At 37.9% G+C, this 72,089-nt stretch overlaps 2 protein-coding genes across 2 annotated transcripts; both read left to right on the top strand.

Annotated features, from left to right (window-relative positions):
- The first annotated feature begins 37,979 nt into the window (after positions 1-37,979).
- Positions 37,980-41,398, top strand: LOC127085529 (30S ribosomal protein 2, chloroplastic). Its single transcript, XM_051026047.1, has 4 exons — positions 37,980-38,396; positions 40,007-40,108; positions 40,215-40,514; positions 41,042-41,398. Exons 1-4 carry the CDS (start codon positions 38,121-38,123, stop codon positions 41,078-41,080), a joined length of 717 nt encoding a protein of 238 aa, XP_050882004.1. The 5' UTR covers positions 37,980-38,120; the 3' UTR covers positions 41,081-41,398.
- Positions 41,399-46,624: 5,226 nt separating this feature from the next.
- Positions 46,625-60,820, top strand: LOC127081407 (uncharacterized). The gene is made up of 3 exons (XM_051021664.1): positions 46,625-46,770; positions 46,872-47,518; positions 60,262-60,820. Exons 1-3 carry the CDS (start codon positions 46,711-46,713, stop codon positions 60,818-60,820), a joined length of 1,266 nt encoding a protein of 421 aa, XP_050877621.1. The 5' UTR covers positions 46,625-46,710.
- Positions 60,821-72,089: the final 11,269 nt, after the last annotated feature.

The following is a 72,089-nucleotide window of genomic DNA, read 5'->3' as shown; positions in this document are numbered from 1 at the left end:
TGTATATCATCATCATTCCCTTTGGCAGCATCCATTAATTATGAACTTAATTTGAAAGTCATACTTCTGAACTTAATTTCAGGATGCCGCTAATAACCAACGAATGACAAGTGCTTTTTCTTGTGCTGATTTTATTTCAATGGGAACTTAATGAGTCGATCCGCTCATGCGTCTTACTTTTACTACTAGATGAGGAGTTACCTGACGTATTGCTTGACGTAAAACGGATAGTAGATTTGTTTTTGTCTTTTGCTTGATCATTTTCATAGCTCGATAGATAATTAGATAAGCCAATTATTTTTTTCTGTGTTTCATAATATGGTTAACCAACATGTTAACTACTCGATTACGATAAATTGGATAGGATTTTGCGATTTTTTTCTGCAGTACCTCGTCGTGACATGAGCGTGATAATCCATTTTTTATAACTTATAGGGGCTAAAATAATTTATTTTGGCTTTTTGGATCCATTTATTAACGCCCTTATTGACGATCCTTTACTCCGATAGCATTTATGGTTCCTTGAACAATGTGATATCTCACACCAGGTAAATCCTTAACCATTCCCCCCTTACTAAGACTACATAATATTCTTGTAAATTATGGTTAATACCAGGTATATAAGAAGTGATTTCAAATCCAAAGGTTAAGTGTACTCTAGCAACTTTACATAACACAAAGTTTGGTTTTTTAAGGTTAATTTTGAAAAAAATTGACAGATAAGTAATCCTTATTGTCACACCAGGTAAATAATTAACTCTTCCCCCTCTTACTAAGACTACATAATGTTCTTGTAAATTACCGCCTCTTAAGCCCTAGCTCACGTACCGTTTTAATGGGCGAACAACCCATCCCTTGGAACCCACTACAACTCTAGGTGGCGAAGAGCTGACGTCGAGGTGCCAAACCTTCCCGTCGATGTAAGCTCTTGGGGAAGATCAACTTGTCATCTGTCAAGTAACTTTTATCCATTGAGCGACGACCCTTCCACTCAACATCGTCAGATCACTAAGGTCGACTTTTTTCTCTGCTCGACGAGTGGGTCTTGCAGTCAAGCTCCCTTCTGCCTTGGCACTTTAGGTCCAATCACCGTCGGGCCTGAGGAAACCTTTTCATGCCTTCGTTACCTTTTGGGAGGCCTACGCCCTATATAAAATGTCTACCTAAGATTGTCCCTTGGTCGGTCTTGACACAAGGTTAGAATTCTCGCTCTTCTAGAATGGTAGCTCATTCATGGCTCCCCCCCGAGAAGGGGGCCTTCTTTGTCTTCCACCTAAGTTGCACGGGAAAAGCCCAAAGCCAATCCCAAGGAAAGGTGAAGCTTCATATGGTCTTTATGTCCAGGTGCAGGTAGTCTGTATCTTTATAGACATATTTATTTCACTGAGTCTCTCTCTGAGATAGTGCCTAGATTGTTACGCATTTCGTGTAGGCCGGAACTGAAGGAGAATAGCGATCCAAAACGCAGCGGAATTTAAAATTTTCTCCTTTAGTGATCCCTACGAATGGGCATGATCGGTGATAGAATCGTTACCTCTAATGATGATTGAAACCTTTGATACAGATCTACGGAGCGATCACGAACGTTGAACGATGACAACGCCTCTACTCAGTCCACACAAACGGATTCCTTCAATCTCAGTGCTAGCTGCTACGAATGAAGGCTTTGAGTGAGTGAGAGAGAGAGAGAGAGAGAGAGAGAGAGAGAGAGAAACGAAATTGCAACTACTCAAATGCTTCTGCACAAGGGTTCTATTTATAGAACCACTTGTGTGGGCTATAAGCTAAAAAGCCCACTTAAGTGTATGTGGCCCATATCTTATAATATGCCAAAATCACTTAAGCGCGTGGTACCTTACCATATTTCATATTCTACTTAAGTACACCGTACCTTACGATGTTCTACGATTCACTTAAGTGTATCGTACCTTACGGTGTTCCTTAGTTACTCTATCTCTCATCAATCCGTCCTTTTATGTGTGACCCTGTAGGTTTTCGCGGCATTGGCAATTATATTAAATCACGTATTTAACATAATAAACAATGAGCGGTATCTAGCAACACATCACTACTACCCAAGACACGAAAATGTCATGTGATCTGACAAATCCTTTTGTGATAATACTTATGTGTATAATTATCCTTTTACCCTTATGTCTATATTGAACACAAGGCATAGACCGTGTCATCCTTGTCCAGTTCAATATTGGGCCCATAGATATTTATCCTGTTACCCAGGATGGGAAAATTCTATCTAGGTCACTCATGTCCCTTAGCATGCTTCGTGGAGTACCCATCAACTGTCTTTATGGTCATCCAGTTACGGACAATGTTTGATCAGCAATAAGGCACTCGACTCTACATCTAAGATCCATAGTGGTTTCAGGTCGAAGGGTGGTATACACCATTATCACCATGAGAATAACTTATGACACTTTGCATAACATTCTATATAGTATTCTCATAGCGGGTCAATCCAGTATAAATAGTACTCTTAATATTATACCTATGTTTAAGACTTGATAACTCCTTATCCATGATCCATGAGATGTGATCATCAGTCTATATACATAATAGTCTTAATGCTTTAATGTTATCCCACTTCACAATAAAGCTCGACTACGGATACTTTAAGAATAGTGTCCTTATGTTTAATGTGATCTCATGATTAAGTCACACTTGATACATAAAACGGACTAGCTATTCTAGGGACTTTATTAAACAAACATAATAAAGAAAAAGTCTTTTATGATTAATAAATAATTCGATACAAGTACCAAAAGTATTGGCCTCTAGGGCTTACACCAACAATCTCCCACTAGAACTAGAGTCAATCAGGCATACCCCTAATGCCCATAGATCTAGTATGACCATCATGCTTCTGCTGCGCATGAGGCTTTATCAGTGGGTCAGCAATATTGTCAAGTGTAGGTACTCTGCATATTTTCACATCTCCTCTATCTATTATCTCTCGAATGAGGTGATAACGCCTAATTATGTGTTTGGATCGTTGGTGAGATCTAGGCTCCTTAGCTTGTGCAATAGCACCATTGTTATCACAATAGAGACCAATGAGATCCACAATGCTAGGAACTATGCCAAGTTCACTAATGAACTTTTTGATCCAAACAACTTCCTTTGCTGCACTTGAGGCAACAATATACTCGGCCTCGGTTGTAGAATCAGCAATTGTATCTTGCTTTGAACTTTTCCAGCTCACAGTGCCACCGTTTAAGCAAAACACATAACCAGATTGCGATCTAAAGTCATCCTTATCTGTTTGGAAGCTAGCATCGGTGTATCCAATTACATCCAGCTCTTCCTGACCTCCATATATCAAGAATGAGTCCTTAGTCCTTCTCAAATACTTAAGGATATTCTTGACAGCTACCCAATGAGCATCATTAGGATCAGATTGGTACCTACTCGTTGTACTTAAAGCATACGAGACATCTGGTCGAGTACATAACATGGCATACATGATAGATCCTATTGTAGATGCATATGGAATCTTATTCATGCGATCCCTTTCTTCCTTAGTTGAAGGGGATTGTGTTTTTGATAGACACAAACCGTGTTGCATAGGTATGAATCCTTTCTTGGAATTATGCATATTAAAGTGTCTCAGCACTTTGTCTATGTATGTACTCTGACTTAGGCCAAGCAGCTTTTGTGATCTATCTCTATAGATTCTGATTCCTAATATATAGGTTGCTTCACCTAGGTCCTTCATAGAAAAGCATTTCCCCAACCAAGACTTTACTTGTTGTAGGGTAGGGACATCGTTTCCAATGAGTAATATGTCATCTATATATAATACCAAGAAAACTATCATGCTCCCACTAACCTTCTTGTAGACACAAGGCTCATCTTCGTTCTTGATGAATCCATATTGTTTTACTGTTTCATCAAAATGAAGATTCCAGCTTCTGCAAGCTTGCTTCAATCCATAGATTGATCTTTGTAACTTACATATCTTTTGGGCTTCTTCTGGTATGTCAAATCCTTCAGGTTCTGTCATGTACACATCCTCAAGAAGATTCCCATTAAGGAAAGCAGTTTTGACATCCATCTGCCATATTTCATAATCATGATATGCATCGATAGCAAGTAAAATCCGAATAGATTTAAGCATTGCAACTGGTGAAAAGGTTTCATCATAGTCAACCCCGTGAATTTGTTTATATCCTTTTGCAACCAGTCTTGCCTTATAGGTATGTACCTTACCATCCACGTCAGTCTTCCTTTTGAAGACCCACTTGCATCCTATAGGGTTAACTCCTAAGGAGGCTCTACCAAGGTCCAAACTTGGTTTGTGTACATGGAATCCATTTCAGATTACATGGCTTCTAGCCACTTCTCAGACTCGGGACCAGTTATGGCCTCTTGGTAGGTCACAAGCTCATCTTAATCCATGAGTAATACATCACCTTGATCAGTTATGAGATATCCATATCTCTCAGGTAGGTGACGTATCCTGCTTGACCTACGCTGGTCTTGTTCTACTTGAGCAGGTTGCTCTTCCATAACTACTTGTGTTTCCTGCTCTAATTCCTCCATAGGTGTATCAATGCTTTGTGATTCTTGAACTTCTTCAAGCTCTACTTTCCTCCCACTGATTCCTTTAGAAATAAAATCCTTTTCTAGGAAAACTCCAGTTCGAGCGACAAACACTTTGCCCTCAGAAGGATTGTAGAAGTAATACCCTATTGTTTCTTTAGGATACCCCACAAATAAGCATTTGTCAGATTTGGGCTCAAGCTTAGTTGAAATTTGTCGTTTCACATAAACTTCGCAACCCCAAATCTTCATGTAAGACATATGTGGTTTCTTACCACTCCATATCTCATATGGTGTCTTCTCAACCTTTTTGGATGGAACACGGTTAAGTGTGTAAGTTGCTGTCAATAGTGCATGTCCCCAAAAGAAGTTTGGAAGATCGATGTGACTCATCATGGATTGGACCATGTCTAACAGGGTTCGATTTCTTCTCTCAGATACACCATTCCATTAGGGTGTTCCAGGAGGAGTAAGTTGGGATAGGATCCCACACTCTTTCAGATGGTCATCAAACTCTAGGCTTAAATACTCACCACCTCGATCTGATCGAAGAGTTTTAATATTCTTACCTAGTTGGTTTGTACTTCATTCTTGAATTCCTTGAACTTTTCAAAGGACTCTGATTTGTGTTTCATTAAATACACATAACCATATTTATTGAAATCATCAGTAAATGTGATGAAGTACTGAAAACCTCCTCTGGCTGGTATGTTCAGTGGTCCACATACATCAGTATGTATGAGGGCCAAAAGATCATTAGCTCTTTCACCTTTTCTTGTGAATGGAGACTTTGTCATCTTTCCAATTAAACAAGATTTACATGTCTCATATGATTCATAATCAAAAGAGTCTAAGAGTCCATCTTTATGGAGTTTGGAAATGCGTTTCTCATTTATGTGGCCTAATCGATAATGCCAAAGGTAAGTTGAATTTAACTCATTAGGTTTCATCCTTTTAGTATTAATGTTATTGTTACCACAAGAAATTAGTAAGGCAGGTAAAGGCATAATTAATGAAAGCGCCTTATGGATTTAAGGATTATACCTCACCAAAGGGATGTTTGAAAGAAAAGTTGAGTCCAAGATAAGCAAGAGCTGGGAAAACCACAAGTTACCAGAAGATGAAATTGACGGAAGAAGCAAGTTGGGTCGAAATTCGTTTTGTCGACTAAACCAGAGATTGGGACTTAAGAAGTTCTTGATTGTATCAGACACATATGGGATGGTGTCGACATAAGTACCTGAGCGGGATAAGTTTGAAATTCAAAATGACTAGCAGTTACAAGGAGAACGAGCGCCAAAGATATGGAGCAGTGTTTAGATCGTGTAGCACGACGTCTATCTACAAACAATTATTTTTGGAGTAGTTTTTCCTTGTAGACAGTCTCTTTAGTTCATTATAAATAGGGGATCCCACAAAGGACTCTGGGGTGTTCAGTTTGTACCAAAACCACTTGTAAAAAACTTCACATTCCCAGCGCGAGGAAGCAAGAGTTTTCAAAAGTGCTATGTATGTGAATCACCACATTTACTTCAATGCAATTTCCTTATTTTTCAATTGTTCCCGTTGAACACTTCGTTTTAATTTCGTTTACGTTTGAATTGTCCTTTTTTGTTGTCGTCTACGCCATCGGCACTAATTCTATTACGATAATATAATTCACCAAAAGCGTTTTCGTTGTGTATGTCTTTTGAATGTTATGGTGTTGTCAGTCACGAGTCACCCATAGTCTATAGCATCATCATTTCGTGTGGAAAAACCTTTGCTTGTTCAATATTTTGTCAGAAGCCGTTTCTCACAAAGTTAATAGTCCGTCGAATTGAACAAGTTACCCAGTTACATTAGCACATGTCTTAGGATCAACTGGTCGATCCTGCAAGTAACCCTTAGTTTTAGGCTTAGGGAGGACCAACGATTGTTTACTAATTTCCACAGTAAACAAAATGGCACGCCCAGTGGGACTAGTGCTAGTGTAGTTACGCAATTGCATGAAACTTAGAAGTGGCAAACTATATAGTAGACCCACTACGCCAAAAACTGGAATAGACAGCGCCCCTTAGAGGGCGCTTTATTACAAAAGCGCACTCTAAAGTAAAGAGAAAAAATAAGGAGCATACTATTGGAATAGACAGCGCACTTTAGAGGGCGCTTTTGTAACAAAGCGCACTCTAAAGTGAAGCGAAAAAATAATGAGGAAATGGAGGGACACCACGATTCTTTTGCATCACAAAAAGTAATGATTTATTTTATATGAATTTTTAGGTTCCCGGTCGAAAGTTGAAAAGCGATGGTAAGGATATTCCAACGAAGGATATTCCAACGAAGGATATTCCAACGACGGCCGGGACAAAATCTCAAATTATGATGCGTCTTGAGAAAATGGTGGAAGAGTCCGATATTATGGACGGGTCCATTCGTAGTATAGATTTTGATGAAGGTGTTTTCGGAAAAGCTCATTTCGAAATAATTGGAAAGGAGGACATGCAACAACTTTTTAAGCACGACGAATTGGGCATCACTATCATTCATACATACATATGGTACTCCGATCAATCTATAATTTACTTAGTTGAACAATTTATTTACACATTTCAATGAGTAGTCTAATATTTATTATGTTTCTATTTAAGGTATATGTATGACAAATTGATGCGGGGAACTGAATTGTGTAACCGTTTCAATTTTATTGCTGCTTCCCGTGTCAACGCAACGTTAATATCGAAAAATCCAACATCCGTAAAGAATGATCTAGTCGATAGATTCATGGCGGCCGGCGATACACGCAGTTTGTATTTTTTACCGTTTAATTCTGGAAACGGGTTAGATTTTCTTTCTAATAATTTCATTCTAATCTATGTATATCTTTTACGTAGAAAATTTTCATTCATCTAAATTTTTGTTTTATTTTACAGTGGCCACTGGGTGTTGGTTGCTATGGATCTTTCGAGACTAATAGTGTATTATCTCGATTCGTTATCGGGTGATTGGAGTAAATATCCGGGTTTGAAGAAGACGGTTGACACGTAAGTGAAATTCCCCTAAATATTCGTGTGTATTTCTATATTTAATTATGTCTGTCAGATTGATCTCAATATACGTTTTTATTTTGTTAGGGCAATACTAAAATTTAGATCGAAAAAGAATTACCGCATTAGGAAGGACATTACCTGGGTCAGAGTTCAGGTATATATTAAGTATCTTATTTTTGCTTATAATAGTGTTTGTTTTTTTGCTTATAATAGTGTTTGTAAGAAATTAACTATATATATATTGTTTGTTTTTCTGTGTAGTGTCCTCAGCAAAATAATTCGGTCGATTGCGGATTTTTTGTATTGAGATTTATGAGAGATATCATTGCATTGAATCGTATAGACATCCCAAAAATGGTATGGAATAATAACTTAGGGTTTATTTTAATATTATCGGATAACTAATCTAATTTGTTACTAAATCATGAATATGTTTTATTCTCTTAATTGTAGTACTTTGAGGAATACAAATCTTACTCAAGAGCTCATTTGGATGAAATGAAGGATGAATTGTGTCAATTCATTGTTGATCAAAGAATCATATAGCTAGGTTGTATATTGTTGTACATATATGTATGGAATGTTGTTGTTGTTGTATGCTGTTGTTGTATATATGTTGTATATTGTTGTTGTACTTTTACTAAATCAAGAATATGTTGTTGTATATTGTTGATCAAAGAATCATATATTAATGTTGTATATATGGAGGATTAATGTTGTATATAAATGGATTCATGTTGTATATATCAATGGATTAATGGTGTATAACATTGGATTAAAGGATGAAATCAATATGAATTTTACACTTTTGCAGCATGCGAACAGGTTACCAATTAAATATCCACTGTTTTTCAAACAATTTTTTTTAAAATAACTAACACTTTAGAGGGCGCTTTCTGTAGGAAGCGCCCTCTAAACACTTTACATTGAGAACTTTAGAGGGCGCTTTGTCCAGAAAGCGCCCTCTAAACACTTTACATTGACAACTTTAGAGGGCGCTTTCTGCAGAAAGCGCCCTCTAAAGTGTTAGTTATTTTAAAAAAATAAGCGCCCTCTAAACACTTTACATTGACAACTTTAGAGGGCGCTTTTTCCAGAAAGCGCCCTCTAAACACTTTACATTGACAACTTTAGAGGGCGCTTTTTCCAGAAAGCGCCCTCTAAGGTGTCCCTTTATGGACCACTCCAGAGGGCGCTTTTTTCATAAAGCGCACTATAATGTGGGCCTTTAGACAGCGCTTTCTCCAGGAAAACAAAGCGCTGTCTTTACCTATGCCAGCGCCAGATTAGAGGGCGCTTAAAAGCGCTGTTATAGGCCAAAATAAGCGCCCTCTTTTCCCTTATTTGGCGTAGTGACCACAAGAAACTGTGAAAATGTCAAACTCCAATACGGATGAAGTGCCACAAGGGACTTTATCCACTACAGAAACAGTAATTTCACAGGTTACAACTTTGCCTCCGTTGACAAGTGCAGCCTCAATGATGTCGACTACAGGTGCGGTTGGAGCATCAATTCCTTTACCTCCACTGGGAGGTTCAAGATCAATGATGACAACGTTCAGACCTTATGTGCCTCGCTTTGGCACCACAAATCCTCTTTATGGAATGTCGTATTCCTTAATGCCAGGATATCAGTCAACATCAAGTGCAGCATTGTTTTTAGACAACACTCAAAATACGAGTTCCTCCTTACAGGGATTAGCGCAAGGGGGAAATGCTCAGAATAGGAATAATACTCAGAATAGAACCATGCCGCTGTCAAATACTTCAATAGCGATGTTGAGGCAGCAAATGGATGATAGTAATCATGAGTTGGTTAATATGTTAACTAATCAAATGGGTACAGTTTTTAATTCTGTGATACAGGAATCTGCTTAAACAAATAGGCAGATGACTAATCAATTGACACGCTTATGTAACTTCCTAGGGGCACCGGCTCGACAGATGGCACAAGTGGTTAGGCAAACCACTTCTGTTCAAGTAAAGATAGGGGCAGCAGAAGATGAGACAGTCCATGAGGGACAAATCCTTAGACCCCAACAAAATCAAGGCGTTGAGTCAGGAGTAGCAAGACGTAACCAGATGGTGTTAGTTAACCGACATCAGAATGCTGATCAAATCGTTGATCAACATCGACAAGAAGACTTAGCAGTGAAAAATAATTTGACAACTATTGTCGAAATAATTATGGCTAGGAATGGTATGAGTGCCACATTGCAAAGGCCACTATATGCTTCCCCATTGGTCGAATTTATTCTCCAAACCAAGTCACCTAGAGGAACGAGGGTGCCTAAATACACTAAGTTTGGGGGAGAATCTGGTGAGTCGACAATAGAACATATTGCCAGATATTTAACAGAGTCAGGAGATTTGGCTCACAATGAGTGTTTGAGAGTAAAAAACTTTCCTTCCTCTTTGGCTAAGGCTGCCTTCACATGGTTCACTTCTTTGGCCCCAAATTCGATTGATTCGTGGGCCAAGTTAGAAAAGAAGTTCCATGAACAGTTTTACGAAGGGCACTCCAAAATCAGTTTGGCAAAATTGTCTAGCATTAAGAGAAGGTTTGCTGAGAGTATTGACGATTATCTGAATAGATTTAGATCATTAAAGGTCAGGTGCTTTACGCAAGTACTAGAACATGAACTTGTTCAAATGGCTGCCGGGGGGGTTAAATTATTCCATTAGGAAGAAAATAGACCCAACCTTTGTAAAGAGTATGTCACAATTGGCTGATAGAGTTCGACATCTCGAATGGCTGAGGTTAGAAAAGATTAGACACATTAAGGCTAAGAAGGAAAAAATAGCTTTCGTCGATTATGATGCGAAAGATCCAATCTATGAGGCTGATTATGCCTCATCGACCGAATTAGAAATTGACGTGGCTGAGTTAAAGCTAGGATCGGCTTATGAGTGTCGGTCATTACTTCCTGCACAAGGGAGAAATCCTGTCGAAAACAATCCAAAATTCCCTTCAAAAACTTATACATTTGATGTGACAAAGTGTGAGGAAATTTTTGATTTGTTGGTTAAAGATGGTCAAATGGTGGTGCCACCTGGTACTAAAATACCACCATTGGAACAAAGACGGAAAAGAGGATTTTCTAAGTATCATAATTATCTTGGCCATAATACCTCTAATTGTTCTCTTTTCAGGGATCTGGTTCAGAAAGCAATTCAAGAAGGCATACTGAAGTTTGTTGGCCGCAAAATGAAGATCGATGCTGACCCTCTCCACCAGGAGGAAACTCTGTTCGTTGAGCCAGTCGAGATCAACATGGTCGAGATCACTGAATATGATGAGGCTGACATGTTAGAGGAAACTAATGAAAGCCCAAATGTCGACATAGCCGAAGTCTATCCAAGGGCTGATGAAGATTTGGTAGATTTCATGTATCGCTGCAAGAATAAGGGTTCACAAGTCTGCTTATGCCCTAGATGTGGCGCTGTCACCGACAAAGTTGCTGCTGAAAATTTCCAAAAGCTACAATTGGGAAAAAGCAAAGGAAGTGGACTGAACAGAGCACACCAGGATGAAAGAATCCCAAGGAAAGCTGTGGAAAAGGCTCAAGCAAGGCCTAAGAGTTTTGTACCATCGACAAGTGCTCCTAGAGGCACCTGGATCAAGCCGTGGGGAAAACTAGAAACCCCACAAGGTGTTGCTGCTGCCAGAGGAGGTTTAGCAATCAACTACGGGCGTGAGTTCAAGCCTGAGAAAAGGACTCATGTTTCTGAAAATTATTTGGGGAAGAACCCCATGTCCAGAACTCAATGGAGACGTTTTCAATGTCGCAAGCAGGCTGAAAGAGAGGCTGCTAGGGAAATGGCGGAAAAAGGTATGGCTAATGGGGTTGATTCTGGAAAGAGAGTTGTTGTGAGGGTCGAGACTGCAGCTAAATAATGGATCATGGAGTATGTCCGTCGACCAAGTGAAAAATGTTCTGATGAGGTTACTGATGACTTCAATTCAGAATCAGAAGCAAGTTTGGATATCTTAGTCAACATGGTGTCAATTCTACCAGAAAAATACAATTGCGTTACTGAGGTGAAGGATTCGGTAGATGATGCCGACGCTGAAGAAATGGCGTTACATAAGCCAAGATGTTACTTTGTGTTGAATGATGGTTCTGTTGAGATCCAAGAAGCAATTTTTGAAAGGCCCACAATGGCTATGAAGAGTCATCTGAAACCTCTGTTGATTAGGGCTAAAGTGGAAGGTGTGACTATCAACAAAGTGTTGGTAGATTATGGCGTTACTGTTAACATCATGCCACACCATATTTTGAAGAAAATTGGCAAGTATGATACTGATGTTAGATCCAACAACATAGTCTTATCTGACTACGGGGGCAAAACAAAAAGCACCATGGGTGTGATCATGGTGAACATCACTGTCGGCTCAATCATTAGGCCGACATTGTTCATGGTAATAGATGCCAAGCCAAGTTACAATTTGCTAGTCGGCAGAGAATGGCTCCATGGTGTGGGAGTTGTACCATCTTCAGCACATCAGAGATTGGTAATTTGGAGAGAAGGTGGAGTGGTCGAAAACATTGAAGCTGATCAAGGTTATTTCATGGCTGACGTGAACAATGTCGGCAAGAAGGAATTCGAGAGAAAGTTGGCTAATATTTCTCCTTGTTTACCAGCTGAAGATGTATATTCTAATCTGAGTGAAGCTTTTGTTTCTCTAACTTTGCATGAAACTCATGGCTTTATTTGGGATGTGGAACGTTTAGAGGAACCACCTTATGCAGAAATTCGGTTGACAGGCTGGGGGGATGTCACTGATGATGTCTGAGCTAGAAGCTCTAAAGAGGATTTCGGTATACGTTGCCGAGAACAAAATAAAATCGGCCCTAGAGGCTGAAGAAAACATGGTTGTCGAAGCCTATGTTTCAAAGAAAGAAGATATTTTGGCTATTGAGCCAGAGCCTCTAGAGAAGTCAGCTGTGACTAAAGGAAATAACATGCAACGTTTAGATTGCATTTACGACGATGAACCTTTAGGGTTTGAAAAAGATCCAAGGGCGCCAGAAAAGATGTGACCACAAGACCCCTTAGAAGAAATCGACCTTGGCGAAAATGGCGACAAAAGGCCAACATACATCAGCGCCAACATCAACAAAGAGTTAAAATCTGAGGTAATATCTCTACTTAAAGAATTTAAGGATTGTTTTGCTTGGGATTATAATGAAATGCCTGGTTTAAGTAGGGATTTGGTAGAGCTAAAACTGCCAATAAAAGCTGGAAGAAAGCCAGTAAAGCAGACGCCTAGGCGTTTCGCACCAGATATCATGGCAAAAATAAAAGCACATATAGAAAGGCTCCTCAAAAGCAAGTTTATACAAACTGCAAGGTATGTTGAATGGTTGGCCAATATTGTGCCAGTAATTAAGAAAAATGGGTCTTTACGAGTATGCATTGTTTTTAGAGATCTAAATGTTGCTACCCCCAAAGACGAGTATGCCATGCCCGTAGCAGAAATGTTGGTCGACTCTGCCGCTGGTTTTGAATATTTAAGTATGTTAGATGGTTATTCTGGATATAACCAAGTTTTTATTGCAGATGAAGATGTGCCGAAGACGGTGTTTCGATGCCCAGGAGCCTTAGGTACATATGAGTGGGTTGTCATGCCATTCAGCCTGAAAAATGCTGGAGCGACATATCAGAGGGTAATGAACTCAGTGTTCCATGATTTTATTGAAGGTTTCATGCAAGTATACATTGATGATATCGTGATAAAATCAAATTGTCGACTTACTCATGTTGAACATCTCCGAAAGACCTTTGTAAGAATGAGGAAATATGGATTGAAAATGAATCCATTAAAGTGTGTTTTTTGTGTGCAGGCGGGTGATTTCCTTGGCTTTGTGGTGCATAAAAAAGGTATTGAAGTAAACCAAAGCAAAACAAAATCCATTATGGACGTCAAGCCTCCGTCGACCAAAAAGGAACTTCAATCTTTGTTGGGCAAGATAAATTTTCTTAGAAGATTTATATCCAATTTAAGTGGTAAAACTAAAGCTTTTTCACCACTCCTTCGACTGAAGAATGAGGATTTTAAGTGGCAAGAAGATCATCAAAAGGATTTCAACAAAATTAAAGAGTATTTGACTAAGCCTCCAGTATTGGTCCCTCCTGTTAGGAACATGCCAATGAGGTTGTATATTGCAGCTTCAGAATCGACTATAGGAAGTATGTTAGTCCAAGAGGATGAAAAAAGTGTCGAAAGACCTGCGTATTACCTTAGTTGAATGCTGAATGATCCTGAAACTAGGTATAGTGATATAGAGAAACTATGTCTATGCCTGTATTTTTCTTGTATGAAACTAAAACAATATATTAAGCCCGTTGATGTGTATGTATCTTCTCACTTTGATATTATTAAGCACATGTTGTCTAAACCAATTTTGCATAGTCGAATTGATAAATGGGCTTTGGCGTTAACTGAGTATTCTCTGACGTACGTGCCCTTAAAAGCAATGAAAGGGCAAGTGGTGACAGATTTCCTGGTCGACCATTCAATGGTCGAAATGGCTTAAAATTATGTAGACATGGTGCCATGGAGATTGTACTTCGACGGTTCAAGACATAAGAACGGATCTGGGATGGGGGGAGTCATAATTTCTCCAGATGGAATTCCAGCAGAGTTCAAATACAGAATTGAAGGAGTATGCACAAACAATGAAGCAGAATATGAATCTTTGATCACAGGACTTGAACTTCTTCTGGAATTGGGGGCAAGGAATGTCGAAATTATGGGAGACTCTGAGTTAGTAATTAAACCGGTATCAAAAGAATATAGGTGTGTCAAAGAAAATTTAATCATGTATTTTGTGATTACCATCAGACTACTCAAGAGATTTGAGCAAGTAAGCCTCCAACATATACCACGGAAAGAGAATCAGAGAGCAAACGATTTGGCGCAGGAAGCTTCAGGGTATAAAGCGTTGAAAGACCAGAATGAAGAAGAGGTTCAAGTAAGAGAGAAGGTATGAGCAACATTGTTATCACCATCAGATTTGTCGATTATAAAGTTAGGAGCTGTAGATAGATATCATTTTGAAATTCTGACCGTCGATGACGGGGGAGAAAATGATTGGCGCAAGCTGTTAGTCGATTATTTACGTAATCCTATAGGATCGACAGATCGAAAGGTTAAATATAGGGCCCTCAGCTATGTCCTGGTGAATGATGAATTGTTCAAAAAGACAGCTGAAGGAGTTTTGCTAAAGTGCCTTGGAGAAAGTAAGGCATATGTGGTTGTGTCGAGTGTACATAGTGGAGCGTGTGGGGCGCATCAAGCGGGACTGAAGATGAAATGGCTTTTGATGCACTCAGGAGTTTATTGGCCTTCAATGTTGAAAGATTGCATTGAATTTGCTAATAGTTGTCAGGAATGCCAATTGCATAGGGGCATACAGCATATGCCTGCAAGCGAGTTGCATACAATTATGAAGCCCTGGCCTTTTCGAGGGTGGGCATTGGATGTGATTGGAGAAATAAAACCAGCTTCGTCAAAACTGCAAAGGTATGTTTTGGTCGGTATCGACTATTTCATAAAATGGGTCGAAGTCGTAGCATTGATAAATGTGAATCAAGAGGTTATGATAGATTTTGTCCAAAGTCACATTATATGCAGATTTGGTATCCCAGAAACAATTACAACTGACCAAGGGTCAGTTTTTACTGGTCGAAAGATGCAAGATTTTACAAAAGAGATGGGAATCAAATTATTGACTTCTACCCCATATTACGCACAGGCAAATGGCCAAGTCGAAGCGGCCAATAAAGTGATCATTAGCCTAATAAAGAAACATGTAGGCAAGAAGCCAAGAAATTGGAATAAGACGTTAAATCAAGCTTTGTGGGCATGTCGAACGTCGCCAAAAGAAGCAACCAGAACAACTCCATTTCGACTAGTATATGGGCACGATGCAATGTTACCAGTAGAGATTCAGGTTCATGCAGTCAGAATCTAGAGGCAACATGAAATACCTTCTGAAGATTATTGGAGCATGATGGCAGACGAACTGGTCGAGTTAGATGAGGAAAGAATGTTAGCCTTGGATTCATTACAAAGGCAGAAAGAAAAAGTCGCTAGAGCCTACAATAAGAAGGTGAAGGGAAAAATGTTTGCCGTCAACGATTTAGTTTGGAGAGTGACCTTGCCTATGGATAAAAATGACAGAGTCTTGGGCAAATGGTCCCCAAATTGGGAAGGACCGTTTAAGGTTTTGCAGGTTTTTTCTAATAACGCCTACGAGGTCGAAGAGTTGGCACCAGATAGACGAATCTTGAGGGTAAATGGAAAATACTTAAAAAAGTATAGGCCTCTCCTTCAAGAGGTCAAGATTTCGACATGCTAAATGGTTGTCGAATAAATTAGGTTGGAGAAAACTATGTTTGAAACCAGCTACAAAAGCACAGAAAATTAAACATACACAGTGCTGGGAAATAAAGTAGTGGCATAAAAGTTGGCAAAAGCCATTGTTCAAATATTATATCAAAATAAAAATGGCTAAAATTTGCCGAATCTAGACTAAAATGATTGAAGCTCAAGATTGTAATGTAGAGACTGAGGTTCAAAGTTGTCGGCCTGGACCCTAAGTTGTTCAAGTTTCTTTTCAACTCTTGAGAGTTCTTCAACTACGACCAAGGCATCTGTGGTGGTTTGCTCGACAGTATCTTGGGCTGGCTTCACAACCTTATCGACAATGCAGGATTCTTCCTCAGTAATTGACCCCAATTCACTGTCAAGAGCAGCAATTTAACACCGAAGATCATCAATTTGGAGGCGTATCTCAGCAACTCTTGTTTGCTTAGGGGCCAATTCCTTCTACTTCTCCTCAATCATTCCCAACAATTTGGTGACTTCTTCATCAGCTTTCGTCACCAGTTCCCATTTCTCCTTCACAAAGGCCTCTGTAGTTTCAATATGGTGTTCATTTTCCCTAACATTGTCGATATGACGCAACATGGGAACCAAAAGTTTTTTAAATATGGCCATCACACACTTAGCATACTCAGAAAGGTGAAGCTCCTTGAGTTGGGCAAGCACATGCAAGAGTTCTGGGCCGACAGCAGGTTCACTCAGAAGCACATGGGATAGATCCGGATTCAAGGCGTAGAAACAAACCCTGTCCATCAGGGCTTTGACCTTTGTTGCTTCAGGACCTATCTTCTCAGAATGGAGTTGGTGAAATTTCTTAGAATCTGAAGAAGCATCACGTGATCTTACTAGGCTACGAAGCCTCGCAATTGCTTCTAGAGCAGAAGGCTTTATTGCCAATGCCTAGGAAGATGAAGGGGAAGTAGTTGGCAGAGGCGCAGTTTAAGGAGGTTGGATTTTTGTGATGCCAGCATTTCCTTGTCCCCTTGAATCCTGCAAAGTCAAGGAAGCTGAAGAAAGACTAGAGTCATAACTAGTTGAACTGGAATCCGTGTGCGTGGCAGGGCTAGTGACTGAACCAGAATCACTATCACTAGTCTGGATAGGGGAGTCAGTGAACTCACCAGCATTGTCGACAGAGGTTGCCTGGTGAGATGGAGAAGAAGTCATCGACAGGGGAGTATAGTCAACAACATGGTGAGGTTGCTCACGAGAAGCATCATCCTGTTTTAGAGCAAAAGGATGTTTGTAAGAAAAGTCCAGCAATTTAGGGAAAAGATAGTAAAACAAATGATTACTTGTGTTGGTGTAGGGAGAACAATGTCTGGATTCCCTTCCTCCAAGATAGCAGCAGCATGGATGTTGGTCGGCTTCGAAGTCCCCACAGCTGGATCAGAGACCATATTAAGGATAGACGTGTCGACCACAATGGTGTCAGCGTCTAGAGAAGAATGAGCCTCTGTAGTGAGCACTTTGTGTTGTTTTTTCTTTTTTTCTTCACCACCCTTAGAGGGAGAATCATGCTTCTTCCTTTTATAGGCCTAGTGGCCTTTGGATTTGTGGGATTGTTGAGAAGATGGCTGAGTCGGCTGTGGAGTCGGCTAAAGACAGGAAGAGAGGTTATAAGCAGATATTCTAGTCAGAAGATCGGACAAGCCGACAAGAAATAGGTAAAAGGTTAGAAGCCATGTATTGTTTTTCTTAGAGAAATCACAGGGTTGAATGAGATTGCTACATATAGTTGCATACCGAAGAACTGGATTTTTTTCAAAACTTGGGAAATGGGTTGCTCATCATCATCAGAAGACTTCTCTGGAGTAGCCTGCAAGAGTGGAAATGACAGTTAAGAATATATACCAAAGTAAAAGAAAACGGCAAATCAGCCAGATTTAAACCTGAGTCTTTTCTGTCAAAATGATAGGTTCATCGACAGAAGCGGGATCCACAGGGTCTATGGGGATGGCTGTAAAGAAAACATGGAAAATCAAGTAAGCGACAAAATCCAAATAAAAAGAGGTGCCATCTTTTTAGAAAAGGGTTACCAATTTGTGTGGTATCGCACACTCTAGTATATTGAGGATCAATATGAAGTGGCCCTGAGTAGTTGGGCAGATAATGCTTCGTCGGTACTACTCTGTCGGCCTTTTTCTTATAAGCATTTTGCACGTCTGAAAAGGGACAATAATACCAATCTGGAATTGAAGAGTCGAAGGCCAAAGCCAATGGGCTAGATGGCAAAGGAGGGAACCTGATGTTTCCGAAATGAAGGGCGTAAAGATACTTGTCTTTCGCGTAACCAGGGATTTTAAGCTTTGGGATCCTGTCGGTTACCTTCTCCTTTAATTCGGCAGCAGCCTCAAAAATGGTCCGACGAAGATTATCAGTTCGATACACAACTCGGAAATATTTCTGGAAAGCTTGAAGTTGTTTGATATGGAGAGCCTTACACTTGGTCGATTTCGCCTGCAAATGGACAAAAGCCTGAGTTAGTTCAGATAATTTGGCCTCAGGAGCACCAACGTAAGCAGCAAGATATGATTGCCACCAACCATCAAATTCTTTGGTACAGAGGAAGGCTGGTTGAAACGGGATGGAATGGAGTCTTGGTCGTTTTTCCCAAAGGGCCTTAACATCTTCTTTGACCACACTCCAGGGCCTATCACAAAGGATGTTTATGAGTATGTCGAGAGAAGGGAACAGGGACTTGGGAACAAACTGACAAAGTCCAAATTGTCTGGCTACCAAGTTGGGTTGGTAAGCAACTAGTCCAGGGTTGACGCCGGATAGTACAGCCGACAAAAACTAGGGGACCAGAAAGCGTCTCTAGATAACAAAAGTTTCATTCTTGTTCTACTTGAGCAGGTTGCTCTTCCACAACTACTTGTGTTTCCTGCTCTAATTCCTCCATAGGTGTATCAATGCTTTGTGATTCTTGAATTTCTTCAAGCTCTACTTTCCTCCCACTGATTCCTTTGGAAATAAAATCCTTTTCTAGGAAAACTCCAGTTCGAGCGACAAACACTTTGCCCTCAGAAGGATTGTAGAAGTAATACCCTCTTGTTTCTTTAGGATACCCCACAAATAAGCATTTGTCAGATTTGGGCTCAAGCTTAGTTGAAATTTGTCGTTTCACATAAACTTCGCAACCCCAAATATTCATGTAAGACATATGTGGTTTCTTACCACTCCATATCTCATATGGTGTCTTCTCAACCTTTTTGGATGGAACACGATTAAGTGTGTAAGTTGCTGTCAATAGTGCATGTCCCCAAAAGAAGTTTGGAAGATCGGCATGACTCATCATGGATCGGACCATGTCTAACAGGGTTCGATTTCTTCTCTCAGATACACCATTCCATTGGGGTGTTCCAGGAGGAGTAAGTTGGGATAGGATCCTACACTCTTTCAGATGGTCATCAAACTCTAGGCTTAAATACTCACCACCTCGATCTGATCGAAGAGTTTTAATATTCTTACATAGTTGGTTTTGTACTTCATTCTTGAATTCCTTGAACTTTTCAAAGGGCTCTGATTTGTGTTTCATTAAATACACATAACCATATCTAATGAAATCATCAGTAAATGTGATGAAGTACTGAAAACCTCATCTGGCTAGTATGTTCAGTGGTCCACATACATCAGTATGTATGAGGGCCAAAAGATCATTAGCTCTTTCACCTTTTCCTGTGAATGGTGACTTTGTCATCCTTCCAATTAAACATGATCTGCATGTCTCATATGATTCATAATCAAAAGAGTCAAAGAGTCCATCTTTATGGAGTTTGGAAATGCGTTTCTCATTTATGTGGCCTAATCGACAATGCCAAAGGTAAGTTGGATTTAACTCATTAGGTTTCATCCTTTTAGTATTAATGTTATTGTTACCACAAGAAATTAGTAAGGCATGTAGAAGGCGTAATTAATGAAATCGCCTTATGGATTTAAGGATTATACCTCACCAAGGGGATGTTTGAAAGAAAAGCTGAGTCCAAGATAAGTAAGAGCTGGGAAAACCACAAGTTACTAGATGATGAAATCGACGGAAGAAGCAAGTTGGGTCGAAATCCGTTCTGTCGACTAAACCAGAGATTGGGACTTAAGAGGTTCTTGATTGTATCGGACACATAGGGGATGGTGTCGACATAAGTATCTGAGCGGGATAAGTTTGAAATTCAAAATGAATAGCAGTTACAAGGAGAACGAGCGCCAAAGATATGAAGCAGTTTTTAGATCGTGTAGCACGACGTCTGTCTACAGACAATTATTTTTGGAGTAGTTTTTCCTGTAGACAATCTTTTTAGTTCATTATAAATAGGGGATCCCACAGAGGACTCCGGGTGTTCACTTTGTACCAAAATCACTTGTAAAAAACTTCACATTCCCAGCGCGAGGAAGCAAGAGTTTTCAAAAGTGCTATGTACGTGAATCACCACATTTACTTCAATGCAATTTCCTTATTTTTCAATTGTTCCCGTTGAACACTTCGTTTTAATTTCGTTTACGTTTGAAAAGTCCTTTTTTGTTGTCGTCTACATCGTTGACACTAATTCTATTACGATAATAGAATTCACCAAAAGTGTTTTTGTTGTGTATGTCTTTTGAATGTTATAGTGTTGTCGGTCACGAGTCACCCATAGTCTATAACGTCATCATTTCGTGTGGAAAAACCTTTGCTTGTTCAATATTTTGTCAGAAGTCGTTTCTCACAAAGTTAATAGTCCGTCGAATTAAACAAGTTACCCAGTTACATTAGCACATGTCTTAGGATCAACTGGTCGATCCTGCAAGTAACCCTTAGTTTTAGGCTTAGGGAGGACCAGCGATTGTTTACCAATTTCCACAGTAAACAGTTATAAATAGGCATTTCAAGATCAAGGACATATAGTCCATTGTTCATTTGTGCAGTAGCATAGAATATATCATTCAAATAAATTGAGCAACAATTATTCTTTATTATAAATGAAAAACCAAACTTGTCCAAACAAGAAACGGAAATAATATTCCTGCTAATTGCAGGTACATAATAACAGTTCTCTAACTGAATTATTAAACCACTAGATAAAGTCAATACATAAGTTCCTACGGCTAAAACAACAACCTTTGCTCCATTTCCAACTCGTAGGTCAACTTCACCTTTTGCCAAATCTCTACTCCTTTTTAGCCCCTGCACATTGGTACAAATGTGAGAACCGCATCCAATATCTAATACCCATGATGCAGAAGTAGATAAATTAATTTCAATAACAAAAATACCTGAAGTTGAAGTCTATACTCCATTCTTCTTATCTTTCAGGTACTTTGGGCAGTTTCTTTTCCAGTGTTCAGTCTTACCGCAATGGAAGCAGGTGCCTTCCTTTGCTATGCCTCCACTAGGCTTCAAAGCAGCAACAATGGGTTTGGGTTTGGCAACTTCCTTGCCTTTCCATTTATCACCCTGCTTGGTGGGTCTTTTGTTCTGTCTCTTTCCGTTTCTGATCATCAGAATGGACTTCCCTTTTGACTTCAGATTCTGCTCAGCAGTTCTTAACATGGCTAGCAGTTCAGGAAGAGATTTGTCCATATCATTCATATTGAAATTTAGGACAAATTGACTGAATCTATCTGGCAACGATTGCAAGATCAAATCAGTCGCAAGTTCCTTTCTGAGGGGAAAACCCAACCTCTCAAGGTTTTCCACATACCCGATCATCTTGAGCACATGGGGACCTACAGGGGCTCCCTCATCTAACTTGCCTTGAAAAAGGGCTTTTGAAACTTCAAACCTTTCATGCCTTGCTTGCTCTTGATAGAGCATCTTCAGGTGCTCGATCATATCGAACGCTGCCATGTTCTCATGTTGCTTTTGCAACTCTGAGTTCATGGTAGCTAACATGAGACAAGAAGTTTCATTGGCATCATCGACATGCTTCTTATAAGCATCTCTTTCTGCCTTAGGTGCAGAACTAAGAGGTTCCTCTTTAGGAACGGGTTTTTCCAAGACATACAGCTTTCTATCATGTTTGAGGATAATCCTCAGATTTCGGTGCCAATCCAAAAAAATTGTCCTAGACAATTTTTCCTTGTAAAGGATTGATCGCAAAATGTTGTTAGAGGTGTTTGTTGTCATGGTAATCTCTTTCTGAAAATAATGAAAATATAAGTATCAATAACATATTTAATTAGGCTTTCAATTAAATATGCTCCCACTATTTTACTCAAAACAAATGACCCTCACCATTTGATTAGTAAAATCCCGTTGGAAGATTTTCTAGTGGGTCGAGATCCACATTTCACTTTGTTTTAAGTCCACGTAGGCGGATTACACAAAACTAGGTTATTTAGGTAGGAACTCCTTCCAATTGTATTTAATACAACTCTCAAATATTTTAGTTGGGTGAATAACTCCTTATTCCAATCCATCACATGGTCATTTCCAACTCTTGCTTCTAAACATATATAATCTTATTATAATTTGTTTATTTAAGTTTGACCCATTGTTTTAACAATTGGATATTACAATTATCCCATCGCACCTTACTAATATAGAACATGCACCTCGCGTAGGTGAAACCTACATTATCCGATACTAGTCTTGATGAGTGCTAAAACTTGGAAAGCATAAACTTAATATTTAATTAGAGGGAATTTGCAATTATTCTGATCTCACCAGCTTATTTATCATATAAATCGTCTCTCACATGCATCAACATACATTCACATGCATCAACATGCATAATGAAACAGTTATGGCCCCTAGCGCAATTATTCTCCCAAGCCAATGAGAGAACCTAAGCTAACCTAATAACGATCTAAGCTTCTCCAAGCAAGATCTTCAAGGTTGTCCTCATTTGATATTGAATTCTTCTCTTTCTTCATAACATTACATTACATAAAAGAAACTCGTTTTACATACGAGGGAGTGAAATGAGAAAAGAAGTTACATTAAGAGATTAAAAGAGAGGCACGACACGCAGGTCGTATTTTAAAATCCCAAAACAAAATAAAGGAAAACTGAGGCCATAACCGATCACCACAAGACAATAATAATAAACACATTATTATTATTAATTTTAATTCTTTTAATTAATTAAAACCAAATTAAATTTCGGCGACCGATCACACTACGCAGGGTTAGCCGGGGATTTGCTGCCCGGTCACAAAACAGAAAAACAGAGAATATAGACTTTGTGAATGTGACGACTGACACAAAGCATGTCACGACCGTCACGTCCAGCCTGTCACGACCGTCACATGCCCGTCACGAGCGTCACGCAGCCAAAATCAGCGCTTTGAAACTGTCAACAGAAGCGATCCAATAAGCCCTTAATTCATTTAAAATCAACGTCATTTTCGCATCAACACTTGATACTTTAAATCACAACTATTGCGCCATCACAACCCTAACCGCATATCTCTTTGACAGCACAACTCTTGTGCCGTTATTAACCCTAATGCACCAATTTTAGACCGTCAAACACACCTCGATTGTTGATTCAGTATGATTGATCAATAGGTCATTACTTCACCATACTAATGTCGGATCAAGAAGCAAATGACCATTGATCGCTCAAACGAAAACAACCATTAAGCGTTTGAATGAACGAAACAGAAACAATATATCATATATACCGTATTTTGCATCAAGATTACTTATATCATATATATAACTTGATCGATCTCAATTGCGTAACCTATGGACGATCGATGTATTGTTGCTTCACCATACTAATGTCGGATTCCAAAGCATAGTGTCGTACCTCGAAAAATGGGGATACGACTTTAAAGCGAAGCGCGATCGCACGCTCGCAATGATGAACTAAACAAAGTCGCCACCGAACTTTATTTATTCCCAAAATGGGAAAGGGAAAATATCGATAAAACCCCTAAAATAAAGGATAAGATATGGTCGTCGCAACCAATATCGGGGTTCGGGAGTCGGTTACGCAAGGGGAAGGTATTAGCACCCCTCACGTCCGTTGTATTCAACAGGAACCGTTTAGTTAGTTTCGTTTTGAATGTTAGCTTATGTTAGTCTTCTTAAGTTATAATGAGGGAGAGAAAGAATAGAAGAGAGAAGAAATGTTTTCGGATTTTTTACGAAGGACTAAACCTAAGTTTTTTATTAGTGGGCCTGACAAGATTTACAAATCCTGCTCCTACGTATCTCAAAAGAGAAGTCAAGGCTTACGTAGTTCTGGGTAGAAAATGTTTGTTTGTTGGTCGATTTTAGCGAAAGCTATATTGTATTAATCGACGAAAACATTGTTTTACCCAAAACAGATGAGGAGTGGACGCATACCACCCATCGAACGGATTTATAAATCTACATTCGGAAAAGTGTCACTTATCTCGACTCAACAATCGTAGCCGAAACATTGTTTTGCATCACCTTAAGACAATATATCTTTCATTTATGAAAAAGGTTTTTGATTAATCACACGGCGGCGAGAAAGAGTTTTGATTGGTTGGATGTATTTTGAGTGATGGCGAGAACTTGGATGAGCGAGATATCCATCTCGAATCCTAGTCTCAGGAGTGCACGGTATACACCATGTTCCATTTCCATCTTTATTGGCAAAAGTGTTTAATAAAGATTAAGTATTTTTAGGTTTGATTGAGAAAGGGTTTGAAGAAACCGCATTGACAATTTTAGACGATGGCGAGAGCTAAGATGGGCAAGGCATCCACCTTGAATCTTAATCTCAGGAGTGCACGGTATACACCATGTTCCATTTCCATCTTTATTGAAAAAAGTGTTAAGGTAGGAATTAAGTATTTTTTGAGTTTGAAAGACGAATATTTGATGAGAACGAGATACGATCCCTAAGATCAAAAATTCAAGGTTCCACTGGAATGCTAGATTCCAATGGTCCTTTTTCATTCGAATTATTTAATGGACAACGAACACTTGATAAGAATCAAATGTACAAAGGGTTATGCCAGAATGCTTGATCCCAATGACCTTTATTTTGTCCACGTTAATTAAAGTGTTTTAAGAACGAAGGAAGAGAATGAACGGTTAATCCAAAACGCATGGTTCAGGACTGATTATTCGAGGGTTCCCACCGGAATGCAAGATTCGAATGGTCCTCTTCTTTCGCGTTTGTTTTTATATAAAAAAAAGATCTTAGCATTAGTTAAAAAGATGTGTGGAATGGTTGCCTAAGAAACGTATTTATTTTGAAATGGATTTGGAAATTGATTTTGCAAATATGGTAGAAAGAGTTTGAAATTGAGATTGTTAAGTGAAATCAAATATAACTATTTGCATGTAGAAAATGGACCTAGATAGATTTCTCAATTAAAATGATCAAATACAAGAGATCGGTTGATTAATTAATCAAATACTTCACCAAATAATTATGAAAAAGTAATTAATTAATTAAATCATAATCAACTGCTCAAATAATAAAACTTAATTACTCATTAATTAAATAATTGAAAATAAACAACAAGATAATAGAAACACTAGTTGCAATAGGTTGTACACTAAAATGGATTGTAAGCAATGGACATGTTAGTGTGAAACATCAAATGGGCTTTTAGACTCAAATCTACAAAAAACTTAAATTTAATTAAATTATAAAAATAAATAATTTGTATTATATAAAAAATCAGCATATTGCAAAGAATGAGACAACGCTCCACTTACTGATAATTTTAACTAACCCCTTTTTTATAATAATAATAATAATAATAATACTAATAATAATAAAAATAATAATAATAATAATAATAATAATAATAATAAAATGAGAGAGAGTTCTACGAAAGGTGAGGTTATTCCTTCTGTAATCCTGGTTTTAACATTTTTTAATTTTTAAAAGGAAAACTAACGGTCACATGAAGGCAGGTGTCCCAAGGTGGGACGGTCATCAATGCAGGAGAGAAAAAGTAAACGATTGGGAAGTGGAAAGAAACAATTTCAATGATAGTTATTAAGAACGCGTCTTTGGAAAAGCTTAAACAGTGAAAATGCAGACAAACAACATCCTTCCCCAAAACCCTCGCCCTATCTGCCTTACCGTTTCAATCTCTCAACCTCACTCGTCAACTCTCATCATCCCTCAATCTCGCTCCTCTCTCTCTCAAACTCTCATCATCTCTACATCGCTCACGTTAGCCTCACGATACTACTCTCACCCTAAAATGCACAAATCCATGATTTCAAAAGAGAATCAAGTAAGAAGCTCACCTTCGGCGGCGATGGTTTCCACGAACTCCTACAACAGCTTTTCGGTTGAGAATACTGGTTTTTTTTGCTACAACTCCCTTCTTCTCTTCTGGATTTCCGCCGTCTCCAAGGTTAAGGTTTCTTGTTTGGAATAATTTAGGGTTTTTCTTTCGCCTCCAAGATTTAGGGTTTTTGTCTCTCAGATTTCTCCTTCTCTCCTCGTTTCCTCTCTCACCTTTTATACTCAACAATTAGGGTTTCAGATTGGCCTCTGGAGATCAAAAAAGGGGTCTCTGCGAAATCCTTTCAGCACGCTCAGTTTGGATTGCCCTATTTGATGTTAAATCGGAAACGGTAATAGGAACTTAGCTTTCTTCCTCAAATTTTGTCTTAATTCTCTTTTGGGTATTTTTTGAATTTTAACGCCTTACCAATTACTTTGTTTACTGCAGTGAAAACTTAGTGAAAGCATGAGTAACTTCGGTTTGTATGGCCTTGTTGGTGCGACTTCATTATGAATTTGTTGCAGATGAATTCGTTATGTTGTTGTTATGGCAGTGCAGGTTGGGTTCTCTTTGTCCGCTATGGTGAAGCCAAGTCCGTAGCAGTGAGTGAAAAGAGAAAACTAGTTGTCTTGGTTCTGAAAAAGGTTAGAGGTTAGTTACTGTAAGTTAGAACTTGTTATCCTCTGTGGTGTAGTCGTATTGGTTGCTTTGAAGCTTGTTAATTCCCTGTGGTGTGCTGTTGCAGAGGTTAAGCCTTGGTGAAATTGGTGTTTCTAGCCTATTGGTTTTGCTGCAACATGTGATGGTGAGCCCTTGGTTATTGCTGTAAGTTTACATGGTTCTATAGGCAATGCTTCACACTGTGATTAATTGGCACAACCCTGATCATGATATGTGAATGTGCTTTGATTCTAACTGCTCAATTGGGCTTTGTATTACCACGTTGTTTGCTGTCTTGATTGGTTTGTGTGGCCTGAGTTAACTGCAGGCTTTTGCTCATTGCAGGTCTGGTTTGGGCATTGTGATGGACGTTGCAGAATGTGCAAGTAGATTCCTTCGTGGTTCATGTTCTTGTGAGGTGATCATGATTTGTAATTGCATAGCATTTTGGCATCTATTTTATTTCAGGTATATGAACTGTTAGATCTGAACTTGTGCACATTATTCCTGGTAGGCAAGGTATTTTGTAGTGTAAATTGTTTCACATTGTCTTGCTGCAAGTTGGATCAAAGTTCATGAATTGCCTCCATTCCAAAACTTAATTTGCTGTTGGATCTTATTTGGTGCATGCTTGTGTTCTGCTGCATTGGAATGTTGCTCATGGTGAACCTTTGGCCTTTTGTATTGCACCAGGTTTGAGTCATGATAGCATAGTCATGTTGTTGTGCAGGATGGTTGCTTGCTCGATATTTTTGCATTGCAGGTTTTGAAATATTGTTGTTGAACTATCGTGGCAGGTCTGATGTATGAACTGAAGTGAATCCGTGATATGGCTTTGTTATATGGTTTTTTCTACTGGTTCTGCTTCATTATAACAGGCGCATGACTTGGTTCTTGCAGGGTTGGTTGCATGTTGCATACTATGTAACACGATTGCTTGTAAATGGTATGTCACAAGATCATGTTGGATGAATGGTTAGATGAACACTTATGCTAGAGCAGTAATAGGTTTCTAAGTCCATTGTGAATTAACTTGTTTGAACATGTGACTTGCTTCTGCTTGAACTTCATAGCAATGTGCTAATGCGTGGTCGTGACTTGGCTGGTTTTGTAGGTTTGGCGGACATGACCTTGAACATGGGCAATGTTGCTCGCAAATGAAGAAACGTGGTAAAAGCAAACCAAACATGATTCTTGGATGATGAATCAAGGAAAGCTGGATGGGATCAGGCTTGGGATTTATGCGAAACATGGTTATATATTGGTTGTGATTTTGGGTGAAATTTGGGAATTGGTTGTAGTGTAGAACATGCAGATTGAAAACTGAATTGGAAATATGAATCAATTCACATTAACATAGTTATTATATGTTGAAATTGCTTATGGAGGTGAATGGTAGCTACTGAATGATAATGAATGTCAATGATCTATGATAATGATGAATGTCGTTGATTAGTAATACTGATGATGATGAACAATGAATGCCAATGTCATGGTTTTTTGAATGAAAAATCCTAAACTATGGTTCTCTTGGCTTTTGTAGGTGCTTCATGTAAAGGGAACCAGTTTGGGATGCACTATTCAAGGTTATTGGTTAGCTTGGGAATTCCGGCTTGAATGCGGCTACGAAGCGCATTGGATGGCGGGGCTGTTTTGGAATTCTTATGGAGTGCTATGTCCTTGATGATGTTGATTCGCTACTGTTAGAAAAATCATATGTAATGGATTGGGATATATAGAATGTATTGAAATGGTTTACGTATGTTTGTATGGTTATGGTTGTAGTATATCATGACATGTGTTGAAATTTTGAATGGAACCATTGAATTTGAAATGGAAACGAGGTGTATTTGAATTGATTAAATGAATGAATACACATTGGAATTGTTTAGATTGTGTATTGAAAGTTAATTGAATGAATGAGATTATGTAACAAATGTTTATTGAATTGTATTAAATGGAATTGGACATATTGAATGAAAGTTTGAAAGTTTGAATGAATTGTATGGAGTGTAGGATTGTAGTGGCATGTAATGAATTGTTAAAAAAAGAATGGAACATTACTTAGACATGGAAAGTGGCTTATGTAGGTTGGTGATTTAAACGCGTCCAATCAAAATTCATCCCTCTTTTTATTTTCTAAACCAAATGTGGGTTTTTTGTGTTCAGTAGAAATGGAAAGGCCCAATTCTAACTTATCCAAGGACATCACCTCTATTGGTTACTCAAATGCAAGAGTGGACATAAAATTCTGATTTTAATGAGCAATGCATATGATGATTACCAAATTGATATGTAATACCACAAATCTATCTTAAACCAAACACCCTTGGCTTGTTGATTTTGGTCAATGGTTATATAGTTGACTTAAAGTCTAGAAATGGTGTAGTGGATTTTGATGGACATGGTTGTTAAAAGGGTTAATGGATAAATGGATATATAAAAATGGGTATGGATTTTAGAAATAATCCAAGACTAATCTAAATGTCAATTTAAAATCAAAAACCAATAAAACCAATTAAAATCAAATTAATCTATAATTTGTTAAAATTAACTTGATATTAATTCTAACATTTATTTGAAAATTAAAATCAATTAGAGTTTGAATCATTAGTAAAAAAACAATTAAAATTAAATTGAAATTTGAAATTAGACTTAATTTGAAATTAAAATCAAATTGAAAATTAAAAAGTCAAATAACTTAAATTAGAATCCGTTTTGTAATTAAAAGCAACATGATCAAAAAGCCTAGATAATGACCGATGTTTACCAAAATCGAGACAATATGGATTTGGGAATGAACGGTTGACTTTGGTCAACTAATTGACCAGAAAGTCAACGATTGACCTCAGACGTGAATCGGGGTTTATATTAAAATGAATGCATGATGCACAGTGGATGAATGCAGATGGATCTAAAATCGGGGTATGACACATAGTCAACATCAATCATCCAAATCGTACACACATGATGCCAAATTTAATTACTCGTTTATTCTTTGATTCATTCTGTCTTTTAATCATATTAATACATAAAATAAACAGCTATCAGATGCATGGTTTCGTAAGTGGCTCTGATACCACTGAAGGAGAATAGCGATCCAAAACGCAGTGGAATTTAAAATTTTCTCCTTTAGTGATCCTTACGAATGGGCATGATCAGTGATAGAATCGTTACCTCTTGTGACGATTGAAACCTTTGATGCAGATCTACAGAGTGATCACGAACATTGAACAATGACAACGCCTCTACTCAGTCCACACGAACAGATTCCTTCAATCTCAGTGCTAGCTGCTACAAATGAAGGCTTTGAGTGAGAGAGAAAGAGAGAGAGAGAGAGAGAGAGAGAGAGAGAGAGAGAGAGAGAGAGAGAGAGAGAGAGAGAAACGAAATTGCAACTACTCAGATGCTTCTGCACAAGGGTTCTATTTATAGAACCACTTGTGTGGGCTATAAGCTAAAAAGCCCACTTAAGTGTATGTGGCCCATATCTTATAATATGCCAAAATCACTTAAGCGTGTGATACCTTACCATATTTCGTATTCTACTTAAGTACATTGTACCTTACGATGTTCTACAATTCACTTAAGTGTACCATACCTTATGGTGTTCCTTAGTTACTCTATCTCTCATCAATCCGTCCTTTTGTGTGTGACCCTGTAGGTTTTCGCGGCATTGCCAATTATATTAAATCACGTATTTAACATAATAAACAATGAGCGGTATCTAGCAACACATCACTACTACCAAGACACGAAAATGTCATGTGATTTGACAAATCCTTTTGTGATAATACTTATGTGTACAATTACCCTTTTACCCTTATGTCTATATTGAACACAAGGCATAGACCGTGTCATCCTTGTCCAGTTCAACATTGGACCCATAGACATTTATCCTATTACACAGGATGGGAAAATTCCATCTAGGTCACTCATGTCCCTTAGCATGCTTTGTGGAGTACCCATCAACTGTCTTTATGGTCATCCAGTTACGGACAACGTTTGATCAGCAATAAGACACTCGAGTCTACACCTAGGGTCCATAATGGTTTCAGGTCGAAGGGTGGTATACACCATTATCACCATGAGAATAACTTATGACACTTTGCATAACATTCTATATAGTATTCTCATAGCGGGTCAATCCAGTATAAATATTACTCTTAATATTCATACCAATGTTTAAGACTTGATAACTCCTTATCCATGATCCATGAGATGTGATCATCAGTCTATATACATAATAGTCTTAATGCTTTAATGTTATCTTACTTCACAATAAAGCTCGACTACGGATACTTTAAGAATAGTGTCCTTATGTTTAATGTGATCTCATGATTAAGTCACACTTGATACCTAAAACGGACTAGCTGTTCTAGGGACTTTATTAAACAAATATAATAAAGAAAAAGCCTTTTATTATTAATAAATAATTTGATACAAGTACCAAAAGTATTGGCCTCTAGGGCTTACACCAACAGGAACTCACCCGGCAAGGAATTTCGCTACCTTAGGACCATTATAGTTATGGTCGACGTTCACCGAGGCTTCGATCGCCTGCTTCCCTATAATCAAGTCACAAACTTCCTTAACCTTCCGGCACCGGGCAGACGTCAACCCTCATACATGGTCTTACGACTTTGCAAAAACTGTGTTTTTGGTAGATAGTCGCCCAAGCCTAGTCACTGCGACCCCCTTTCTGAGAAGTCGCCCCTTCTCCTAAAGTCACAGGGCTATTTTTCCAAGTTCCTTAGAGAGAGTTATCTTGCACCCCTAAGTATTCTCTACCTACCTACCTATGTCAGTTTCCGATACAAGTACCCTCTTGTTGTAGGTCGTTCGAGCTTTTCTTGGGAGTATGACATCAATTACTTTAGCGCCAAAATGCCTTGTACTCTTAATCGAATTTTGGCTCAAGGCATTTTATCTACCCCTTCTTATCCTGAAAAAACAGGGAGTCACCTTATTTTCTTGAACCGATAACCATCTTTCCGCTAACCTAGCCTCCTCCATCCCTTAAGACCAACAAGAGGCAGTACAAGAATATTAACCTATTGTCCACCGACTACGCCTTTCGGTCTGATCTAGATCTTGACTTACGCTCCATGGACGAACCTTGCGGGGGAATCCTTAGGTTTTTGGGGAATTGGATTCTCACAAATGTTTTCGTTACTCAAGCCGACATTCTTGCTTCCACTTCATCAAACCCTGCTCGCGCGGGTACTTGTTTCTAAGGTGGAACACTCATCTACCAATTCATTTTTACATCCCAAACTTCGGCAGATCGCTTAGCCCCATTCATCTTTGGCACAAGGGTGCTCAATCACACACACACACACACACGCACACAACCATATATATATATATATATATATATATATATATATATATATATATATATATATATATATATATATATATATATATATATATATATATATATATATATATATATATATATATATATATATATATATATATATATATATATATATATATATATATATATATATATATATATATGTATATATATATATTCATGCATCATTTTCAGAGCATAGAAACCAAGAATATATAAAGAATTTTCTCATCATCTTCAACCTTGTTCTATGCATACACGCAACAATGACTCATAATCATTCTTATTAGGTGTCATCTAGATACAAGCTTGATAAGGTCCAATTTAAGATTGGTGTAATCAAATTGGGTTGAGTATTTTTTGGGGGTTTAATTGATAAAACTAGTTAGGGTTTTCCCTCCAAAATCAAGAGTGATTTGTGGGGCACAAGTTTTTTGCAATTTGGATTCAGCAGAGTGAAAGCTTTGAAGAAATGAGTTACGGAACAGGTGGATCAATTGAAAGACTTGGGACAAGATTTTGCAATTTGGATTCAGCCGAGTGAAAGCTTTGAAGAAAGGAGTGGCAGAACCAAATGATCAATTGGAAATATTGGGTCACTTGATCTTGCTGAAGGAAGAGTAAAATATAGAATCAACATCAAACTTAGGGTTTAGGGTTTTGGATTGCTATTTCTCTCTTGTATATAATATTTGCAAAGGTTAATTCAATATCTCAATTCTATTTGGAATTAGGGACAGACGTACCCATAGTGAGAACAATTGAGGAACTTTCTAAATAAATCCTTGGATTCTCTCTCTCTACACTTTGTGAGTTCATTTAGTGTGAAATTTCATATACTGATAATTTTTTTTGTGTTGAAATACTTCAAACTATTTTGTAAGATAATTGCAATCTATAAAAATGCAATTTATTTTCACATCAATAACACAAAGGAAAAATCAGTTTGGTGTTCATTGCACACCATAAATTGTTTGAGTTAATTTTTGTTTCTTAATTTCATTGGAAACTGAATATCAAAGTGTAACATTGTTCAAACGTTATTTTGAAAAACATCTTGATTTGTTTTCTCATAATTGTTATACGTTTTGTTACGGTTTTATACCAGATTCTTCCGATAACGGTTTGGGATAGATGAATGTCGATCCAAAATTAGTTTTATTTGCCATAGACAATATTTTTAAACAAAACTTTAATCGAAGAAAATTTTATTTGTGATTTATTCACCACTCTCTAGATAGTTGCCCTCGTCTAACAAAGCGGAAACCAAATAAAATTGTATTTGGTTGGATGTGTTTAGGTTATATTATAACAAAACCGCGCGGTTCAGTTCAATTTGTGGTTTGTATTTTTCAAATCGAACCTAACCGAATCAAACCACATTATGTTAGAACTCAAATGTCACTCAACTCACATCCAACCCAAATCTAAACCTATTATGCCTTAACCTTACGATTACAAACGATTTTTTCTTCCTCATATTTAAGATTTTAGTTTCAGCCTTCTCAAATCTTTCATAGTAGTATCACGTCTTCTTCACCTGATACATCTTTCCTTTTCTTCTCTAATATCTACTCTCATATGTTCTTTCTTTTTTACCTTCTCATTTTTAACCTAGTGATATCTCTTCAAATTTCGTTTTTATCGCACCTCTTCTTCTATAGTCTCTCATCTCTTCTATTTTTTTTCCAACTTAACTATTCTCTTATCTCTTATATTTCTTGGTTTCATTATAATATTTTTGATAATATTTTATGTTATTATTTTATGTTTATTATTCCACTTTTGTCTAATCTAATTTTTTACATATTAAATGAAAAATTGTTGTCAAAATATGATGAGTTTTGTTGTTATTTGATAGTGTGTGAATGACTAAATAAAAAGTTATGTTGTCATCTATATGTGTATGTATGGCTCAATATTTTTGTTGTAAAAAACTGAACCGAACAAAACCACATTTGTTTTGTTTGATTAGGTTTTATTTCTAAAAGACAATGGAACCAAATCAATCCGCACAATTTTTTATCTTGCGGTTCTGATGATTTTTAGCGTCAAAATCGTCCAAATTATATCGCGAAAACTCCAAAATGCTACATCGGTGCAATGTGCAAAAGTGAACAAATAATTTATAAAAAAAAGTAAGATTGAAAGACTAAGGGCTTGTTTGATTCAATTTCAATTTTTGTTTTTAAAAACTGTTTTATAAATTAGTTTCAAAGAATTGTTTTTAGGATGAAAATAAAATAAAAATTTATTTGGAAGCTTTGTTTTGTAAAACTATTTTTGAGATAATAAAAGAAAAAACTTGTTTGGTTGATTTGTTTTTAAAAACTAATTGAAATATTGTTTGATTTTTACTTTTAGAGATAATGTGATTATAAGTAAATGATAATATATTATATATATATATATATATATATATATATATATATATATATATATATATATATATATATATATATATATATATATATATATATATATATTAAAGAGTTATTAAAAAAAGTATAAAATTATTTTAGTAATTAAGTAAATTAATTTATTTTTTTAATTTAAAATTTTAAATAATTATTTTACAATTGAGAAAATGGATGATACATTGATAGTGTAAATTAATTTTACACTTTCGATCAATAACGATTATATCCCATTAAATCATATTAAAAAAAATTTAAATTATTTATATAATATAACAAAATTATATATATTTATTGAATGATGGTATAAATTTTAGATCTAAATTTTCTTAAAGGGGGAAATGAGACAAAAGTTGTGGAACTCAAACAAAAGATCCATTTTATAGAAGAACAACATGATAGAGATGGAGTTCTGGTTGATGATGATAATTTCTTATTGTTTGCTGTAATGGTTTCCAACAAAGAATATAGATGGAGATAAATCCACTGAAATAATCAACTTTTTGAGTCGTGTCTTAGAGTAAGTTTAGATCGGTGTTATGAGATGAAATAAAATGAGGTGGAGTGATTATTAATGAGATTCTATATTGTTTGGAGTACCGAATATAACTAAGTGTAGATAATGTTACATCCAAATAATTCAGTTTTTGATAATATTGTCGGGTTCTAAAAATCCACTTTTAGAAAATGTTATTTAATTAATTTTTAAAAAACTTCAATATGATTAAATTTTCAAACTTAAAAATATTTTAAATAATATTATAGAAAATGTTATTTAATTAATTTTTAAACTTAAAAAAATTTATAATTTAATTTTGGTTTTTCTTTAAATATATTTGTTTATAATATTATAAATATTGATTAATAATTATTGTTAGTTAATTTAATGGTGATTGACACTGAACTTAATAGGAGAATCACGATGCAATTGTGATTGAGAGAAGTTGAAACTACTTGATCTTAGAATTGATTTTTGAACCGTATTAGTCGATTTAATATATCGGTTATTGATGGTAAAAACTAAAAAAATATTAATTAATAATTTTTTTAATTTTTTATCCTAATTATCATTACTATTTTATAAAAAATACATATTTTATTTTAATCTTATATGCAAAAGTGAAAGAGATCAATCAAATTCAAAGAAAAATAATTTCGAGGACAAAAAACTTGATTTTAAAATCTAAAAATAAAAAAATCAAATATTTAAATATGAAGATGAAAAGTGTATTTAATCCTTAATATTATTATTATTATTAATTATTATATTATATTATATTTTATTATTCCTTCCGTTTTAAAATAATTTATTATTTTATATCGATTAAAAAATAATAATAAATAAGAGTAATATTTTTATCAAATTATTCTTATTTATTATTACTATATTAAAATTATTATAAATGTATAATGAGAGATTAATAAATTAAAAAATAAATATTAAAATTAGAGATTAATTAGAATGTACTACTAAAGTAAAAAGATTTTTTATCACCATCACCCCGTTTGCATTACTTTATAGATTTTTAAAATAAAAATCAAACTTATTTTAATATCCAACCTACAGAATTAGAGATTAATTACCTTCTCCGTTACTTTTTAAGTGTCATTTTTTTGATTTTTTACACATACCAGGAAATTTAGGGCCTGTTTGATTCAATTTCAACTTTTTGTTTTTAAAAACTGTTTTATAAATTAGTTTTAAGAATTGTTTTTAGGATGAAAATAAAATAAAAATTTATTTGGAAGCTTTATTTTGTAAAACTATTTTTGAGATAATAAAAGAAAAAACTTGTTTCGTTGATTTGTTTTTAAAAACTAATTCAAATATTGTTTGATTTTTACTTTTAGAAATAGTGTGATTATAAGTAAATGATAAAATATTATATATATTAAAGAGTTATTAAAAAAAGTATAAAATTATTTCAGTAATTAATAAAACTAATTTTTTTTTTAATTTTAAATTTTAAACAATTATTTTACAATTGAGAAAATGGATGATACATTGATAGTGTAAGTTAATTTTACATTTTCGATCAATAACGATTATATCCCACTAAATCATATTAATTTTTTTTAAATTATTTATATGATATAACAAAATGATATATTTTTATTGAATGATCGTGTAATTTTTTTTACTAGGTTAGTACATCTCCATTAATCTTTTTATAATTTATTTTAATTTATTGTAAAATACTATTTATAAATTAATTTTATTCCTATCATATCATTTTCTTAAAAGAGATAAAATTTACAAATTATTATCTTACAATTTTACAAATTTCAATTTGTTTTCTATAAGTTAAATATTTTTGAATGTAATTTCACGGAATGTTCATGTCAAAATATAAACAATCACATAATGAATACATAAAAGAATGATAATTAAATTTTATTAAAAAATAAAAAGTAGATAAATATATAATGTACATGTTATAAACATAAAAATATCCAACCAATTAAAATGTGTTCTCTTGTACAAACGTAATATTTTTTATTTGTTGAGTTTTTCCGATGCAAATAATTATCTTACCATATAAGTATAACAAAAACATATTTTCTATTGCAAATTCATATTTAACAATCAACGTAATTACTATTAATAATAAAAATTTACAAATTTTTCATGTGTTTTCAATTTTTGTGTTTTAAAAATTCAAAAGTAAAATAACTTTTATTAATTTTAGGTTTTTTAACCGTTTTCAAAACCACTTTTTTAAAAACTATTTATCAAATGAGTTTTTAGTTTTTCAATTTTCAAAAACTAAAAAGTGTTTTTAAAAAGGGAATCAAACAGACCCTCAATCATTGTTATTACTTTTCACACAATGATTCTTCTTTTACTTATAGGGTAATGCTAACTTGTGCCCTAGGGGCACAAGTTAAGAACCAAATGAAGAAATATTATCTTGGAAATTGTGTATTGATTTTAATAAAAATATAAAATTAATTTTTTAATTATTTTTTCAATACAAACTTTCTATAAGTGGTTTCTTAACTTGTGCCATAGGGCACAAGTTAGCATTACCCTTACTTATAATATCCTTAATTATATATTATATTCATTTTACTTTTTCTCTCTGTAATAATTATCTAGGGATAATTTTGACAAAAAATAATTAATACTACATTGAACTTAACAAGTGACAATTAAAAAGAAACATATTTTTCTCAAGAAAGTGACACTTATAAAGGAACGGAGGAGTACTATATGACACTTATAAAGGAACAGAGGGAGTACTATACGCTGTCAGTATAAAAAGTTTTACATCGATTCATCATATTTATTTTTAAAAAAAATTATACTATTATTTTGGAACATAAAAAGTAATTTATATTATTTCGGTCAACCCGACCCAAGAAGCATTTGTCTTATATCCAAAAACCCATTTCCATTTTCTAAAAAAAAAAAACTCATCTCACTGCAACACCACCACCAAGATAACAAGATAAACCTCTAAACTTTCCAAGCTAAAAACCAAAACCACCCTTCACACTTACTTCCTCAAATCTTCATCAAACTCCATCTATCCGCAACAATGTCTTCTCTTTCTCTTCTCTCACAACCCAATTTCCTTTCCCTCACAACACAACCACCAAACTGTAATAACTTGAAACCCAAAACGACATTGTTCTTTCAATCGGCACCTTCTTCTCTCACACGCCGTTTCAGGAGATACGTAACGGTTTCTGAACAAGCAACGGCGAGTTCTCCGGCGGTTAGAAAGCTTTACGTTGGTAACATTCCTCGCACTGTTGATAATGATGAACTTGCTCAGATTGTTCAAGAACATGGCGCTGTTGAAAAGGCTGAGGTAGTTTTCGTTCAGATTTTGTGTGTTTTGGATTTAAGTTTGTGAACTTAGGTTTGTTGGAAGTGGTTTATGTTTGGGGGAATTTTGTGAAATGTTTGTGTTGTGTTGTGAAATGGAATTTGTTTGGGGATATTTGATAATTAGAAGTATTAAAAGTAGTTTTGAATGTGTAATTAATTACTTAGGATTACGAATGTTAATATGTATAGAAAAACGGTTGGAAGAGATGTAAATGTATTCATCAATTGTGAAACAAATTAGGATCCAAAATGATGCATTAGTAGGCAAGAAGCCAGCTAATTAAGAAAATATTATTAAAGTTTTGAACATTGATATATGAATTATGGTGAAAGACTAATTTGAAATTGAAAATTAAGAGAAAGAACCAATGGATTTAGTTTGGTTAATTGTGATTATGGTTAATTTTATTGAAGGAGGAGTGCATTGTAGATATGGTGTTTTCTTATTATATAATATGGAATGTTTGACACTGAAGTGTGTGTCTGGGTTCACTTAAATAACGGTTTCTTTGAGGGGAGGGGGAGCATATTTTATATTCTATATCCAATTTTGGTGCTAGAACCAAGTTTTTAAATAACGGGCGCATTGCGGTTGAGTAAGGCCTTCGTGATTTCGGTCGGTACAGGTGTTGCGACACTGATTGCGGTTGTCGCGGTGTGAATTAAACACAGTTTGTTCTTTATCATAAAAACAATGAATAACAGTATTAGTATCGGCACCTTCCTATATCGTTTTATACGGCCATTTTCGCGGTAACGGACCGTTTTTAAAACATTGGCTAGAACTTTTCTTTATTGCTTTTTTATTGAGGAAGTTGGTATGTTTTCTAATTTAAATAAACTTAGTTTTTTTGAAGTTTTGTTGTCATGCTGAACAATTTAATATCCTTTCATGTTATATTATTATTTGGACATTTTACACCATAAATTTTATAGAAATCTTTTCCATACTGTTATTGTACATGTATTCATGTAGCCATGTAAAGCAGCTTAGAAATGGGAGACTGGTTTGAGTTGGTTCTTTATATTTAGGTGGATATGATGTGTGTGTTCTGCTGCCACTTTTATGGAGAATCTTGCTTTGGTAGAAAGTACAAGAAGCTTGCCAGTTTTAGGTTTATGGTTGTTTTTTTCCTTTTGGTCTACAAGACAATATCAATGAAAATGTGGTCAATAACGGCATTTTACACCACAATTGTGCCGATGCTGCCACGTTTGGGCCAGTGACGTCGCACGTTAATGGTGCGGCAGTGACACTGGGTTTCACAGCAGAAACAGAGTGGTTCAATTCATGTCTTCACGATGTACCTTATAGAAATCTAAATGCAACAATTTTTGCTAGCATCATGTTTTCTTTCATTTGCAATCGTCGCATTCATATGAAAACGGAAGAATTTAGAGTTTAGTACACGTGACTTGCATAGAATAAATATTGAATTTATAACATAGGGATTTGAGTTGATAGGGGCATTGTGGATACTCTTCTAAAGTAGTTAAACAACTTCAACTTTCATTTTATGTTTTATCATTTTATATAAAACAAATAATGAGAGTCATGCTAAATTTTCTGTATGCTTTTTTTATTCATAGGTCATGTATGATAAATACTCTAAAAGGAGCCGTCGCTTTGCATTTGTTACAATGAAAACCGTTGAGGATGCGAACGCAGCAGTTGAGAAACTCAATGGCACTGTAAGTTTCACTGCAGAGTTTACAAAATTACATTAAAAGAATACTAATGTTCATTAAATGATCTAGGTTTCTTAAGGGACTTATGAACTTCGCGTTTTTATGACAGCAAATTGGAGGGCGTGAGATTAAAGTGAATATAACCGAAAAACCTTTAACAACAACAGGAGGTTTGTCACTTCAGGCTGAGGAATCCCAATTTGTTGACAGTCCCTACAAGGTATATGTGGGAAATCTGGCTAAAAATGTAACATCTGATATCCTTAAAAAATTCTTTTCTGAAAAAGGAAAAGCTCTCAGTGCCAAGGTTTCACGGGTTCCTGGGACCTCAAAATCCAGCGGTTTTGGTTTTGTTACATTTTCATCAGATGAGGATGTAGAAACTGCTATCTCTTCTTTCAACAACGCTGTAAGTTGTTAACTGCGCTTCTTGTTTATTTGCAAATTAAGACATTCTTATATTCTTCAAGTTCTTGGCACCGCTAGGTAGTGGAGAGCTACTTCTCTAAAATGACTTCCCTGCTCTCTGATGATATCCAAACTTCATGTCCAATTTAATGAAAATCTGAGATATTAGTATATTCCAATATCTAGCATTGGCAAAAGCACAATAGCTTACTTATTTTTCATTATCGAGTTCCCTTGTAAAAATAGAAGTGCACATCTCGTCCCTCGCTGTATCTTTTGGTCATGCTTACTTGATTGCGGTAATTTTCCTCAAGCTTTCTTAGATGTATATTGATATCTTGCTATATAAGTTTCCTATCTCCAAATTTTTTTTAACATTACTTAAATATCCTCTCATGGTTTGATGATGTATTGTTCAGTGGGATTAAATTTTATTAATTGAAAATAATTTGGTGGTTTAATGAGTGATTAGTTTGCTTCTAAATACAACAATGCTGACTAATTTGTTTGATGACCTGTTAACTGCAGTTGTTAGAAGGTAAAAAAATCCGTGTGAATAAGGCGTAGAGAATGAGCAACGTAGCAGAGCATGTTTGATCTTGTGTCCTATACTTTGGGGAAGCCAAAAACAAGCAGATTGTTCTCTTTTCCAGCACAAACCTTATCATTTTCAACTGATGGAGTTTCAAGAAGAATCATGAGAGTAACATAGTGCTTAATGCACCTCAGGTCCCTGTAGCCCAGAATGATTTTGAGACCTCACTACTTTCTCCATGAGAGTAACATTGTGTCTAGTGTTGTTAACGTATGCGTGTATTCGATTCCGTATATTTTGTATGAATTTTATGAACATTCACTAATGCTAATGTTGGAGTTTTTGTGCAATTGTTTTTCATTGTGCTGAGTATGATCCCATCCATAAATTTTAACAAGTATTGTCCATATTAATAATAGTATAATGATTTATCATTCTGGGAAACACACTTTTTTAGATATTGTTGATAAGGGAAGATGGAGAGAAAATTTCTTGAATTTATCAGCCTTTTGTGGCTAGATGATGTTGTCAATTAGCTCAATATATTAAATAGGTGAACATTATCATTTGATCACAATGGGGACATTATAATGCAATTATGCAACACTAATGCGATTTTCAATAATTAGACAAGCTGTTCAGAACTAAGGATAAGAGTAGAATTCGAAAGTTTGGAAGAACCGGAGACCCAAGTTATCAAACCGAAAATTATCAAATAATGAATTAATTAGATGAAAATATCATATAATAAATGTACATTTTTAACTAATATATAAATTTCAATCAATAGAGAATAACTTTTTACTTGGTTGACCCGTGTAATCTATGAATATACAAATATTCTTAATGTATCATGATTGTAAGTAGGGGTTGTAAAATGGATGTATTGGATGAGATTTTTTACCTAATTAACCCACTTTTTTGAATAAATTCCCAAAATAACTCAGTTTTCAAAAAAATTCCCAATTTACCCCACTTTTAGAGGGAGGCGCCAATTGGATTGGCGTCCCCTCTTAAAAATTGCAAGGAGGCGCCAATTGGATTGGCTAGGGCACCTGCCCTAGCCAATCCAATTGGCGCCTATGTGTAATTTTTAAGAGGGGGCGCCAATCCAATTAGCGCCTCCCTTAAAAAAGTCTCAAATGAAAAAACTTCCAACATGAAAGTTGTAGATCTTTTCAAGACAATGAATTTGGATATAAATTTTGCAACATTCGGATTTTTTTTGAGAAAGTTATGGGCAGTTGAAGTTGGACTTCTGAGTTTTTCAACTGTTATCTGACCCATAATGTTTTGTATTATTGCATGTGTTTCTTTTAGGAATATGTAATTTTGTCCAACATAACATTTTAAGTAGACATCTTAAATTTTCCAATGCACTTGGTCCCACCTCAAAATAATTAAAAATGAGTGAGTTAGATCCCTGCGAACTTGACCCAAAATTAGGGTTTCTGTCAAAATGACCTATAATGTTTTGAAATTAATGATGAGCTTCCAAGTTTCAATTGGATTTTTGATGAACATGAAAGTTGTTCATATGGCGACTGTTGTTAAAACTTGAATGGAGGCGCCAATTGGATTGGCTAGGGCAGGTGCCCTAGCCTAGGGTAGGTGCCCTAACCAATCCAATTGGCGCCTATGTGTATGTTTTAAAAGGAGGCGCCAACTCAATTGCCGAGTCCCTCATAAAATGCCTTTTTTGTCTTATAAATAGATGCGTAGTGTGACCTATTGTTCCACAATTCATATAATCATTTGGCTATCATGTTTGGTGTTCGTCGCCGATACGGTAAGGTGATTTATGCGAGAGACAAACCTCAATTGCTGATGCTGTTTTGGAACATCACCACGTTAGATCAACTGAAGAGGGAGCTGATTCGATGGTTAGACGGGAAAATACCAGAAGGGGAAAAAATCAGAAGTATTGAGAGACTTGACAGTATCTTTGGTTGGATGCGAATGAGGACTGATAAGGATGCTAGGGAAATGATGTTCGGTCGAGACGACATTAATTTGATTGTTGTAATCAGTTAGAATTATTTATGTTTTCAGATGTTTTGTACTGATGTTGGTTATGAAACTCGTTGTAACAAGAACTTAATGATATATATTGATTGATTGTTACAGAAATACAATGTTACAAAAAGCATAAGATCTAGATACAATGTTACAAATAGCTTAAGGTCTAGATAAAATGTTACAATAAGCTTAAGATCTAGATGATGCTCCTTGATTAGGACAGTTGTTTTTGTTGTGTCCTGGTTGACGACAGATACTACATAATCTTATCATTTTATCTGTGGAATCCATCTCTGTTCTTATACGTGTGCTGTTTGGCCTTCCTTTCTTCTTTCTACGCATCTCTTCATTGTGCCAAACAATATCTCCTTCATATGGAGGCCAGTAATCCTCCATTGGTAGTACTGAAAAGCTTTGACCATATACATTCATGATGGTGTTGGCCTTGTACACATCAGATAAATGGGTGTAAGCGTCTTGACGAGTATAAGCGCATGCTGCAATGACATGGGAGCAAGGTATGCGGAAGGCCTGAAATTTTCCACAATCGCACCAACTTCTGTGTAGTTTAACCGCGTAGGCTAAATTTGGTCTCCCCTCGCTGTTGCCCATTGTTTCCTGGACGCTGAAATTTTGTCTATGACGGTCAAACACTGTTACAGCGTGTGTCGTAGCTTTGATGCTCTCCTCTTTCATGACCTTCATGCAACATTCACTGAATACTTGTCTGGACATTAACACTGCACTCCATCTTTCACCTCTGGTTGCGAACATAGAAGCCAACCTATAATAGGTTGATCTTACCAAGGCGGTTATCGGCAGGTTTCGAATTCCTTTGAAAACCCCGTTCATGCATTCCACAATGTTTGTTGTCATGTGGCCCCATCGACAACCACCGTCAAATGCTCTTGTCCACTGCTCTACTGGGATGTTATTTATCCATCTCCCCGCGTCTTCATTAGACAGTCGAATCTCATCACGATAATATTGAAAAGACGGTTGAGTTAAAGCATACCCAGCATTCACCACCTTCTTGCGAAGATTCTTATCTTTTATAGCACGCATGAAGTTTTCTGCAATGTGTCTGATACAGTAGACATGTGTAGAAGGAGGATCATGCCATCCGTTGTCATGGTTGTTGTAGGCACTTTCGATGGCAGCATGTCTATCAGAAATCAGACATAGATTGGCTTGTGGAGCGACATGCGTTCTGAGATGTCGAAGAAAGAAACCCCATCCAGCAGCCGTTTCACCTTCAACAAGAGCAAAGGCAATGGGAAATACATTGTTGTTACCGTCTTGTGCAACTGCCATGAGCAACGTACCCTTGTATTTTCCGTATAACCAAGTGCCATCAATTTGCAGGAGAGGTTTGCAGAAAGCGAAACCTTTGATGCACGGGTCAAATGCCCAAAAGAGACGGTGAAATATTCTATTACCTGTAGCACAGGTTCCGTCTGGCATCATTGCTGGCACTGTCTCCAGAATTGCCACAGTTCCTGGGACATAAGTTTTTAGTGCCCATAAAAACCGTGGTAATTCCTTGAATGAGTCCTCCCAGTTGCCGAAAACCTGCTCAACAGCCTTTGTCCTCGCAATCCATGCTTTCTTGTAAGATGGAGTATAATTATATGTTGTTCGGATATGGGATATAATTATACTCACCTTCACTGATGGGTCTTTATTTACCAATGGCAGAATGTCTCGACATATCAAAGTTGTGCTCAGTTTACGGTGATCTTGTTCAACGGTTGTTGTGACGCAACTGTGTGGTGGGTCTATTGAAGCGATCTCCCAAGAGTCATTTTTCTTCTTGTAAGATGCATCCAAACGAAACTTACAAAGCATGTTACGACATTCGATAACATACCTTCTAGAATCAGTGCGTTTCACCGTAAAGTCAGCAAAGTTGTTCATGTGGTATTTTTTGATTGCCAATACACATTCCTCTTTGGTACGAAACATGTCTCCCACCTTTAATTCGCCTACTGGTCTCGGATACGGATTATAGAAGACACTGTCGGACATTTCATCGTCGTGAAGATCCATATTTGTCATATGTTGAGGAGGAATATAGGCATGAGTAGGAGGTATTGGTGGTGGTTGAGCCTCATCTTCATCGTCGTTATTCAGGATGTGATCAACCTGTATCTCAGTCTCCTCTTCTTCTTCATCAACAACGTCGACCTCAACTTCTGCTTCTGGGTTGAGTTCATCTGACCATTGTGCATCATCTGCAACATCTTCACCAGCTGGATCCTGATCTGTTACTTGAGACTGTTGAGACGGTATACATGGTTGTAGAGTAATGTACAACTCGATACAATCCATGCCTGAATGTTCATGACTAAGAAACATGCTTTCAACATCTTCATCGTCTCGTATCTTTAGGGGGAAAAACTTGCATTGACCATTCTCAAAAAATATAGGATTCTGATATGTCATCTTTGACACAATACCTGATGCTATAAAGGATTGTATTCTTTTTTTGAAATGCAAAAAGTTTGCATTTCTCTTCATCGTGACTCTAATGGTATCAGTGTTTCTAAAACAAAAACCATGAAGCTCAGACTCAAAAGTTTCACCGTTGCAGTGAACGTTGATACTGTATAATGATGAAGATGACATTTTGGAGATGAAAACTATTTTGCAAGTGCAGATGATAAGTATTTTGCAGATGATAAGTATTAATGTGAGTGAAGATGAATGTGAGTGAAGATGAAAAGTATTTTGGAGATGAAAAGTATTTTGCAAGTGCAGATGAATGTGATAGTAAGACACTTAAATAGATGGTATCAGTGTCTCACATTGAAGCTACTCTGAGATACCGTGTCAAGCATGCAAGTAATTTCAGAGATGAGGTGTCTGTCATGCAATACAATGTGAGTTGATGTGTCAAGCATGCTAGCTAGTCAAGAGTTGATGTGTCTGTCATGCAAGACAGTGTGAGTTGATGTGTCAAGCATGCTACCTAGTCAAGAGTTGATGTGTCTGTCATGCAAGACAGAAGTGAGTATTCAGCATGCAGGATACTAGAGAGCCACGTGTCTGAGATGATGTGTCAATCCTGCAAGACAGTGTGAGTTGATGTGTCAACCAGGCAAGCTATCAAGAAGGTAGTCATCAGCATGCAGGAGACAAGACAGACACGTGTCGGACACCTAAGATGGTCAGAGATGATGTGTCAATCATGCAAGCCATCCATAAGTGATTTGTTCAGCATGCAGGAGACAACAATGCCACGTGTCAGACATGCAGAAGGTGGCGCCAATTGGTTTGGCACCTACCTTTAAGGCTTGTACATGGTCGCCAATTTGAATGGCGCCCCCATGGAGTCAGTCCTCGAAACCAAGCATTCAGAACTAGCCTTGCATGCATGTACCCTATGGTGTCGCCAATTTGAATGGCGCCCCCTCTTTAATATTGCACATGGTCGCCAAATGAGGTGGAGACACCATGCAAACACAATTTTTCATGCACTCCTCCATTTGCCTATAAATTGATCCACTACTTCAACAATTCTTCCACACCAACATTCTCACTACTTCATCTACATTTCTCACTACTTCATCTACATTACTTCTTTTACAATTTCATCTTCAACAAAATCTTCCATTTTCATCTACACCAACTCCCCAACAATATGTCTTTACTCACAATGGGCGAAGCACACAGAGGAACAGTTGCAAACATCGCGACATACGTAAGTCTTTTCTTATACTTCTTTTTTATGTTTCATCTCCACCAACCCCATTTTATTTTGAAATACCGACTTAGTCAAGTGTTACATTATTTCTATTATAGGATGTCTCAAGGTTTCGAACTCGAGTCCACGAATTTGTCCCAATGGACCCGATGATTCAACCTTATGTTGAACTCGCCGGTTTTGGTCACCTTAGCAAAATTATGTCTTGGTCTATAGATAACAAGTTCATTCTAGCCTTATGCGAAAGATGGAGGCCAGAGACACACACATTTTGGTTTCCAACCGGTGAGTGTACCGTGACGTTAGAAGACGTCTACATGCTTTTAGGACTACGAATTGAAGGCAAAGCTGTTAATGGTAAGACCAACTATGCAAATTCAATTTGCATGGAGCTTTTAAACACTGATTTGTTAGATGATAATGCTAGGGGACAAGGTATACTACTTTCACGCCTAAAGTCATATTATAATAGTTTTTATTTAGATGAGCATTCTACCGAAGATGCTCGAATCATCAAAACTAGGTGTTACATTATGTTGTTACTAGGATCCTTTTTATTTCCCGAAGGTAGTGGTTCTAGCATGCATATTATGTACTTACCTTTACTTAGACATATAGATAGAATAGGTAGTTATAGTTGGGGATCCACATGTCTAGCCTATCTCTATAGTTCGTTGTGCAAAAACTCCCACAAAGATACTTCTACATTTTCTGGATGTGCTGTTTTGCTACAAGCATGGGGATGGTCAAGACTACCGTCTCTAGCACCGGTCAATAACAACCCCTTCACTTTTCCATATGCAAAAAAGTAAGTTGTTTAAATTGCTATATCTTTACTTCCTTCCTTACAGTTTATTACCCATAACTAATTTATTTTAACTTTTTGGTGTAGATGGTCGGCACGCGGTATGAATTACAGCAGATGTCCGAGACACTGTATTACTCAATATCGCAACCTGTTGGATCACCTTCGACCGTCAGACGTAAGCAAAATAATTTCATTATTTCTTCATATTATGTTGACCTTTTCTACATTCATTTCAATCCTATCGTCTTTCACATTTCAGTTCATTTGGCGTCCATACCTTCATATGGATCATGAGCATCAGATCAACCCTGAAGACGCAGCCGTATGGACAACATGCACACCGATAATACGGTTCACAACAGTGGAGCTGCACAACACCGATCGTGTGAAGCTGCAGTTTGGTATGGTCCAGAATATCCCAGATCCCCCAGCTAGCCCAGGAGAATGGCATATGCGTAAAGTGAACGACCAATGGAACTACAACCCTTGGCAAACCTTCGCAAGATCAGAGTGTCGCAAGTGGAAGCACCGTCATGACCATGTCTTAACTGACGCATTCATGCCAAATGAGGTAAAACCAAGTCGTACTTATATGGCTTGGTATAGATCAGTTGGATTTCAATTCATCGCCGATGATATGTACCTCTACGACCCACGCCAGACAAGTTACACACATGAAGGATCAACATCTAACCCCCAACAACATTCTCAGCCCGGTTACTCACAACCACCTATCCGACAAACTTTCCGTTCCACAAACACACAAACATACAACCAAAACATGCCATTCACCCAACCCCAAAACCAAGAACATCCCCCATACCACCACCAACAAATGGACCATCAACCTTCGACCGAACATCGCTTCGCACCCACACCATCACCCTACCAAAGTCGCCTTACCCAAAACACTAACCGCCCCATCACCTACCGTAGCCAAGAACTCCAAACATCACAATACCAAAACATCCCACAACCATATCTCTTCCAAACACCCCAACAACCTTTCCAACCTTTCCTAGACCCATCATTGTCACCCATGTCCCCCTTCAACTGTCCCGGTCGCCCATCCATGAGTCAACCACACCCCAACTTCTCTGGCATGGGTCATGAGCTCAGCTACGCCGGTACACCATCATTGAATACTGAAGACTATGCTGAGTTGGCTGAATACCTCAACGGATCTTCTCCTGTAGGAGGTAATGACGCTCCTGGACCATCAGATGAACAAACACCGGTGCCGAATCGTCAACGTGGGTTAGGGCCAAGGGTTAGGGTAGCTAGGGGATGTGGGACCGGAGGTCGGTTAGGTGATCCCGGTCATCACCATTAGGATTCTTTGTGTAAAATCCAAATTTTATTAATATCAATTCGTATTATGTCAAATTTATCTTTGTGTAAACTCCAAACATTAGGTTTCTTTCATAATTCTAAAATAAACACATATCATAATACAAAAATTTATAGGTCAGAAACCCTAATTCAAGGACTTGTTATTGTTATGTTGAGGGGCTTGAATTTGGTCCCTTTTGGCAAAATTCACATACACATATTTTGACAGAAACCCTAATTTTGGGTCAAGTTCGCAAGGACCTACCTCACTCATTTTTAATTATTTTGAGGTGGGACCAAGTGCATTGGAAAATTTAAGATTTCTACTTCACGTGTTATGTTGGACAAAAATTCATAACTCTAACACAAACACATGCAATAATACAAAACATTATAGGTCAGATAACAGATAAAATGTCAAAGAGTCCAAGTTCAGGTGCCCATACCTTTCTCATAAAAATTGCAAATGATGCAAAACTTTAGTCCAAATTCATTATCTTGAAAAGATCTACAACTTTTATGTTGAAGGTTTTGTCATTTGAGGCTTTTATCATTCAAACTAAAGGGCTTGAAGTTGGTCCCTTTTGGCAAAATTCACATACACTTGTTTTGACATAAACCCTAATTTTGGGCCAAGTTCGCAAAGACCTAACTCACTCATTTTTAATTATTTTGAGGTGGGACCAAGTGCATTGGAAAATTTAAGATGTCTACTTCAAATTTTATGTTGGACAAAAATTCATATTCCTAAAAGAAACACATGCAATAATACAAAACATTATGGGTCAGATAACAGTTGAAAAACTCAGAAGTCCAACTTCAACTGCCCATAACTTTCTCAAAAAAAATCCAAATGATGCAAAATTTATATCCAAATTCATTTTCTTGAAAAGCTCTACAACTTTCATGTTGGAAGTTTTTTCATTTGAGGCTTTTTTAAGGGAGGCGCCAATTGGATTGGCGCCCCCTCTTAAAAATTACACATAGGCGCCAATTGGATTGGCTAGGGCAGGTGCCCTAGCCAATCCAATTGGCGCCTCCTTGCAAATTTTAAGAGGGGGCGCCAATCCAATTGGCGCCTCCCTCTAAAAGTGGGGTAGATTGGGAATTTTTTTGAAAACTGGGTTATTTTGGGAATTTATTCGAAAAACTGGGTTATCTCGTTAAATTTGCCTATTGGATGGATATGAATTGGATCGTTAATAGATGGATCAAAACAATCCATTAAAAGTTTCTTAAAAATATCCAATCCAATCCATCCATTAAGAATAAAATTCATCTAATCCATCCATTATCATACTTTTAGCGGATGGATATCCATCTATCCATTTTTTTTTGAAAAAATAGTTTTTTTAAATATATTAATTTTTATATTTTTGAAAAATTCAATTTTTTTACTTTTGAAAAAAATCACTTACTTTTTTGTAAAAATTTTATTTTTCAAAAAAAAAATATTTTTTTGTATTTGAATGAAAAAAGTTCAGTTTTTTTCAAAAAAAATCATTTTTTTTTTGGAATTTTTTTCGAGAAAAAAACATATTTTTGTATTTTCGGAAAAAATAATTTAAAAATTGTTTTTTTTTTCGAAAAAAATTGAATTTTTTTATATTCGTAAAAAAATAACTTTTTCGAAAGTAAAATCGAATTTTGGTATTTTCCAAAAAAAATAATTTTAAATTTTTTGGAAAAAATCAGTTTTTTGTATTTTTAAAAAAATCGATTTTTTTTGGAAAAAACATTAATTTTTTATTTTTTAAAAAAATAATTTTTTAATATTTGAAAAAATTCATTTTTTTTAAAATTAGATAAAGAAAATCCATTGGATCATTAAAATGTGTTGGATGGATTGAGTCAATCCATGCTTATAAATGGATGGATTTAATCCAATCCATTAACTTAATTTTTATGTAGTGGATGGATTGGATGAATTTTTTGGTGGATGAATTATTTCGTGGATGAATTGGATGAATTTTGTCTTAATGAATCCAATTGCCACCCATAATTCTAATACCTGTTAATTTCCAAAAAGCAGAGTACCAGAGTTTTGATTTCGCAACCTATCGCAATAGGTCCAATTCAAATTCTTCTTCTTGATTCGATTCTCAGTTCGCGTGTAAGGCTTCACCACTCTACGTACAAGGTGCGAAGCTGCGTAGGCTTTCAGTTCCGACGTTGAATCTTGCGATCTGGAGTTAGCGAAGATGGCAATTAACCCGACCTGAAGGGTGAATCTGAATCATTTTACACAAACTAAAGAAGAAGATGCACGCATCTACATAGACGCCGCGACAGTAATGATTGACCATGGAGAAAAATTTCATCGAGAACCAATCAGAAGCAATCGCGTTCGTGGAAGCGTTTTCTGATTTCAATTTAGTTGGAGTTGGACGCGGTTCTTGTTGGACTTAGGATCCAATTCGCAGTTTGAACCAAAATCCAATTGGGAATACCGAACGAGCACGATTCGTGGTGTTGAAACACGATTGATTCCATCGACGCGAAGACGTTGAACGCGATCACCATGTCGGCTCAGAGCTTGCTTGAATAAGTGTTTCCGCTTTCGACTTTTCGCATAAGCGCTTTTGCCTGATTTCAGCTTATGGAGCGGCATTAGGAAGGTCATTCGTCCAAGGTTGAAATTTGGACCAACATTGACGTGGGGCCAAAATCCCAAGCGCTTCTTTCACCCGATACACACCCAAATCACATGTGCACCCCCCTTTTTGGTCCAATGGGTCATTAATCTAGGCCTGTGGTCTCCGGGCCTAAGCTATCCGCTACATATCCTAATTTACCAGGCTCTGCACCCATTTGCTTTTTAGTTTGGTTGTTAATCAATTTTACCTATGTTAATTCAAAACATTAGGATTTAATAAAATTTGTGGAATTTAATTAACCATTAGGATTTAGTTGAATTTTTAGAATTTAATTGACATTAGGGTTTAGTTGACCTTTTAGAATTTATTTGATTTTTGAGTTCGGTCGATTTTGATTAATTCCTAACATTTAGAATAATTGTAGAATTAGATTACATTGTAGGCATAGTTGGATTTTAGTTAGAATTTAATCGGTGCTTGTAATTCAATATTCTCATAAATGACAAATTTTCCCTTTAGAGGTAATTTTAGGCATTTTGTCCATTTTATAACATGATCCCATTAGAACTAGAATTTAATCATTTCCTGACAATTTTAGGACTCAACATAGAACTTTAATCAACATTTTGACCAATTTGTACATGCTCCCTTAGGATTTATAACTTAGAATTTTCAATCAATTTCTAATGCATGATCCCTTAGGGTAGTTTCTAACAATTACTAACTTTGATTAGATCCAAACCTAGTTCCCTAAAAAACAAGACAAAACCCATGATTAAATTGATCAAAAGCAATTTTGATTAATTAAATCCTTTGAACTTGTATAATCCCACAGTCTAAATTGACTGACCAAAAGACCCTTGGTCACTTAATAAGACTTTTCTTCCAAGATGTGGAGCTCAAGGCCTCAACTCAAGATCTTCAATCAAGGCATCCTCCGTCATACCAAGCAGCAGATTATTCAAGTACATCAAAGGTGGCATCTTCAACACTTGTCAAATCAAAGTTAGAAGGGTGTGACACGAGCCTTAAGCAATAGAGAAGGAGTGGGTCTGGAGTATTCCTACCCCCATTATGAGTATCTTTGGATATGAGACGTATGACCCAGCGCTCATCGTATTCACCTCTATTCATAGACTTTAGCATAATTCTAACCATACGATTGACAATTCTCTCTTAACAAAGCAAAAAAAACAAAAAGCAAGGACTACAATCAACAACTTTTCGATCGTGAATCAAGTTGTACGATACGAGCCTTAAGTAATGGAGAAGGAGTGGGACTGGAGTATTCCTACCCCCATTCTGAATATCTTTGGGTATGGGACATATGACTCAGTGCTCATCGTATTCACCTTCATTCGTAAACTTTAGTGCAATTTGAATCAAACAATTGATAAAGTCTTCTTCTTCAAGAGAAAACTACAAAGACTCTTCTTCCTCCACTTGAAGTTTAAGATGAGCGTTACATGCCACGAGTCTTAAGTGGTAAAGAAGGAATGAGACTGGAGCTTTCCTACACTCATTCTGGATATCATTGGGTTGTGAGACGTTTGACTCGTTGCTTATCGTATCCACCTTTACCCATAGACTTTAGTGTGATTCTCATCCAGTAGCTATCAAGTCTCTCCATTCCAATTCTAATCATTTCAATCTCAATTATCCATTTCTTCTCGCCTCCAATCAATTTCTTTTCAGCCATAGTGGGCCGAACTACGAAAGCTCTGATTTCCTTATTGCACTATAAGGGTACGTAGGCAGGAGAACCCGGTTTCTTCGCGAGCTATCTTATTTATTCCTATCTTATTCATCAATTTACTTTCTCTACCCTATTTACTAATCAATCATTCTTCATTCATTCAACTATACCATCTTTTTGAGATCAATCATACTTCTCCTTGGACTCCTTGTCTATCCTTTTAGGACGTCCTGATGACAGTCCATCTCTTTAATCGAGAGTTGTTTGGACAAACAACCCCAAACACTTAATTCAATCTTTCTTTTTGGCTTTACCTTATAGTGGCGGCCTGCTAGTCCACGTATTGGTAAATGCCTACCTTGCTCTTCGATTAAGAGTCTACCCCTCTCTTGGATCCAAGATACTATCCTAATTTGATCTCAAACTTTCGATTCCCCAGCAAGTGACACACTACTCCTTGCACTCCAATACTCATATCCTTCTTTGGAGATGTGTTTGTCTTGTGAGTCCCCGTTGCTTAGACAAACATCTCTCTCCCTTTATTCTCGTAGCTCCGAACTACGATTGCTCTAACTTTCTCATTGCACAATGAGAATACTTAGGCACGAGGATATGAATCCTTGGCGAGCATACTTCTAATTATTCCTTCTTCTGCCTTAGGGCAACATTCATATCTTTCACCATTCATTACCTACCTTCGATCATAAATCATTCACCCAGTAACATATCTGTCTCTTTGACATCGAAATACACTTTCTTTGGAATTTCATATACATCCTTTTAGGATACCTTATGTAGTCCGCATTTCTACCTAGAGTTGTTTGGGTAAACAACCCCAAACACTTAATTCCTTCCTTTTTAGCCAAAACCCTATAGTGGTGGCCTGCTAGTCCACGTATCGGTTAACGTTGTTTCCCTCTATGGTAGAAACCCCATTTCTCTTATGGATTCCAATACACTTTCACCTTTTGATTTCAAACAATACTTCTTCAGCCACTCATCACCAGATACTCTATTCTGTGACTTCGGTCACTTTATTCCGTCCATCTCCATGATACATTCATAGTCTACCTTCTTTCAGTCCATGTGATATACCTATTCTTTGAGATAAATACACTATATCTTTTCACTCCTTCTTACGTCACCTTGTGAACCAAGAGATGTTTGGGATTGTGCCCAAATACCTATTTCTTCGCCTTTTCGGGTTTATCTTATAGTGGCGGCCTGCTAGTCCATGCATTGGTAATAGCCATCTTACTCTTGGGTTCATCTTTCCACCATTGTTGGAGCTCAAAACACTATCCTTTGGTTCAGACCGTATTTCTATCACAATCCTTTACACCTCCCACTTCTAGTACCCTGAACTACGGAGCTCTGAATTCCTCATTGCACCATGAGGATATGTAGGCATGAGGGACCCAATCCTCACCGAGAACTTTATCTATTTCTTTCCTTTTCCCATTCTTTTGCGAGTAATCTTTATATATCACACCTATTCGAGCGAGAACAATCAAAACGGTTCCCATGGAGTACCATTGATGTTTGGGGTGCTAACACCTTCCCCTTGCATAACCGACTTCCTTACCCATCATATCTCTTTCCCCCGGGTTTTATCGATGTTTTCCCTTCCCTTTGGGGATAAATAAAGTTCTATGGAGACTCTGTTGTATGTTCGAGCGTGCAATACGTTCGAGTATATTTCTGCTAGCTTCAGTGTCGAAGTGTCGAAACATGTTATTTCACACAGAATTTCGACTTAGGCCTATTTTAATAGTGTTAGTTATTTTGGGCTTTTATAGTTTTGGGTTTTTGTTTGAGGTCCAAGTTAACCTAAATCTATAAATAGAGGGAGTAACCCTTATTCTTATAATGAAGTGAATAAATTATTCATAACATTGTAATTCACAGTATTTTGCAGTTGCAAAGTGAATAAGAAATTTTCCACCGTTTGTGGGCAGAGAGAAATGATCGTGTTGATTCGCAAGTGCACGAATTACATCAAAGTAATATAAAAGAATATCGATCCCACAGAGACCAATCGTCAATCTATCGATTACTATCGTTACGGTGTTTATCTAAGACGCTATAAAAGAGATATTGGGTTTGCAAAATAACGGTAAATAATAAATGCAGGTAAAGACAAGTTGAATGTAATTCACGTCAGTTAAGTGATGTTTCGATTGTCTAAATAGAACTACTTATGAGGCAATATTTTCTACTCTTGAAAAGAATCCATTTAACATGAACTGTCGCTTTCACGTATTCAGAACCGAGTTTACCCTTAAATTAAGGCCTCTTATTGTCACTTATAAAAAGTGCGCAGAATGCTAAAGTAGTAAACTTATTTTTAAGAAATGAGACTCGTAAACTTAGTTGAAAAGTGATTTTGATTTGGAAAGTTTACCCAAGGAGTTTCCTGATTTTAAATCTATCAACGCGTCCGAAAACAGTTTCAAAAATAATTTTTCCTTAAAGTGATAAAAATTCCTAATTACTAAGCCAGGGTGCTTTCGCACTCCTCAAATAATTAAAACTAACCAAGTTTGTGTTAGAAAACTCAAGTTAAAAATCAAAACAACCTTTAAAGTATTTCTACAGATTCAATATGTGAAACATTACTTTAACCGCGATCCTTACATTTTAACCTCTATGTGAAACATTACTTTAACCGCGATCCTTACATTCCAACCTTTAAAAGATTTAGCCAGACATGGTAACACAAACAAACACAACGATGTTAATCATGATGAAAAGTTTGTTTTAAAATGTCAGGCGTGGAGAGCGAGTAAAGTGCGTAAAGTAAATAAAGTAAAGCGAGTGCGGAAAATAAATAAAGTAAAGCGAGTGCGGAAAATAAATAAAGTAAAGCGAGTGGGGAAAGTAAATAAAGTAAAGCGAGTGCGGATAATAAATAAAGTAAAGCGAGTGCAGAAAATAAATAAAATAAAAGCGATGCAGGAAATAAATAAAATAAAAGCGATGCGGGAAATAAATAAATAAAGCGATAAATAAGAACCTGCTCCAAATGGAGGGCTTTAAATCTGGTACAAAAATAAACCTCCGACTCCTGAAGCAAAAGACGGCAGCAACTCGAAGTGACCCAAGTCAATCTCACTAAGGTGCGATAACCCCCCGATGTGACGGATTACCGCTATTACAAATGATAAATATATGCTTAGTTTTGTAAAACTAAGTTGGATGCTTAGAAAATGAAATGGAACGAACTATTTATAGAGGATTTCAGCAGCTTGCAAAGACCATGGTGCCCTCCAACTTCTCCTTAGTGGGAACGTGATTTCCAAAGGTGGAACCCACCATCCCTTCATGGCGCCTGCCATGTGTGTAAATGGGGTGGATCATGGGAACGTGGTGGTTACCTCCTAGTTGAGGGCTGATGACTCATGGCTTCTTCCATAGCGGCCGCCATGTGCAACGCCATGTGTGTAATTTCGCTGAAAAACCCTACTTTTAGGTCTTTTTGCTTCGTTTCTTCCAAAAGAGTCTGAAAGTGCTAAATATCTGAAAACAAGAGAAAATAGAGCATAATACAAACAAAATGATAATAAAGTCCTAATAAACATGTGAAATCCGAGTCAAAAATACGGTGTAATTCAGTGTGATCAAATTCTCCCACACTTAAACCTTTGCTTGTCCTCAAGCAAAACTCTTTATAGTTTATGCAAGAAAATCAGTATCAACTAGAGTTAATTCGAGGCAAAAAAGACTTATGAGTTCATTCAAGGAATGTATCGATAGGTACTAACGAATCGATCTAAGGGTATTGTAGTGACACTTCCCGCAATTGCGGTCGTAGGCTTCGTTCCTATACAAATAAATCCACATTACCCCACCATACCTAAGCCTTCTTTTTGTTTTCTTAAAGTCCTTTTCATTCAGGTGCAATCACATTAAGCCCGTTATCCGTACATACTCATAGTAAAGTGACCGGTTAGTGATTATGATCTTAAGCATGGGGCTCTGGTATATAAGTTGGTGTAACCCTTTTATTCAACCCAATTTGCAGTCGTGGGGGATCTGATCGTAATCCACCCTACCAAGTTCAGCACCGATACCTCTGAATCAACAAGCAAATAGGCTTATTTTTTTTTATTTTTCTAAGCATGGGGCTCCGGTACATAAGTTGGTGTAAACCCTTTATTTAACCCAATTTGTAGTTGTGGGGGATTGGGTTGTAATCCACCCTACCAAGTTCAACACTGGATACCTCTGAACCAACAAACAAATAGGCTTATTATTTTTTTATTTTTCTTCTGCATGTTCCGCATATGTTTTTATTTTACTGGGTTAAATGACCGTGTGAGAGTCACCTAGCCCGAATTTTCATGCGATTTGAGAACAAAGCAGGAATTTTTGTGATCATTCACTTATTTTCATCGGTCCCCTACGTAGAGCATGCTTAAGCCGGAGCTGACTTCTAGGATAAACTACTTAAGGACTTATTTGGAACAAAAACTGGGGCTACAACATATGGGATATCGGGATCAACTCTTATAATCATGAAGCCTAAGGTGCTAAGACAATACCAATTTTTAGAAAAAGTTTTCCCAAGTCTTTTACATCTCGTCATAAACCTGTCTTATAGCCTGAATATTCAAGATGTACTGTTTTCTTTGCTCAATTTTTTTTGGTAAGGTTAAAGAAATAGGAGAAATACGGATACACTACACAGATGACTCGTCAGACACATGTTATTTTATTGAAAGGAAAAACAAACAACTAAAATAAACAAAACATACTAAAAATAAAAGAAAACGGTAAAAAGCGATAAAAGTAAAGGAAAATGATAAAAAGCAATAAAAATAAAGGAAAGATGAAAAGCGATAAAATCTCCTCCCACACTTAAACCGAACATTGTCCTTAATGTTTCGATATGAGACAGGGTAGGAGTAACCTGGAAGAGAGAGAGAGAGAGAGAGAGAGAGAGAGAGAGAGAGAGAGAGAGAGAGAGAGAGAGAGAGCGAGCTAGGGTGAGCACCGGTACCGTCACCGCCCTGGTCAGGATACCTGGGTCGACGACGTCTGGTTCGAGTACTAAGTCCTTCCTGCAGCTGCTGAGAGCGACCTAGGAGAGATCCTTGGGTGGCCTCGATGAGAGCGAAGTGACGCTCATTAGCTTGTCGCTGGCGTTGCTGATCATTAGTGATCGCAAGCAAGGACTCAGTGTGTTACCACGAGAAATCTCTAAGGCATGCTGAAAGCAGAACTGGTGATAGGGTCTTGTGAATTTGGGGGTTATACCCCATCAAAGGATGAAGATCTGCCTGAGATGAGCAAGAGTGGAAAAAACACAAGTCAAGGGATGAAGCCGACAAGAGAAGCGTGTTTGGTCGACAGGTCATTCCGTCGACTGAAATGAAGTTTGGGACTTAAAGAATTTTCTTTCATGCCAAATGCTTAGAAGATAGTGTCGCCCTGAATATCTGGGCGGGAGAAATTTGAAATTAGAAAATGACTAGCAGTTACAAGAAGAATAAAAACGCCAGAGTCTGGAGCAGTTTTGCAAGACGTGGGTAGGACGGTTTACAGATCGTGTGGCACGACGTCTGCTAGTTTTTAGGAGTTTTAGCATGTAGGCAGTTTCTTTAGTTTAGTATAAATAGAATATCTCACAAGGGGCTCGAGGTGTTCACCTTGTACTAAAAATCACTTGTAAGAAACTTCTCATTCCCAGCGCGAGGAAGCAAGAGTTTTTAAGAGTGCTATGTACGTGAATCACCACATTTATTTCAATGCAACTTCCTTACTTTTCAATTGTTCCCATTGAACATTTTATCTTAATTTCATTTACTTTTGAGTTCTCACTTTACGTTGTCGTTTACGCTGTCGACAATGATTCTATTACGATAATAGAGTTCACCAAAAGCGTGTTCGTCGTGTACATCTTTTGAATGCTGTAGCACTGTCGGTCACGAGTCACCCATAGGCTATAACATCGTTTAAACCGTTCGTGTGGAAAAACCTGCGCTTGTTCAATACTTTGTCAGGAGTCGTTCCTCACAAAGTTATTCCGTCGAATTGGATAAGCCACACTTGCACTAGCACATGTCCTAGGATCAACTGGTCGATCCTACAAGTAACCCTTAGTCTTAAGGCCTAGGGAGGACCAGCGGTTGGTTACCAATTTCCACAGTAAACAAAATGGAACACCTGGTGGGACGGTGCTAGCGCAGTTGCGAAATTGCATGAAACTTAGAAGTGGCAAACTATATAGTAAGCCACGAGAAACTTTGAAAATGTTAGATGCTAATGCAGATGAAGTACCACGAGGAACTTTATCCACTACGGAAACAGTAATATCATAGGTTGCCACTTTGCCACCGATGACGAGTGCAACCTCAACAGTCGACCATGGGTATGGTTGGAACATCAATTCCTCTACCTCCACCGGGGGGTTCAGGATCAACGACAACGACGTTCAGACCTTATGTGCCTCGCTTTGGCACCACAGATCCTCTTTATGGAATGCCGTATTCCTTAATGCCAGGATATCAGTCGACATCAAGTGCAACACTGTTTTCAGACAACGCCCAAAACACAAATCCACCATTGTAAGGATCAGCGCAAGGGGGCAACATTAGGAACAATACTCAGAACAGAACCATACCGCTGTCGAACACTTCAATAGTGGTGCTGAGACAACAAATGGATGATAGTAACCATGAATTGGTTAACATGTTAACCAACCAAATGGGCACAATTTTTAATCCAGTTATACAAGAATCTGCTGAAACAAATAGGCAGGTGGCGAATCAATTGACACGCTTGTGTAACTTTCTGGGGGCACCGGCTCGACAGATGGCACAAGTGGTTAGGCAAACTGTTCCTGTTCAGATGGAGATAGGGGCAGCAGAAGATAAGATAGTCCACGAAGGACAAATCCTTAGACCCCAACAAAATCAAGGCATTGAATTAGGAGTTGCAGGACGTGACCAGATGGTACTGGTTAACCGACACCAGGATGCTGATCAAATTGTCGATCAACATCGACAAGAAGACTTAGCAGTGGAAAATAATTTGACAACTATTGTCGAAAGGATTATGGCTAGAAATGGTATGGGTGCCACATTGCAAAGGCCACTGTACGCCTCCCCGTTAGCTGAATTTATTCTCCAAGCCGAGACACCCAGGGGAATGAAAGTGCCTAAGTACAGTAAATTTGGGGGAGAATCTGGTGAATCGACAATAGAGCATGTTGCCAGATATTTAACAGAGTCAGGGGATCTAGCTCATAACGAATGTTTGAGAGTAAAAAACTTTCCCTCCTCTCTGACTAAGGTTGCCTTCACATGGTTTACTTCTTTGGCCCCAAGTTCAATCGATTCGTGGGCCAAATTAGAAAAGAAGTTCCATGAACAGTTTTATGAAGGACATTCCAAAATTAGTTTGGCAGAATTGTCTAGTATCAAGAGAAGGTTCGCTGAGAGCATCGACGATTATCTGAATCGATTTAGGTCATTAAAGGCCAGGTGCTTTACGCAAGTGCCAGAACATGAACTTGTTCAGATGGCCGCAGGGGGGTTAGATTATTCTATTAGGAAGAAAATAGACCCAACTTTTGTGAAAAGTATGTCACAATTGGCTGATAGAGTTTGACATCTAGAACGGCTAAGGTTAGAAAAAGTTAGACACAATAAGTCTAAGAAAGAAAAAGTAGCATTTGTCGACTACGACGCAACAGACCCAATATATGAGGATGATTATGCTTCATCGACCGATTTAGAAATAGACATGGCTGAGTTAAATCCAAGATCAGCCTACGAGTGTTGATCATTACTTCCTGCGCAAGAAAAAAATCCTGTCGAAAACAATCCAAAATTCCCTTCGAAAACTTATACTTTTGATGTGACAAAGTGTGAGGAAAAATTTGATCTGTTGGTCAAAGATGGTCAAATGGTGGTACCACCTGGTACTAAAATACCACCGCTAGAACAAAGATAGAAAAGAGGTTTTTGTAAGTATCATAACTATCTTGGTCATAATACCTCTAATTGTTACCTTTTCAGGGATCTGGTTCAGAAAGCAATTCAAGAAGGCAGGCTGAAATTTGCTGGCCGCCGAATGAAGATCGACGCTGATCCTCACCACCAGAAGGAAGCCCTATTTGTGGAGCCAATCGAGATCAACATGGTCGAGATCAACGACTACGATGAGGCCGACATGCTGGAGCAAATTGGTGAAAGCCCAGATATCGATATAGCTGAAGTTTACCCAAGGGTTGATGAAGACTTGGTGGATTTCCTATATCGGTGCAAGAACAAGGGTTCACAAGTTTGCCTGTGCCCTAGATGTGGTGCTGTCACCGACAAAATAGCGGCGGAAAATTTCCAGAAGCTGCAGTTGGACAAAAGCAAAAGAAACAGGCCGACCAGAGAGTACCAAAATGAAAGAGGCTCAAAAAAGGCTGTGGAAAATACCCAGGTGAGGCCAAAGAGCTTTGTACCATCGGCAAGTATCCCTAGAGGCACTTGGGTCAAGCCTTAGGAAAAACAAGACACCCCACAAGGGGTTGTTGCTACTACTAGAGGAGGTTTAGCAATTAATTACAGGCGTGAGTTTAAGTCTGAAAAAAGGACCCATGTCTCTGAAAATTATTTGGGGAAGAACTCCATGTCGAGGACTCAATGGAGACGCTTTCAGAGGTGTAAGCAGACCGAAAGAGAGGCTGCTAGAGGAATAGCTGGAAGAGGCATGGCTAGTGGGGTGAATGCTGGGAAGAAGGTTGTTGTGAAGGTCGACACAACAGCAAAAGAACGGATCAGAGAGTATGTCCGTCGACCAACTGAGAAATGTTCTGATGAAGTTACTGATGACTTCAATTCAGAGTCCGAAGCAAGTCTAGACATCTTGGTCAACATGGTGTCAATTCTACCACAAGAATATAATTGCGTGACTGAAGTGGAGGAGTCGGTAGACGATGCTGACGCTGAAGAAATGGCTTTGCACCAACCAAGATGCTATTTTGTACTAAACGATGGCTCTGCTGAAAGCCAAAAGGCAGTTTTCGGAAGACCCACGATGACTATGAAAAATCATTTGAAACCACTACTGATAAGGGCCAAAGTGGAAGGCGTAACTGTCAACAAAGTCTTGGTCGATTGTGGTGCCACTGTCAACATCATGCCGCACCATATTCTGAGGAAGATTGGCAAGTATGATACTGACATCAGATCCAACAACATGGTTTTGTCCGACTACGGGGAAAAAACAAAAAGCACCATGGGTGTGATTATGGTGAACATCACGGTGGATTCAATGACTAGACCGACACTGTTTATGGTGATAGATGCTAAGCCAAGTTATAACTTGTTATTTGGCAGAGAATGGCTCCATGGTGCCGGAGCGGTACCATCTTCAGCGCATCAAAGGTTGGTGATTTAGAGAGAAGATGGAGTGGTCGAAAATATCAAAGCCGACCAAGGGTACTTCATGCCTGACGTAAATAATGTTGGCAAGAAGGAATTCGAGAGAAAGCTGGCCAACATTTCTCCTTGTTTTCCAGCAGAGGATGTATATGCTAATCTGAATTAGGCTTTCGTTTCGCTAACTTTACACGAGACTCATGGCTTCATTTGGTGTCTGGATAATCCACCCTATACAGGTATCCGTCTGACAGGCTGGGGAGATGTCACTAATGATGACTGAGCTAGAAGCTCTAAGAAAGATTTCGGCATACGTTGCCGAGAACAAAATAAAGTCGGCTTTAGAGGCTGAAGGAAACATGGTTGTCGAAGCCTATGTGTTAAATAAAGAGGGTTATATGGCTATTGGGCCAGAGCCCACAGATAAGCCAGTTTTGGCTAAAGGAAACGTCAACATGCAGCGTTTGGACTGTATTTATGACAATGAACCTTTAGGGTTTGAAAAAGACCCAAAGGCACCAGAGAAAATCCGACCAAAAGACCCCTTGGAAGAAGTCGACCTTGGCGAAAATGGCAAAAAGAGGCCAACATACATCATCGCCAACATCGACAAAGAACTAAAGTCTGAGGTAATATCCATACTTAAAGAATTTAGAGATTGTTTTGCTTGGGATTATAATGAAATTCCTGGTTTAAGTAGGGATTTGGTCGAGCTAAAGCTGCCAATAAAAACTGGAAGAAAGCCAATAAAGCAGACGCCCAGGCGTTTCGCCCCAGAGATCATGGCAAAGATAAAAGCAGAAGTAGAAAGACTCCTGAAAAGCAAGTTTATACAAACTGCAAGGCATGTCGTATGGTTGGCCAATATTGTGCCAGTCATCAAGAAAAATGGGTCTTTAAGAGTATGTATTGATTTTAGAGATCTAAATGTTGCCACCCCCAAAGATGAGTATGCCATGCCCGTGGCGGAAATGCTGGTCGATTCGGCCGATGGTTTTGAGTATCTAAGTATGTTAGATGGGTATGCCGGATATAACCAAATTTTTATTGTAGAAGAAGACGTGCCGAAGACGGCGTTTCAGTGCCCAGGAGCCTTAGGGACGTATGAGTGGGTTGTCAAGCTATTTGGCTTGAAAAATGCTGGAGCGACATATCAGAGGGTAATGAACTCAATGTTCCATGATTTTATTGAAGATTTCATGCAAGTATACATTGATGATATTGTGATAAAATCAAATGGTCGACATACTCACGTCGAACATCTCCGTAAGGCCTTTCTAAGGATGAGGAAATATGGATTAAAAACGAATCCATTAAAGTGTGCTTTCTGTGTGCATGCATGCGACTTCCTTGGCTTTGTGGTGCATAAAAAGGGTATTGAAGTAAACCAAAGCAAAACAAAAGCCATTATGGACGTCAAGCCTCCGTCGACCAAAAAGGAACTACAATCTTTGCTGGGCAAAATAAATTTTCTTAGAAGATTTATATCAAACTTAAGTGGCAAAACAAAAGCTTTTTCCCTACTACTTCGACTGAAGAATGAGGATTTTAAGTGGCAAGAAGAGCACCAAGAGGCTTTTGACAAAATCAAAAAGTATTTGACTAGGCCTCCAGTACTGTCCCCTCATGTTAGGAATAGGCCAATGAGATTATATATTGCAGCCTCAGAATCGACTATAGGAAGTATGTTAGTCCAAGAGGATGAAAAATGTGTCAAAAGACTTGTGTATTACCTTAGTCGAATGCTTAATAACCCTGAAACTAGGTATAGTGATATAGAAAAACTATGTCTATGCCTGTATTTATCTTGTATGAAACTAAAGCAATATATTAAGCTTGTTTATGTGTACGTATCTTCCCACTTTGATATTATTAAACACATGTTGTCTAAACCAATTTTGCATAGTCGAATTGGGAAATGGGCTTTGGCGTTAACGGAATACTCTCTGACATACGTACCCTTGAAAGCAATGAAAGGGCAGGTAGTGGCAGATTTCCTTGTCGACCATTCAATGGCCGAAATGGCGCAAAATTACGTAGATCTAGCGCCAAGGAGGTTATACTTCGACGGTTCAAGACATAAGCATGGATCTGGGATAGGAGGAGTCATAATTTCTCCAGATGGAATTCCAGCAGAGTTCAAATACATAATTGAAGGGGTATGCACAAATAATGAAGCATAATATGAGTCGCTGATTACAGGGCTTGAACTACTGCTAGAATTGGGGGCAAAGAATGTCGAAATTATGGGAGACTCGGAGTTAGTAATTAAGCAAGCATCGAAAGAATACAGGTGTGTTAAAGAAAATTTAATCATGTATTTTGTGGTTACCATCAGATTACTCAAGAGGTTTGAGCAAGTCAACCTCCAGCACATACCACGGAAAGAGAACCAGAGAGCAAACGGTTTGGCGCATGAGGCTTCAGGGTACAAAGCATCGAAAGACCAGGATGAAGAGGTCCAAGTAAGAGAGAAAGTACGAGCGACATTGTTATCACCATCAGATTTGTCGATTATGAAGTTGGGAGCCGTAGATAAAAATCATTTTGAAATTCTGACCGTCGACGACGAGGGGGAAAGTGATTGGCGTAAACCGCTAGTCGATTATTTACGCAATCCTGTAGGGTCGACAGATCGAAAGATAAAATATAGGGCCCTTAACTACGTCTTGGTGAATGATGAATTATTCAAAAAGACAGTTGAAGGAGTGTTTCTAAAATGCCTGGGAGAAAGCGAGGCATATGTGGCTGTGTCTAGCGTACATAGTGGAGCGTGTGGGGCATATCAATCAGGTTTGAAGATGAAATGGCTCTTGATGCGCTCAGGAGTTTATTGGCCTTCAATGTTGAAAGATTGCATTGAATTTGCTAAAAGCTGTCAGGAATGCCAATTGCATGGGGGCATACAACATGTGCCTGCAAGCGAGTTACATACAATTGTGAAGCCCTGGCCATTTCGAGGGTGAGCACTGGATGTTATCGGAGAAATAAAACCAGCCTCGTCGAAACATCAAAGGTATGTTTTGGTCGGTATAGACTATTTCACAAAATGGGTCGAAGCCGTGGCATTAACAAATGTAGACCAAGAGGCTGTGATAGATTTTGTCCAAAGTCATATCATCTGCAGGTTTGGCATCCCAGAAACAATCACAAAAGACCAGGGGTCAGTCTTCATTGGTCGAAAAGTGCAAGATTTTGCAAAAGAAATGGGAATCAAGTTACTGACTTCTACCCCTTATTACGCACAGGCGAATGGCCAAGTCGAGGCTGCCAATAAGGTGATCATCAGCCTAATAAAGAAACATATAGGCAAGAAGGCAATAAATTGGCATAAGAAGTTAGACCAAGCTTTATGGGCATGTCGAACGTCACCAAAAGAAGCAACTGGAACAACTCCATTTCGATTGGTATATGGGCATGACGCAGTGTTGCCAGTAGAGATTCAGGTTCAGGCAGTCAGAACCCAAAGGCAATATGAAATACCTTCTGAAGATTATTGGAGCATGATGATAGACGAACTGGTCAACTTAGATGAGGAGAGAATGTTAGCCTTGGATTCCCTACGAAGGCAGAAAGAAAAAGTCGCCAGAGCCTACAATAAAAAGGTGAGAGGAAAAATGTTTGCTGTCGACGATCTAGTTTGGAGCGTGATCTTGCCTATGGATAGAAATGATAGAGTTTGGGTAAATGGTCCCCTAATTGGGAAGGACCATTTAAGGTTTTGCAGGTTTTTTCTAATAACGCCTACGAGGTCGAGGAGTTGGCACCAAATAGGCGAATTCTAAGGGTGAATGGAAAGTACTTGAAAAAATATAGGCCTCTCCTTCAAGACGTCAAGATTTTGACAGACTAAATGACTGTCGAATGAACTATGTTGGAAACCAGCTACAAAAAGCACAGAAAATAAATACAGTGCTAAAATAAGAATGATAACATTAAAGTGGCAAAAAAGCCATTGTTTAAATATTACACAAAAATAACACAAAAAATAAAAGCGGTCAAAGTTGGCCGAACTTGGATTGAAAAGATTTAAGCTCAAAATTGTAATGCAGAGACGTAGGCTCCAAGGTGTCGGCCTGGGCTTTAAGCTGTTCAAGCTTCTTCTCAACAGTCGAAAGCTCTTCAGCTACCGCTAAGGCATCACTGGTGGTTTGTTCCACAGTGGCCTGGGCAGGTTTCAGAACTTCTTCGATAAAGCACGACTCCTCCTTTGTGATTGACTCCAACTCACTGTCCAAAGTAGCAATTTGACGTCGAAGGGAATCAATTTGTTGGCGTATCTCAGTGGCCCTCGTTTGTTTGGAGATCAACTCTTTTTTCTTCTCCTCTATAGTCCTCAGCAGTATGGTGACCTCCGCATCGGCGTTCATCACCAACTCCCACTTTTCCTTCATAAAGGCCTCCGTAGAAGCAATCTGGCGTTCAGTGTCCCTAACGCTGTCGAGATGGCGCAACATGGGAACCAGAAGTTGCTCTAAAGCGGCCGTTGCACGCTTGGCATATTCTGAGAGCTGAAGATATTTAAGTTGGGCAAGCACACGCAAGATCTCTGGACCGACAGAAGGTTCATGCATGAGCACAAAAGGGAGGTCAGGATTCAAGGCGTGAAGGCGAACTTTGTCCAGTAAAGCTTTGGTTTTCGTCGCCTCAGAGCCCATTTTTCCAGAGTGATGAAGCTGCTCAGAGTCAGAAGAGGCATCACGTGATATCACCAGGTTACGGAGCCTAGCAATTGCTTCTAAGGTAGAAGGCTTTATCACCAGCCCCTGGAGAGATGAAGGAGAAGCAACCTACAGAGGAGTAGCTTGAGAAGAAGGAGAAACAGTTGACAAAGGAGTAGTGTGAGAGGGTGGTTTCTTATTGGTGTCGAGACCCACTGGTCCCCTTGGATCCTGGAAAGGCAAGGAAGCTGAAGAAAGACTAGAGTCGGAACTAGTCGAACTGGAGTCCGTATACATTGTAGGACTAGTGACTGAGTCAGAGTCACTATCACTAATCTGGATAGGGAAGCCAATAAAATCACCAGCGGTGTTGACAGACTGTAGTGGGTGAGCTGGAGAAGAAACCGGGGACGAAGGAGTATAGTCGGCAACGGGTTGAGACAGCTCAGCAGAAGCATCAGGCTGCTGTAAGGAAAATATGTGTGAAAGAGAAGTACAATAATCCAAGGGAGTAGACAGGAAAATAAGTGATTACCTGTTGTCATACGGTGAACTGACTTGGGGTATTTTGCTTTTTATCGCAATGTCGCGGATAGCAAGAGTCGCCACCGACTTTTCTTTTATCCAATAAGGAAAGGTGGAAAAGAACAGGAAAGACCACAATAGATTTTGGGTTCGGGAGGTACATTATACAAAGGGAAAGTGTTAGCACCCTTTGTATCCATGGTTATCCATGGGCTCTTAATTACTGGATCACTTATATTTTTGTCTGAAAAGTGTCGGTGAATTGCTTAAAAAATGTTTGAAAGAGAGTTTAACTTTGTAATGATTCTCGTACGAATGTATACAAAGTATTTATCTCATTTGATTTTGAAAATGGTTTAGAAAAATATAACTCGGTAATGATTCTAGTATGAATGTATACCAAGTGGTGATTTTCTAGGATTTGTAAGGTGTAAAGTGTGAGGGGTGGAAAATGTTTTAGGTTATGATCCAGTAATTGAGAGTTATACCTTCCTGAGGTCGTTATGGGCATTTCCTATCCTTATGAGGGTAAAACTGTCCTTACTATTGAGAAGTAAGTAATCTTACCCTTTGGATGTTTAAGGGTCACCGTAGGGTCATCGATAGGTCATTGAAGGCAACAGTTGTAAGGATACCTTAGCATTCGAAGGGACGATCATCATTTAACCGTAGGCTACACCGAAGGGTCATCGAGGGACAAAATTGTATTTTCGAAGGCAACATCCGAGGGACCATGATTTATTTTATGATGATTTAATCGAAGGGCCATTGCTAAGTGTATCCCCACATTCGCGGGACATGACCATTATACCGTAATACCGAAATCGTGGGGTAACCAAGAGAGGTCCAAGATCACATGTTCAAAAGGCAAAGCTTTACAATTAATTAGATAGCCGTAGTCGATTAAGTAATTAGGTCCATATTAAAATCAATACATTAAAAATAATACATTAAAATTAATACATTAAAATTAATTAAGCAATTTAGGGCAGCTCTTCACAAGGGTATCCCACAAATAAAGTGGAAGACCTAAACAGCAATCCTTTCCTGGGGTGTGAACCTTTGCAAAATTCAGCAAACGGGTTAGCATACCAAATCAGGGTGCAATCGAGGATTACACCGCAAAAGAAATGCAACAGCAAAAATGTCATGCAAAATAATGTATGATGATAAGGGAACAGATCAGAGAAGCATAGCACAGAACAAACGAAATGTAAGCTACTGTCCCGTTCGCCTCTGCCTCGCCTAGCGAAGGCCTAGCGAATATTCGCTACGGGCTCGCTTAGCGATGTGCTAGCGAGCGGCTGCGGGTTTTGAATTTCAGAACAGTATAATCTCGGCATGCGGCAAGTCTTATGGTATTCAATTACAGAAATAATATGGTCAAACATTCAGGATAGGCTGGCATACTTAAACTCACATGCAAAACCTCAAATATGTTTATGAATTCAATTATGATATTACATGCAAGTTAAGAACATAAAGCGATATCACATGCAAATTAAGAAAATGAAGCGATAATAGTAATGCAAACCTGTTTGCAATCGAATTGCAACCTTGAGTTGGCGAGCCGGATTGAGTTGAGCGGTGCCGCCGGCTTTTCCTTCAGGGTTTCCTTTAGGGTTACTCGGAATAAGTTAAACAGTAGTCCTGAACACTCCACCACAAGCCGGTAGGATTTGTTCTTGGATTCTTCAACTAAACAACAAATTAAAACGAAAGAAATAAACTAGATCCTAACGTAAGGTTAGATCCGGTAAAAAGGTACACAATAGTTTCCGTTGTAGAAACTATTGTGCGAAAAGAATTAACTAAATGCTAAAAAGGAAATAGGAAATTGCAAGGGAAATAGTGTAGAACTCGTAGGAAAAACAATGCCGAAGCTGATGGAAAAGAAAATATGCAAAAGCGAAAACGGCAAAGGAAAAAATGTGGAAAAGCTTCCGGGCGTGAGCGTGGAAAAACCTAGAGAAACCTTTTAGGTTTTTGAAGTAGCTATTTATATTGGTGTTGGTAACTGCTTTTCGTTTCCCTAGGGTCTTCAACGTGGCTAATTTCATGGCGTGGATATAGGACACAAACTCCTCAACGTCTCTTCAAGTCTTCTGAGGGCGTTACTTGCGCCAAAAAGATAGTGGAATGGTGTGACGCCCGTTACACCATGTGTGACGTCCGTCACAAGGCTGTTTTGTGTGACGCTCGTCACGCCCCCTGTGACGTCCGTCACAGGCACAGCATTGGTTTCTTGTGCGCTTTGGGCTGGGCTTTGGCCTTTGGTTCTTTTTCTCTCCTTTTTGCACCTCTTTTCCTCCATTTTTACTTGTGCTTCCAAATAAGCCACCTGAGACAAATAGGAAGAAAATACCGCGTAATATCTAACAACATAAAGTGAACTGAAATAAATAATGATAAAATTTAATTGAATTAAGTCCTAAAATATGATATAATTTCATGTTATCACTAGGCGAGCGTGTAGCGAACAGGCCAGTTTGGGTCATTCGTGAGCTGGGCCTTCGTTCCTTTGAGATCAGTGTCATAAAAATGAGTCGGAGTGCCCTGAAAAATGTCTTGAAATATTAATGGGCAAATTTTGGGGTATGACACCTGTGTCGACGCAGGGGAGACGACATCTTGATTTTCTTTTCCCAAGGCAGCAGCAGCGGAGGTGCTGGTCGACTGCGAAACCCCCACAACTGGATCAGGGGCCTTGTTAAGAATGGAAGTGTCGATCACGATGGTGTCGGCATCTGCAGTAGGAGCCTCTGGAGTGGGCACTGTATGGTGTCTCTTTTTCTTGGTTTCGCCACTCCTAGAGGGAGAGTCATGCTTCTTCCTTTTGTAGCCATGGTGGCTTTTGGATTTATGCTGAGAAGATAGCTGGGAAGTTGGCTGAAGACACGAAGAGAGGTTATAAGTAGATATTCTAGTTAGAAGATCAGACAAGCCGACAAGAAATACCTCGGATCCTGTGGCGGCAGAGCGTTTGTGTTTTTTGGATTTTTTGGAGTGAGAGGAGACAGCGGGGTCTATCGAACGTGGTTGACCCTACACATAAGTAAGAAATTAGAGACTACATAGTGTATCCCTTAAAAAATCACAGGAGTAAATGAGTCTGCTTCATATAGGTGCATACCGAAGAACTGGGTTTTTTCAAGACTTGAGCAATAGGACGCTCATCATCATCAGAGGATTTCTCAGGAGCAGCCTGCAAAAAGGGAAATGTCGATTAAGAAACAAAAAGGTTAAAGGAAACGACAACTCAGTCAGAGTCAAACCTGAGCCTCTTGTGTCGAAGGAGTAGGTTCTTTGGCAGGAGCAGGATCCACAGGGTCTAGAGGGATCGCTGCAAACAAACAGAAGAAAGATAAGTGAGCGACGGAATCCAGCTGAAAGGAGGTGTTAACTTTCCAGAAAAGTGTTACCAAGTTGTGTGGATTCGAACACGCTAACAAATTGAGGATCAATATGAAGTGGCCCTGAGTAGTCAGGCAGATGATGCTTCGTCGGGACCACTCTGTCGGCCTTTTTCTTATAGGCATTTTGTACGTGTGAAATGGGACAATAAAACCACTCTGGGACCAAATGGCCAAAGGCCAAAGCCAAGGGGCTAGATGGCAAAGGAGGGAACTTGAGGTTTCCAAAATGAAGGGCGTAAAGATACTTGTCTTTCGCGTAACCAAGGATTTTAAGTTTTGGGAGCCAGTCAGTTACTTTCTCCTTTAGTTCGACCGCGACCTCCCAGATGGTCCGACGAAGATTATCTGGTCGATACACAACTTGGAAATAGTTATGGAAAGCGCGAATTTGTTTGACATGGAGAGCCTTACACTTGGTCAACTTCGCCTGCAAGTAAACAAAAGCTTGAGTTAGTTCAGATAGTTTGGCCTCAGGAGCGCCAACATAAACAGCAAAATACGACTGCCACCAATCATTGAATTCCTTGGTGCAGAAGAAGGCTGGTCAAAAAGGAATGGAGGGGAGTCGTGGTCGATTTTCCCAGATGGTTTCAAGATCCTCCTGGATCTCACTCCAGGGTTGACCACAAAGGATATTGGTGAGTAATTATTGAGATGAGAACAGGGGCTTGGGAATAAATTGGCAAAGGCCAAATTATCTGGCCACCAAGTTAGGCTGATAAGCCACTAAGCCAGGATTGCTACTGGAGGTTTCAGCCGACATGAATCAAGGGACCAGAAGACGTCTCCAAATGAGGAAGGTTTCATCTCTATGCTCATCTTCAATCGGAGGAAAAGGCCTGGTGAACCATGCAGGACCCTCAGTTCAACGGCTGAAAGGGGCCATAGAAGGGAGAAAGTC

This window comes from Lathyrus oleraceus, chromosome 5 (genome assembly GCF_024323335.1).
Source record: "Lathyrus oleraceus cultivar Zhongwan6 chromosome 5, CAAS_Psat_ZW6_1.0, whole genome shotgun sequence".
Taxonomy (NCBI): domain Eukaryota; kingdom Viridiplantae; phylum Streptophyta; class Magnoliopsida; order Fabales; family Fabaceae; genus Lathyrus; species Lathyrus oleraceus.
The sequence above is the reverse complement of the archived record's forward strand: the minus strand, read 5'-3'. Positions and strand labels throughout refer to the sequence as shown.

What these genes read in the sequence shown, in the direction of transcription:
- LOC127085529 (XM_051026047.1), top strand. Translation starts at nt 38,121, where the DNA reads ATGTCTTCTCTTTCTCTTCTCTCACAACCCAATTTCCTTTCCCTCACA. An exon ending in GCGCTGTTGAAAAGGCTGAG is followed by an intron (nt 38,397 to 40,006) that starts GTAGTTTTCGTT and finishes TTTTATTCATAG; the next exon opens with GTCATGTATGATAAATACTC. An exon ending in TCTCTTCTTTCAACAACGCT is followed by an intron (nt 40,515 to 41,041) that starts GTAAGTTGTTAA and finishes TGTTAACTGCAG; the next exon opens with TTGTTAGAAGGTAAAAAAAT.
- LOC127081407 (XM_051021664.1), top strand. Translation starts at nt 46,711, where the DNA reads ATGTCTTTACTCACAATGGGCGAAGCACACAGAGGAACAGTTGCAAAC. An exon ending in TTGCAAACATCGCGACATAC is followed by an intron (nt 46,771 to 46,871) that starts GTAAGTCTTTTC and finishes TTTCTATTATAG; the next exon opens with GATGTCTCAAGGTTTCGAAC. An exon ending in TTGCTACAAGCATGGGGATG is followed by an intron (nt 47,519 to 60,261) that starts GTCAAGACTACC and finishes TATTGTCGAAAG; the next exon opens with GATTATGGCTAGAAATGGTA.